The 51,177-nt window shown below is 45.0% G+C and overlaps 2 protein-coding genes across 2 annotated transcripts; both read left to right on the top strand.

Annotated features, from left to right (window-relative positions):
* The first annotated feature begins 13,253 nt into the window (after positions 1-13,253).
* LOC131897957 (CD209 antigen-like protein D) lies at positions 13,254-19,766 on the top strand. Its single transcript, XM_059248986.1, has 7 exons — positions 13,254-13,299; positions 13,405-13,491; positions 13,745-13,834; positions 14,501-14,575; positions 15,213-15,364; positions 17,841-17,950; positions 19,603-19,766. Exons 1-7 carry the CDS (start codon positions 13,254-13,256, stop codon positions 19,754-19,756), a joined length of 714 nt encoding a protein of 237 aa, XP_059104969.1. The 3' UTR covers positions 19,757-19,766.
* A 5,461-nt stretch (positions 19,767-25,227) lies between these two features.
* Positions 25,228-31,051, top strand: LOC131897843 (CD209 antigen-like protein E). Its single transcript, XM_059248798.1, has 6 exons — positions 25,228-25,328; positions 25,895-25,984; positions 26,285-26,377; positions 26,759-26,910; positions 28,680-28,789; positions 30,699-31,051. Exons 1-6 carry the CDS (start codon positions 25,277-25,279, stop codon positions 30,847-30,849), a joined length of 648 nt encoding a protein of 215 aa, XP_059104781.1. The 5' UTR covers positions 25,228-25,276; the 3' UTR covers positions 30,850-31,051.
* Positions 31,052-51,177: the final 20,126 nt, after the last annotated feature.

Here is a 51,177-nt window from a genome sequence, read left to right as displayed (position 1 = left end):
GTCACATCACATCCAAAAGAAAGAATAAATGCACACATGCCTAGCTTTCTCTACTCTTCCACAGTCGCCCAAACCTAGAGAATGCTGCTGCCCATATTAGGATGCCTCAATTGACTTAAGACAATGCCCTCCAGACATTCCTTCAAGCCCACCCAAAGTAGACAATCCGTTGTTAAGACTATTCTTCTAGGTTGTGTCAAACTGACAATTAAAGCTAACCACTCCATCATGTCATCGCTGCCTGGTCCCCTGAGACTTGATCCTATCCCTGTACACTTTCCTTCATCCGCTCAGTTTCCATCAACCTGCCTGAAACCCTTTGGCTGGGACCCTTCCCTGGTCTCTGCAGTTCATCATGCAAACTGAAACATGACGGAGATGATTCTTCCCATCCACCCCTGACTTTCAGGCATTGGCATACAAATACATCAGCTCAGGAGCTGGAGAAATGGCTCAGCACTTAAGAGCACTCACTGCTCTCCAGAGGGGTCCAGCTCTCAGCACCCATGTCTCCAGGGGAATCTATCACCCTCATATGGCCTCCATGGCCATTTGCACTGCATGAGGTGAACGTGAAAATGTATGTGTTTGTGTGTGCGCGCGCACACGCACACGCACACGCACACGCACACGCACACGCACACGCACACGCACACACACACACACATAAAAACTAAAGTGATAAATACACCAACTCTCTCCTGTCTTAGAAATGTCATGGTGGATACTAGGAGGATCTCCCAGATTTCTCCTTCGAGGAGAGCATGTTTCCCCTGCTGCTAGACATTCTGTTGGAGGCAGCTGTTACCTGTCAGCCTGCTAACACTTAGACTTCTTCAACATGAGACTTCCTGCCTGGGACAGCTCAGGTGTGTGAGAGACAATGCTGTAGTCTTTTCTGTTCCTTAGTTCCTCTTTTTCTTAACAAACGTGTTAGCATTACTTTTTCCATGTGGTATCTTGGATGTACTTCTCTTTGTCTTCAGTCCCAAGTAGTCCTTCTGATATTCTCTATGGCGCTGGCTTGTGTTAGATTACAGACCTGCACCTTTAAGATGCTTTAAGGTCTAGCAGCCTGAGGAAACCAGGCCACTCCCCCTCCTGAAGCTGACCACCTCTGCTGGGCAAAGGGAAGAAGCAATCCCAAAACAAAGGAGACCTAGTCCTGCCTTGCCCGAAGCAGAGGTGGAGGTGGAGCTGGGGTGTCCCTAAGGACTTAGGGACTGGCAGAGCCTGTGAACAGAGTCCCTCCCTACCTCTGCAGCCCTGACCTTGAGTAACGATCAGATTTCTGATGCCAGCAAACCATGTATTAGCCATCCCCTGATGTTTCCCTCCTCCGACTCCTCCCAGAATCTCCCCACCTCCCTACCCACCCAACTTTATATTCTCTCCCCCTCTCTCTCCCTCTAAACACAAAAATGAAAATCAGAACAAATAAGCAAAAGACCAAATAAGACAAAACAGTTATGAAACAAAACAGTTTGTTTTGCATTGGTCAACTATTTCTGGGCCATGGAGCATGCCGGAAGTACAACTGATAGACCCAGTAACACTCCTTTGGAGAAAACAAGGACGCCTGCCCTGGAGCCTGCCCTGGAGTGCAGCTGATAGACCCAGCAACATTTCACTGGAGAAAACTGATTTTTTTCCCTTTGCCAATGGGTGAAAGTTGAAAACACCTCCTTCCTTAGGGGTGGGACCCTGTGTCCACTACCCCCTCTCAGTTCTGGGACCTCCATCTGGTTTGAAGCTAGGGGACTCTTCTGCACACCTTCCCACCAGCTCACTTGAGTCAGATAGGTCCCTTCCTAGATGCACTTGTGAATACAATCTGCTTGCACCACAAATCAGCCCCATTGCCTGTGTTCTCCGGCCCCCTCGTCCCCTGCGTCTCTCATGACAGCTCTTTCTCTAACAGCTGAGCAGCCGGACGTGTCCTTAGCCTGTTTTTTTAAGAGGTGTTTCTTTCTCTGCTGCAATTATGACAGGTAGCTTTGTTTTGTTTCCATACTCTTCATCACCTGTATTAACACAATATTCCACAAAAAGCAATGTTTATCATAGTTTTATCAGTCACCTTACCCCCCAGTGAATTCTCAGTACATCACCAGTGTATCCATCATATCCGCCCAACATCTTCAGTGTGTTCCCAATGCTCAGTCTTTGATTCTAGATTATGTCACAGAGTGTCTCTGCCATTCTTTGTCTGTTGAGGCCCTGCCCCCACGTCTCCAAAGCCCCTTTCATTTATTTCAGCTTTGTGGTTGTAGTTAAGCATCCAGGGATAGTGAGGCAGCTCACTGGATGAGGTCACTTGCCACCAAAACTGAGGACCTAGGTTCAGTCCTCAGAGAGCCACATGGTGGGAGGAGAGAACTAACTCACCACAACTTATCCTCTGGCCAACACGTGGATGTTTTGCAGCCTGTACAGGTGTGCGAAGGCACACACACACACACACACACACACACACACAGCACACGCACACGCACACGCACACGCACACACACATGCACACGCACACATAAATGAAGTAAAGAAAAATTAATCAGATACCCACAGTCACCATATCATTTCGTATTTGTTTATGAACATATCTTCCCTTCCATGTGAGCATCTATAAAAATCATATACTTATTTCACACTTTCCAGTGATTGTCATGGAATATAGAGGACATCCAAATACCTTTAGCAAGCTGGCTCAGTGGATAGAGATGCCAAACAAGCTTGATGACCTGAGTTGATCCTTCTCCCATGGTGGAAGGGAAGAATGATGGACATGTACAGGTTCTCTGTTCCCCACATGCCAGGTTCTCTCATGTGCTTCTCTCTCTCTCTCTCTCTCTCTCTCTCTCTCTCTCTCTCTCTCTCTCTCTCTCTCTCTCTCTCTCTCCCTCTCTTTCTCTCTCTCTCTCTCTCCAGTAGACATATCCCTTAAGTGTTTCAGAACCCTATAAAGATTTTCTGATTTTGTCAAGCCCATCACCCACTCCCTTGTCCCTACACTTCCTCCCTCCCAATCACCCAGCTGTAGCTGGGTCACACTAGTGTTCCCTGCTCTACTTTGCACAACAATTTCCCCAGGAAACACTCCCATCATCCCTCCCCAAGGCATCCAGAAGAGACTCCACACACAGCAGCACGAGCTGACTGACAAGTTGTGCTAAATTCTACAAAAAAAGAATTTTTCAGGATCAAATAAGATGGTTCAGCAGGTGCCTACTGCCGAGACTGATGACCTGAGTTTGAGCTCTGAGACCGACAAGGTGGAAGGAGAGAACTGATTTGTCCTCTGACTTCTACACATGCACCATAGCATGTGCACCATAGCATGTGCTTGGGTTCACACACACACACACACACACACACACACACACACACACACAATTTGATCTTGCCCATTGTCCTCTCTTATCCCTTCACCTTCTCATGAAACCCTATTTCTTCCCAAGAAGCCCCACTTTTTTTTCTTTATTTCTTATTACATTATTTATTTTGTGCATATGTGCCTGTGCAGGGCAGCATCCCATAATACACATGTGCAGATCAAAGGACAACTTGCAGGAGTCAGTTCTCTTCTTCCCGGGGATTGAACTCAGGTTGTCAGGCTTGGTAGCACGTGACTTTCCCTGAGCCACCTTTCCAGCCACCCACTCCTGTTTTCATGTCCCACACCTGGAAATGGAATTTTGTTTAGTAACCAGTGGCTTCTGGGAGCATCATTACCCACCTATGCTGGATGTCTTCTTTCAAACTCATTTTGTATTATATTTTTAATCAACTTACAAACTATTGCAATTCCATATGGCTTTTTTCATGCCTCCTTTGCTTAGGTTAACCCTCACCACCCCTACTAACCTCCCTACCCTCCACCCTCACCCTCATGTGGACCTTCCCACTGCCACTCTCCTCTCCCCACTGTAATACTGTGTGTGTTCTTTTAGCCACATCCTTTAATGCTCTTTCCCCACCCAGCAGCCCCTCCTAGCTTCCTGGTCTTTACAAGCACAAGCTATACAGACATCTAAAAATTGAAGCTAAGATCTGCGTACGAGAAGGAACATGTGCTGTTTGTCTTTCCGGGTTTGGATCGCCTTATTCAGTATACTATTTTCCAGTTCCATCTATTTACCTGTGAATTTCATAATTATGGCTTTCTCTACAAATGGCTCAAACTCCACTGTGTATTTGCATCATCACTGCCTTATCTATTCATCAGCTGAGGAACATCTAAGCCGATTCTGTTTCATAGCGTTTGTGAATAGAGCCGCGATGAACATCATGTGCAAGCATCTCTGCTGTGGAGAGACAGAATCCTTTGGGTACATGCCCAGCAATGGCATGGTTGGGTCCGATGGTAGCTCTATGTTTAGCTTTCTGAGGACCCTCCATACCGCTTTCCATACTGGTTGCACCAGTTTGCATTCCCACCAGGAGTGAGTAAGTCATTTCCCCACATCCTCATCAGACTTCTGCTGTCATTTATTTTCTTGATCTTAGCCATTCTGACAGAGGTACGACAGGATCTCAGTGTGGTTTTAACTTGCATTTTCCTCCTGGGTAAAGATATGAAACACTTTCTTAAATGTTCATTTCTCTTTGTTCTTTGTTTGTTTTTTTAAGACTATAGTTCATTCTTTTTTCTTTTTCTTTTTTTTTAAGACTATAGTTCATTCTTTTTTCTTTTTCTTTTTTTTCTTTTTTTTTTTTCTTTTTTTTTTGGTTTTTCGAGACAGGGTTTCTCTGTGTAGCTTTGCGCCTTTCCTGGAACTCACTTGGTAGCCCAGGCTGGCCTCGAACTCACAGAGATCCGCCTGGCTCTGCCTCCCGAGTGCTGGGATTAAAGGCATGCGCCACCACCGCACGGCATATAGTTCATTCTTTATTAGTTTGTTTTCTTAAGGTTTTTTTAATTCTTTGTATATTCTGGATGTTAATCTGTAGAATGCATAGCTGGTGAATATTTTGTTTCCCTCTGTGATCTGCTTCTTCATTCTGTAACAGCTTCCTCTGATATACAGAAGCTTTGGAATTTCCTGAAGTCTCATTTCTCAATTGTTGGTCTAATTTCCTGACCTACCTGAGTCCTGGTATATAGGTATAAAAAACACCCCTCCGAATACCCATAACTGTAGCTAGAGTTTTTCTGGTCCTGCCTGGCCCACAGTCACGACAAATTTCTCTAACCCGCCAGTCCCGCAGTGGCTCAGACCCAACCAAGTAAACACACAGAGACTTATATTGCTTACAAACTGTATGGCCATGGCAGGCTTCTTGTTATCTACTTCTTCTGTCTTAAATTAACCCATTTCTATTAATCTATATTTTGCCATGTGGCTTGTGGCTTACCGGTACCTTATATCTCACTTGTCATGGCGGTGGCTGGCAGTGTCTCTCTGCCTCAGCTTTCCATTTCCCAGAATTCTCCTCTCTCTTTGTCCCACCTATACTTCCTGCCTGGCTACTGGCCAATCAGTGTTTTATTTATTAACCAATCAGAGCAACACATTTGTAATACAGAACATTCCACAGCACTTCCCCTTTTCTTTTTTCAAAAAGGAAGGTTTTATCTTTTATATAGTAAAATTACAGATAACAAAACAATTATCAAACAAGAAATACAGTTATAATATCTAGTCTATAATTACTAGTCTATTTGTATTTGGCAAAATTAAAGAAGATACTCTATCTATCTTATATTTGTGAGTCTAAGGTTTCATATCTAACTTATCTTTTAGCATAACTGAGGAAATTATAAGTATCTAGTCTTTAACTACATCAAAGACCTCAGAAGGATATAATATTACCTGAGAAATGGGACAAGGATTTAAGCAACTTTTGGGGGTCTTGTAGGGTAGACAGAGACAGCTGGCAGCCTGGACAGTCATCCAAAGTTCTCTTGTAAAGTTGGGGCATCTGTCTTTAGCCCACAGGGCTAGAGTCTCTCAGTCATTTTTATTTGTGTGTGTGTGTGTGTGTGTGTGTGTGTGTGTGTGTGTGTGTGTCCTGTAGAATGTCTGGCAGTTTCCTCTGTGAAGCAGGAACCTAAAGGACCATTTTGTCAAGCAGAGTTCAGTGGTCACCTATAGTGATACTTTATTTGTACTAAAATGTGATTTGTATGTTAATAAATAAAGTTGCCCGGGGGTCAGAGCTAATAGTAAGCCATAGCAGAGCTGGGCGTTCGTGGTGCATGCCTTTAATACCAGCACTTGGTAGGCAGAGCTAGGTAGATCTCTCTGTGGTCAAGGATACAGCCAGCATTGGAGACACATGCCTTTAATCTCAATACCAACCATAGAAGACCTGGAGGTCTGTACAGACAGGCAGTGACGAGGCAGTCATGTGGTTGGGTTTACAACCAATAAGAAGGCAGAACAGAAAGTCTATATAAGGACAAAAAACACAGGAAGTAGGTCTCTTGGCTGAAGAGGCTAGCTGCAGCAGACGGGTAAGGCTCTTAGCTCTGATCTCTTGGTTTTCCTCTTTGCATTGGTTCTGTGTTTCTTATTTAATAAGATGGTTGGTTACATCTACAGTCACCTTCCCACAGGTCCTATATGTCTAGTCGATCAAGCAGTCCAGGCAAGAACAGTTTCTTGCCCAAATGGCTATTTTTGTCAAGGTGAACATAAACTCCATATGGAGTATCTTTCATGCCCATCCTCTTCTCTGAAGTAAATCGGTGCTGCCAGGAGCAGATATGTCTCACTATCCAGAAAGTCTAAATTTTTAAAACCTTTTAAATGCCATATTCTGTAGGTCTTTGAAGTATTTGAAGATTACCTATCTATCTGAAATATATCTATGTATACCTAGAAGACTAAACTAACATGACTATATGTTTGATTATCATAGAAGACTAATTATAATTATCCATTACAATTTAAATGAGTTGCATAAACATAATACCTCAAACAAGAGTAGAAATATATATACAGTATAACAAAATTAACTTCAAATTTGTATCAATAAACTAAAATCTATACCAATGTAAAACATTTCAAACAAGTTGTTGCTCTTTAAAAGTGGATTCATTAATCTACCCTTTCACCCTATCATATCTATAGCATATCCTCTTTTTTTCTTGAGAAAGAGATTGTATTTATAATCAACTTGTTTTAAATAAAAATATTGGGTGTTTTTTTGTCCCACATCAGAGGGCTCTTTTGATATGGAACACAAGAATCCCTTAACCCTTTTTTTTTTTTTTTTTTTTTTTTTTAGTAATATGTTTGGGTTTAGAGAAAGAGTGAGCCAATTCCATCTCCAAAGCCAGCTTGGTATATTTGGGAATTTGGGCGTAGCTTTTCTTACTACTTCCGGCTGGAGGGGGGCTCTGTATCTTATGGGGACACAAAGAAAATTTTAGGATTATGGAGTAATCTGTGAGGGTGTATCATCTGAGCCAGTTGTCTTGAAACTGTTTTGGATATTGGATCGTCTGGGCCATGGTGTCATCGGAGACCTTTCAGGTGGTCTTGGCTGGTCAAACCTGATGTATCTTAATCTGGAACAAATCTGTAGCCTCTGGCTTTCTGTGGAAACAAAAGCAGAGCCTCTTTTCCAAAGCAACACATCTTTACATCCAAATTTGAAGTTATGGTATCTTTAAAATATACATATTGGTTTAACTCCGCTGACTTTATAATCAAATATCTCTCTTCAGTTAAAAATCCCAAAGACAACACAATCCAGATTGTCTGTGTAATATCCATCTTTACATGGCTTATTTTTTATACTACCTTTACTGTCTCTTTAAAGACTTTATTTTTAAAACTATCTATTTCTTTATATAACTGTATATATCACTTTTTGTTTCTTTTAAGCCTACGTATATTTTACATACATTGTAAACTATTTTATCTGAATCTGTCTTATTGTGAACCTATTGCTTTAAACTGTAGCATTCTAAGACTGAAATGGCAGCTTTGGCTGGTGGTCCGCCCACCTCAGCTTTCCAACACGGTGGTGGTGCATTCACCACCAGCTCTGGGAGACATCAACTCTTAGAAACAGTGGGTCTATGTTTTTATCAAAGCAGTGTGTAGCCCAGAAACCTCTTTTTTTTTTTTTCGTTTTTGTTTTTGTTTTTTTTTGTACTAACAAAAGCTAAATCTACAACATAACAGCAGTGTAATGTGCGGCTTGGAGACATCTCCTTCCCACCATACTGTTGGTCAAGCTTGCATGCCATGAACCTGCCATAGAGTAGTTCAAACCCACAGGCTGCCGCTAACTTGAGAGAGACAACTAGGAAGCTGTTTTTAGCTCCGTTTTAGAATCTTTTTCTCAGGTTTTAGGTGGAAACTCTTGCCCCACGTTGGGCACCATTTATAGCTAGAGTTTTTCTGGTCCTGCCTGGCCCACAGTCACGACAAATTTCTCTAACCCGCCAGTCCCGCAGTGGCTCAGACCCAACCAAGTAAACACACAGAGACTTATATTGCTTACAAACTGTATGGCCATGGCAGGCTTCTTGTTATCTACTTCTTCTGTCTTAAATTAACCCATTTCTATTAATCTATATTTTGCCACGTGGCTTGTGGCTTGCTGGTACCTTACATCTCGCTTGTCATGGTGGCAGCTGGCAGTGTCTCTCTGCCTCAGCCTTCCATTTCCCAGAATTCTCCTCTCTCTTTGTCCCACCTATACTTCCTGCCTGGCTACTGGCCAATCAGTGTTTTATTTATTAACCAATCAGAGCAACACATTTGTCATACAGAACATCCCACAGCACATAACATACCTGAGTCCTGGTATATAGATATAGGTATACCCTCCCTATGCCCATGACCTACCTGAGTCCAGGTATATAGGTATAGACACACCTTCCTTATACCCATAACATACCTGAGTCCTGGTATATAGATATAGGTATACCCTCCCTATGCCCAAGACCTACCTGAGTCCAGGTATATAGGTATAGACACACCTTCCTTATTCCCATAACATACCTGAGTCCTGGTATATAGGTATAGGTATACCATCCCTTCACCCATGACCTACCCAAGTCCCGGTATATACATCCCTATAACCATGTTCTTAAGAGCACTCCCTACTTTTCCCTTGGGCAGTTTGAGAGTTTCAGGTCTTATGCTGAACCCATGGTCCATTTGAAATTTAGTTTTGTGCAGAATGAGAAATAAGGACTTAGTTTCCATCTTTTGCAAGTACATACCTAGTTTGACCAGCACCATTTGATGAAGAAGCTGTCTTTTCTCCAATATGTATGTTGGCTTCTTGTCAAAAACTCAAGTGGCTATAGGAGTATGGAACTATAGCTCAGTCCTCTATTCTATTCCACTGATCTGCTTTTGTGCATGTGCCAGTACCACGGTGTTTTTTTATTGCTGTGGCTGGGGCAGCAGTCACTGAGGCTCCTTTTGTAAGATCCTTATTGACAAACTGTCATTTTCCCAGAAGATGTCCTTAAAGCTGGTTTGCCAGCATCTCACACAATCTGTTCAGGCCTACAGCTGTGGCTGTGGCTATGGCTGTGGCAATGGCTGTGGTAGTGGCTGTGGCAGTGGCTGTGGTTGTGGCTGTGGCTGTGGCTGTGGCTGTGGCTGTGGCTGTGACAGTGGCTATGGCTGTGGCAGTGGCTGTGGCAGTGGTGGTGGCTGTGGCTGTGGCTGTGGCAGTGGCAGTGGCAGTGGCTATGGCTATAACAGTAGCAGTGGCTGTGGCTGTGGTGGTGGCTGTGGCTGTGGCAGTGGCTGTGGTGGTGGCTGTGGCTGTGGCAGTGGCTGTGACTGTGACTGTGGCTGTGGCTGCATTGGTTACAGTGTCTAGGATCAGTCCCTTAAAATTGTTGAAAATCATATTCAGAAGGTTGTTTGACAATATGACCATTTAGCAAAACAGCAATAGTAGGTTTTCCCCAGGGTCTGTGGCCTCCCTGACTATGATTTTTAGCAAGATTTACAATACCAGTCATGAATTCCTTCCTGAAGAGGAGAGCTCAATACAGTAAGAAAGAGTTGGTTACTCCCATAACAGCCATGCAGCTCTTGCACCAGTATTTTATTTTTAATTTTGAATGTGTTGGGGTGTGTGCATGTGGGTTCAGGTGCTGTCAGATCCCCTGGAGCTGGAGTTACAGGCAATTGTGAACTGTCTGGTACTGTATTCAGATCCTCTGAAAGAACAGTATGCATTCTTAACCACTGAGCATCTCTCTAGCCCCAAGACACATCTACCTTTTAAAAAGTCAACATTGACACATTTGACACTATTGTCACATTTTACTATGAAGGACATCAACATTAGAGGATCCTGACTGAAAGGCATATGAGAAATCTGCATTGTACCTTGGCATAATGCTATAAATCTATAACTAGTACAAAATGGGAGCTGATGTTCTCAGAAGGGAAAAAAGCTGCACTTGTGTTAAAGATTATACGAGGCTGTGATGTTTAGGTTTAACTAAAACTTGACAAACCTAGAAGCACCTAGGAAGGGAAGCTCAACAAGGGATTGTCTACACTGCATTGATCTGTGGACATGTTTGTGGAGATTGTCTTGAGTAACTGATATGGAAAAACCCAGCTCACTGTGGGTGGCCCATTCCCCAGCCAGGGATCCTACACTCTGTAAGACTGTGAATGCTGAGCAGAGTGCAGACAAGTAACCCAGCATCACTTACTCGCCTCCCCTCTTGACCACGGACGTGATGTGACAGCTGTCTCGAACCCCTGCCCAGTAAGTTCCTTGTAATGATGAAATATAACCCTATAGCATAAGATGAAATTAGCCCTTTCTCCCCTGAACTGCTTTTTGTCTGGGTCTTTTTATCAGAACAGAATTAAAACTAGAGCAAATGATAAATAACTGAGCTTCAAAAATTGTAGAGAGTTAGCCGGGTGGTGGTGGCGCATGCCTTTAATCCCAGTACTCGGGAGGCAGAGGCAGGCTGATCTCTGTGAGTTCAAGGCCAGCCTGGGCTACAGAGTGAGTTCCAGGACAGGCTCCAAAGCTACACAGAGAAACCCTGTCTCGAAAAAAAAAAAAATTGTAGAGAGTTAAAATGTTACAGATCAGAGCCAAAAAAAAAAAAAAAATTGAGCCATGTTTAGTCCCTCTGAAAACCATTGTTGTCCTCCTCTGTATCTGATCTACCATCCTTATGACTACCAAAGTATTAAAATGTATTCTTCGAAGACCACTAGCTTCTGTCAGTCCAAAAGCATCACCAGAGAACTTCTTAAATTTGCAGTAGAGGTTTCCCTGTTTCATCTGGAACCCACCTACCTGTGGTTCCCTACCTTTTCTTTGTTCTACAACTAGTAAAACCTCATGTGGCCTCTTCTACAGTAGAATATGATATTTAGGGCAATCTAAATGTATGCTCCTGGGACCTGGTCATTCATAGTTGACTCCAGATATTTTATTCTAGTTTCCATTTCCTTCGAGGTGAGAGCTATGTTTTTGAGCCAACAAAAGTTAACTGTGGTGGCACAGATGTGTGGGTTCACAAGTGTCTGGACCATTAAATGAAGATGCAGAGACACCTTAAGAATGAATCTAGCCTTTCCCGGCTGCGTGGGGATCCAGCTTCTAAGGACTGAAGCACTTTCCCTTCACCCAGCACATTTTTATTTTTCTCCATATTTACAGGTTAGCCAGTTGATTTCCATATGCTCAAAACAACCTGAATGAAGCCTCCAAAAATGCAATGCCAAGTGCAAATTTCTCGATTCATCAGGTACCACAGTTTTCCAGGTTTCCTGAACCAAGTTCTTGCATAGGCTTGTATCCTTGGGAGGCTCTCAGACAAGATTCACATAGAGGGCAACAAGAGAAACAAAAGATGGATAAGGACTAGGTGCTATTCTCTGGAGCCAGGCCCAGTGCAGCCCAGCAGGAATGCTGCCACAGTTATCGTACATTTTTATTTTAAGTTCATAAAGCAAATACAAGGCCAGGAACTAAACTCACTGATCATGGCTCACGTAAATGCTTTCTGGTGCTGAGGTTATATCACAGGGGTAGTGCGATGCAGAGGCTTTCATGCCCATGTAGACACTTACATATGCATATACTACACCACTCCAATAAAATATCAAATATTCCCATAATATTGAAGTCTTTTTATATCTCAACCACCGGGTCAGTCTCTGTCCTACCCATTAAAATCATCTCCATTTCAAATTAATAGCAAAGATCGGAAGCTGGGAAAATGGCTTAGTCAGTGGTGCTTTGCCACACGGCGTGATGAACAGAGTTTGGACCCCAGTGTAAAAATCCAGGCATGGCGGGAATTACATCTGTAATCCCAATACTGGGGAGGCAGAAATAGGAGGATTCTTGGGGAATCACTGGATAGCCAATTAACTGAACCAGTGAGTTCAAGGTTCAGTGACAACTTGTCTCAAAAATAAGGTGAAATGGGTCAGCAAAATGGCTCAATGGATAAAGGCACTTGCCTCTAATCCTGCTGGCCTGAATTTGACCCCCAGATCCCACATAGTGAAAGGAGAGAACCAATTCCCAGTTTCCATGGGTTTCTTTGTTACCCATGAAGACGGTTCCAGTTTGCGAGAGCAACAACAAAAATATGTAGCCTTTTTTCACTCGATATGTGTTGAGCATTAGGAAATCTTTCCCCCTTTGGGACTATTTTATTCTCCTCAGTTTAAAATGGAGACAGTAGAGTCAGATCACCTATGTTCAAATGCCAGATTGCCATTAAATAGCTGTGTGACTATGGGCCTGTTACATAATCTGGCTGTGCAGAAATGGAAAGTGGATCATGTGTTACAACGTAGAGGGTTAATTGAGTACATCTGTGGCAAACACTGCATTATCAAGAGTGTGGTGATTCCACGAGAACATCAAAATCAGCAGAAACCATAGTGAGTCAGGATGCCAGCAAAGCACGAAAACACAAGTCGGTGTGGGCAGAGCGACCGGGAATGTGGGTTAAGGCTCTCAGCACAAGTAGAAAGGGTATAGCAAAGTAGGTGTTATCTACAGGCTATTAGCTTGGATAAAGGCACCCCATAATTTGTCTCAACATGAATAAACCAGATCTTTCTGCTACACGCTCCAAACTTCTCCCTAAAAACTCTTGGATTATCTGGCACCAGATGTGCTGTGTCAGGGGTACAGTCCCTCCTAGCTCTTCCACACTCCCACTCAGTTCCCTTTTCTCTTCCCATCAGAACGTCTAGGAAGTAGGCATCAGGGGACAACAAATAAAAGCTGTGGTCCCTGGAAGTTCCAGACACGAAGCAAGAGCAGTGATCATGAGCCACACCGCAGAACCAAGGGTACAGCGACTGGGCTCTCCAGGTGAGGATGGGCTAGGGCTGTGAGAGTCGCTGAGGCGAGGGAGTCCTGAGAGGCAGCTCATGGTTGTGCTTGCCCAGGGCTCTGACTGGTGCTCTGTTCCTGCAGAGGATGAAGACTGCCTGATCAGTGGTACCAGGTATTCTGTTGTCAGCTCTGGATTACGACCAAATTTTGGAATCAAAAGTTTGGCAGGTACAACGGTGAGGGGCTGAGGAAAAGTAGACAGCCCTTCCCAGAAGTGGGTCCTGGGAAATTGGAGTCAGGACCCTAAACTTCTCAGTCCTGAGAAGACGGATGCTGAGGGTGGAATCCTGGGCCATAGGTTGAGGCTGAGAATCCAGACTCCTGTGCCCTGCAGGAGGTGAATGGTGGCAGTAAGTCTGTCCTGGGGTCAGGCTGAGGCAGGGGCACCATGATTCTAATACCACGACCTTCTCTCCTGCAGAGTATCTGAAGCACAGCTGCAACCCCTTGGTCCTGCAGCTGTTCTCCTTCCTGTTCCTGGCTGGGCTCCTGCTGATCATTCTTGTCCTAGGTCAGACACAATGGAGGCCTCGGCTCTCCGATCCGGCCCTAGGGCTTGTATGGGAAATATGGGGAGTGCAAGCGGTAACACAACCTTCAGTGGCTTCTAGGAACTTCTCAGAGACACCTCCCTCACCTCTGGTGTGAGAGAAGGGAGAAGAGCTGTGGCTCACTCTTCCACTGCCTCACCCGTCTCTGGGCGTCTAGTTCCCAGGCCTGGAGAGTTGGCTCAGCAGTTAAGAACACATCTAATCCTCCAGAGGACCTGGGTTTGGTTCCCAGCATACACATGGTGGCTCACAATCATCTATAACTCCAGTTCCAGGGTATCCAACACCCTCTTCTGACCACCTCAGGCACCAGACAAGCACCTGGTGTATATACACACACACACATGCGGGCAAAACATACATATAGAACAAAAATAAATAATAAAAATGTTTAAAGACATCTGGCAGAAGTTGTTCTAGACAGAGGTGGAAGCATTTGCCTGAAATCTTACCTGCTTGTGAAGCTGAAATAAGATGAGGATGTATCCCCAGGAGAAATCAGTGACAACATAGTGAGACCCATCTTTTAAAAAATGACACAGTGTCCCAAGGGACCCAGGGCAGGCCATGGAAAAAAGTAGGATTTAATAACTGCAGGGATTTTCTTTCTTTCTTTCTTGGCTAAGTCTCCGAGGTCCCCAGCTCCCAGGATCAGGACAGAATCTACCAGGAGCTCGTGCAGCTGAAGACAGAAGTACGTGGTGAGTGACCAGAAACAAGGGATCCAGGGCCTCAGGTCTCCAGGACAGAGGAACCAATTTCTTTCAGTCCTCTGACCACTTTGAGCCTCAGTTTCCGTCTCCATGAATTGAGATCACAATATAACACTGAGAAAGGAACTTGGTATTTACAGGGCCATGCACACAGTAGGCACTCAGTGTTCAAAGGAATTGTGTGCAGAATAGACAATGTTCACAGGATCCATTCACACAACAGACATTCAATATTCAAAGGGATTGTGCACACAGTAGGTGTACAGTGTCCACAGGAGCTATCCACACAGTAAGCACTCAGTGTTCACAGGAGTCTTGCAAACATAAGGCATTCAGTGTTAACAAGAGCGTTACACATCACGGGCACTCTAACAGAGGTTGTGCACACAGTAGGCACTCAGTCAAGCTAGTCCTGGCCTCTGTTCTGAACTCTAGGCTCTACTTCTCTGTGTCTGGAGAAGATGGGCTCAGGACTTCTAGATTCTTCTGGGCGAAGAAGAGGATAAAGAAACACAGAGGGGAAGGGCTCCCCAGAGTGCCACGGTGAAGAAGGGTCCTTAAAGGTTGAAGAGAAACAGGAACATAGGCTTCTAAGTATGTCTATCTGATCTGCTTCCCCCAACAGATGGCTTATGTCAACCCTGCCCCAGGGACTGGGTGCTCTTCCATGGAAACTGTTACTTCTTCTCCAAGTCCCAACGGAACTGGCACAACTCCATCACTGCCTGCCAAGAAGTGGGGGCCCAGCTGGTCATCATAGAGACTGACGAGGAGCAGGTACACTGGTGGGGTACCACCCTTGTCTGGAATACATGCGACTGTGGTCAACTGAGAGTGAGACCATCTGCCAGACGAGAGTATGAGCAAGACGCTGCTTTTTCTGCTTGACTAGAGAAGGGCAGGAGTGAGGGGTCCCACGTACTCTCCGAGGAACCACACACAAGACTTGAACATTACTGAATGCTTTGCAGAATGCCTAAAATGTAATTGCCACCCTGTGTGCTGGGCAGTATTAAACCCCTTCCTCACCGAGGGACAGATGTCCTGCTAGAGCAGAAACTAGGGAAATGTCTGTCAGGAAGGTGCTTACCTTGCGAACACGAGGACTTGAGTTTGGAACCACGTTTTGAAAGCTGGTCATGGGGTTTGGGGGAAAATCTCAGTGGGTAAGAGTGCTTGCTGCTTAGGCATGAAGACCTGACTTAGGAGCCTCAACATCCATGGGGAAAAACCAAGCATGGTCACATGTGCCTCTTAAGCCCAACGTTGGGCATGAGGCCTGCAGACAGGAGGATCCCTAGGGCATGATGACTGCCAGCCTAGCTCCAAGCCCACTAAGAAATCCTCATTCAAGAGAACTAACTGGAAAGCAATACTGCAGGATGCCTAATGTCTCCCTGTGGCTCTGCATGTGTACTCACGGTTGCAAACACCTGCACACACATATGCATGTACACCACACACACACACACACACACACACACACACACACACACACACGTACACACAAAACCAGGTATTGTGCCCACATTTTAAAAAATATATAATATTTTTATTATTTGATTTTTCATGCATGCATGCATACAATGCATTTTGATCCTATTCACATACACACACTTCTCCCTTTAACTCTTCCTGAATCCACCTCCCATCCCCTCCCAACTTCATGTCCCCTCCCTTTTTGTATATCCCACTGAGTAGGTTTATGTTGCCCACATACTCGTGGACATGGGGCCAACCGCTAAAGCTTGGTCTGCCTAGCAGAGAAAACTGATTTTCCCTCTTCCCCCCGAAAGCCGTCAACTGTCCTAGTACCTCATGAACACCTCCTCTCTCTGTGCCGAAGTGTTAACAAGCTTGTTGCATAGGCAACCAGAACGGCTGTGAGTCCATGAGTCCAGCAGTGCTGCCATGACCAGGCCTCCCCAGCCTCTGGCTCTTGCAGTCTTTCTGCCTCCTCTTCCATGATGCTCCCAGAGCCTTGAGGGTAGGTACCATACAGATGTCCCATTTGGGGCTGTGCCCTTCACAGACACGTACTCCCTGCATTTAACCAGTTGTGAGATTCTGTCTTAGGCACCATCCACTACACAAAGAAACTTCTCTGATAAGGGCTGAGAGTTACACTAATCTATAGGTATAGAGGCATGAATTTAGAGGGTAGTTTGATAGTATTCCCATTTAGCAAAATAACAGTAATAGATTTACCTCTGTGACCTATAAGCTCCCCAACCATGGGTTCTTGGCCAGGTTTAGAGTACCAAGCACGTTTCCTCTTGTGGAGTGTGCCTTAAATCCAAGCAGAAAGCAGTTGGTCACCCCCATAGCATTCATGCTGACGTGGCACCCACCGGTCTGTCCTGCCAGGCCAGCTCCTACTGCAGCTAACAGCGTTCACTGCTGGGTAAGGCTGTTGTTGACTCTTCGTCCCTAGCAGCCTGTGTAGCCCTTATGGGTTCTTCCAAAGCTAGTAGACCCCACCTTCAATGCCTGTACTGGGGAGGCAGAGACAGCATATCCATGAGTCTGGCTGAGCAGCTAGTCTACTTGACTTGGTGAACTATAGGTCCAGTGGGAAATTTATCTCAAAAAATAGTAAAGGGCAACTGAAGAAAACACCAAATGCTGACCTCTGACCTCCATATCCATTTGCACATACATCTGCATTCACATATGCCAGAAATATGTATACAAATATACATACAGACACCACACACACGCAAACAAACAAAAAAAGAGCAGTCTTAATGCCTAGTGATTCCCATTTCCTTGGTGTTTATCCTCATCAGTGGGACATCACCCAGTGCAGAGTTGGACAGAGCTGATATGCATCTTTAGCAACCATGCACTGGTACAAATGCTTCCACCGCATTAAAGCTAGTCACCAGTGAACTACTACAGACGTGCTCAGAACTCCCAAGACAACCTTACCGCATTGCTAAGCGTGTTGGGAGGAAAGCCAGCCATGTATGTCTGTGTGCCATGGTCTGTCTGCCTGTAAGATACATATATGCACATCAAGTTGAGGCAGGGCCGAGCTCCTCCCCCTGTGTCATGGCTGGGCCAAGGTAATCCCGCATGGGGAACAGGTTCCTGCCTCCACTTGATGTGCCATGCTTTGTTCAAGCCCATGGGAGACCTGCACATGGCACTATAGAACAGAAGGTGGAAGGTCAGATTGCAAGTAGAACTTTCTGCAGGAGTTCAGGGAGGTAAACTCTCTCCTCTTTGGACTCCTCCTCTTCCCCTCCAGACCTTCCTGCAGCAGACTTCTAAGGCTAAAGGACCAACCTGGATGGGGCTGTCAGACGTGCATAACGAAGCCACGTGGCACTGGGTGGATGGCTCACCTCTGTCATCCAGGTAGGTCTAGAATGAAAGCTACACTCTGTACAGCGGTAGGGGCGTCTCTGACACTCAGGCCTGAGCTGTCTTTGGGGTTCATCCCACCCCTGGCCCCTTAGGAATAAGAGCTACCCACATTTGCTCATGGAAGGAGATCTCCCTACCCATGCACAGACAGAATAGCAGCAAATCCCCCCAGGAAAGCAGCAAGAGAAGCTCCCCTAAGGGGTGTGGGTTTTAATGTAGGGTATTAATAGAATATACAAAATAAAGCAAGACCCCGGGTGAGGGGACTATAACCAAGGCAAAGATCAGGCTAGCTTCTGACTGCGTGGCTGCCTGACATGTGTAAAGCCCTGGTTCAGTACCCAGCACCATGCACCAACCATGGTGCTGTTACATGCCTGTGATCCCAGCACTTGGGAGGCAGAGACAGGAAAATCAGAAATTTGAGTTCATCCTTGCCCATATCATGAGTCCAAGATCAGCCTTGTCTCAAAAAAAGAAAGAAAAGATGAAAGGAAAGGAAGAGGAAGGGAGGCCATGTGCATCGAGGAAGGATGTGAAGGCGTTGAGCATCTGGAAGCTAAAACTGTGGATTGTAGCGTGCCACTGGAGCTGACTGATGTTCTGTGGACTGGTGTCCTAGTATTTATTGTTCATTCATTCTTTCCTCCCTCCTCCCTGTCTCTGTCTTTCTCTGTCTCTCTCTCTGTCTCTGTCTCTGTCTGTCTCTCTGTCTCTGTCTCTCTATCTCTGTCTCTGTCTCTCTCTCTCTCTCTCTCTCTCTCTCTCTCTCTCTCTCTCTCTCTCTCTCTCACACACACACACACACATACACACACATTTGGTTTTTCGTTTGTTGTTGTTGTTTTGTTGCTGTGGTAAAATATCGTAGCAGAAGCACCTTTAAGGAAGAAGAGGTTTATTTGGCTCACAAGTTCAGGTTAAAGTCTGTGTTAGTCATGCTTTCTATTGCTATAATGAAACACCATGACCAAAAGCAAGTTGGGGAGGAAATGGTTTATTTGACTTACACTTCCATATCTGTAGTCCATCAGTGAAGGAAGTCAGGACAGGAACCCAAACAGGGTGGGAACCTGGAGGCAGGAGCAGCAGAGACCATGTGGGTGCTGCTTACTGGTTTGCTCCCCATGCCTTATTCAGCCTGCTTTCTTATAGAATCCAGAATCACCAGCCCAGGGGTGTTTCTACCCACAATGGCTTGGGCCTTCCCCCATCAATCACAGATTAAGAAACTGTCCCACAGGCTTGCCCACAGCCCATCTTATTGAGGCATTTTCTCAGTTTAGGTTCCCTCTTCTTCAATGACTCTAGGCTGTGTCTAGTTGACATTAAACTAGCCAGCACACAGTCCTTTCTTACAGGGAAGTCAAAGCAGGAACTTGAAGCAGTTAGTCACAACCACAGTCAGGAGCGGAGAGAGAGGATGGCTATGCTCCTTGACTCAGTTCAGGCACCAGCCCATGAAATGATGACACCACATTTGGGTGTTTTCCCATCTCAATTAATCCCATTTTTAAAATCCCTCGTAGACATTTCCACAGGCCAGCCTAATCTAGACAATGTCTCACTGAGACTCTGTCCCCCACTTATTGTAGACTGTGTCAGCTTGACAACGGAAACTAACTGTCACACTGACTTTGCAGCTTTGTGCAGTATTGGAATAAAGGGGAGCCCAACAATGTCGGGGACGAAGACTGTGCAGAGTTCTCTGGGGATGGCTGGAACGATATCAAATGTGACACCCTAAATTTCTGGATCTGTAAGAAAGCTTTAACCTCATCATGCAACACCAAATGAAAGCCAGCTCCTCTCAGCCTCTGCATCCCAAACCCCAATACCAGGTGGAAGAACTCGACTCATGTCCACGCCCCTTCTTCTTGTCTGGTGGCCTTGGGATGGTAATAAAAGCGCCTATTCTTCTCTGTCAGATTCCTCATCCTCTATGGGTTTGGGCCACTGCTTCCTAATTCTGCTTCAGTGTGCGGGGCAGGGCAGTGGTTCAGGTTTCCTGTGGCTCAGGTTTCATGGTTGTCCCCTACCTTGTCAAGTTAATATTGTTACCAGATATAAGATACATTCAGGACCTGTGTGCTTCACATTGATTAAAAAAAAAAAAAAAAAAAAAAAACTTGCCCTCCTTGCAAAAAAAACCCCAGCATTTTCATTGTGACATCACAGCTGCCTTTTCCCTGTGATGTCACAGCTGCCTTTTCATTGTGACATCACAGCTGCCTTTTCACTGTGATGTCACAGCTGCTTTTTTCCCTGTGACGTCACAGCTGCCTTTTTCCTTGTGATGTCACAGCTGCATTTTCACTATGACGTCACAGCTGCCTTCTTCACTGTGACGTCACTGCTGCCTTTTTCACTGTGACACCACTGCTGTCTTTTTCCCTGTGATGTCACAGCTGGCTTTTCACTGTGACATCACAGCTGCCTTTTCCTTGTGACATCACTACTGCCTTTTCGTTGTGACGTCACTGCAGTGTCCCCTGAGCCTTGGTCCCACACTGCACACTTCCCATGCACACATACTGCTCAGTTCCCCACCACCACCTCCTCTGAGCTCTTCGGCTGGTGTCTTACTTTTCCTGCTCTGACAAAACACCTGTCAAAACCAACTTGAGGAGGGAGGGGTGTACCTGGGCTCCGGTTTGCAGGTGCAGATCCATCGTGGACCAAGGCGTGGCGCAGGAGTCTAAGGCAGCTCACATTGCAGCTGTATTCAGAGAGCAGAGAGTCTGGGACTACAGACCATGAAATGGTGCCACCTATGGTTAGGGTGTGTCTTCCCACCCCAATTAACCGAATCTAGAAGCTCCCTTCCAGAAAGTCATCTCCGTGGTGATTTTCAGATTTTATGGATGATATGTGACCAGAGTGACCACCACAGCAGGGAACCCCCCCTGGTTGGTGTAGCCCATTCTGCAGAACTTGGGCATCTAATCAATGGCTATACCATCTCCAGCTCCCAGGAGCCTGTAAACCTTCAGGGAGGGAGGAGCACTGTGAGCTCCTCCCCTGGCAACCCCTAACTGCCTATCAATCCTCAGAGAGGGAGGGGCACCGTGCGCCCCTCCCCTGGCAACCCCTAACTGCCTATCAATCCTCAGGGAGGGAGGGGCACCGTGCGCCCCTCCCCTGGCAACCCCTAACTGCCTATCAATCCTCAGGGAGGGAGGGGCACCGTGCGCCCCTCCCCTGGCAACCCCTAACTGCCTATCAATCCTCAGGGAGGGAGGGGCACCGTGAGCCCCAGCAACTATTAACTGCCTCCTCCTAGAGGAATGGGGCCTGGAGAGCCCCTCCTGTCACTTTCTTGCTCCACCACTTCTGGCTGTGAGACCTTGGGTCCATCACCTGCCATGTTGCTCCTCAAAATGACCCGACTGTGGTCATTTTGGTGGGTCAGACCAGTTAAATGAATGAAAATACCAAGCACTTTAGAAAAGGCCCTCATTCGTGTTTATTGCTGCACTACTCACAGTAGCAAGGAGATGGAATCAGCCTAAATGCCCATTAACAGGTGAATGCATAATGAAGATATACTTTATATACACAGTGGAATTTTATTCAGCTACAAGAAATGAAATTTGCAGGATAATGCACGGGTCTGGAAAGTATTAAGGTTACTCAGACTCAGGAACACAAATACTGCATGTCCTCTCACACATGTGAATCCCAACATTTAATGTGCATATGTGGCTATGAGTGTGGTATAAACTATGAAACTGGAAATAAGACCAGGAGAGGAGAGAAAGAGGTACTGAGGACATATGAGAACTAGAATATGTGACCTGAAATCAGGGGAGGGCGTGGGGAAGAAGGGGTGGGAGGGGAGAAGGGTGGGGAAGAAGGGGTGGGAGGGAGAAAGGAGTGGGGAAGAAGGGGTGAGAGGGGAGGAGGGTGGGGAAGAAGGAGTGGGAGGGAGAAAGGAGTGGGGAAGGAGGGGTGGGGGGAGGAGGGAGTGGGAAGGAGGGATGTGGAGGGAGGGTGGGAGGACCAATAAAAACTAATTGTGTTTCAAAATATCATAATGAATCCTAATCATTTGTATGTTGTTGTAATTTTTTAATTATTACATTTATTTAGCTTTGGGAGGTTGGAGGACGATTTATGGAAGTTGGTTCTCTCCTTCCGCCATCTGGGTCTCCACAATTGAACACACATCATCAGGCCCCTTACCCACTGAGCCATCTTGCTGACCCATTAATAATACACTAATGAAATACAGTGATGAGTCAGCCCAGCGCCCCAGTCAGCAGAAATCAACATGATTTATGGCACCAGCATATCCTGGTGTCAGAGGGCACAGTGTTCCGAGATGACTGGGGACGTTGCAAACCCCATCATAGTCACTGATTAAGAAGAAATCAAAAGGAACTTTAGGGCTAGAGAGAAGACTCAGTAAAGAAAAAAAAAAGTGCTTGCCTCAGAAGCATGAAATCCTGAATTCAGTTCCGAAAACCACACTGAAAAAAAAAAAAAAAAAAACAGTCAGCTGTGGTGGCACTGGTTTGTAATCCCAGCCCTCAGGAGGAAGAGACCAGCAGATTCCTGGGACTCGCTGGCTTCCTATTTAGTGAATTCAGGCCAGTAAAAATTCAGTCGTTCATATGACTGACTGGGAAGCTGGGGCTGAGTCATCATGGTACTTCATTGTGTGTGTGTGTGTGTGTGTGTGTGTGTGTGTGTGTGTGTGTGTGTGTGTGTACCCATGAGGATGCAGTTAAATGTTGGTGACAGAGAGACATTTTCTCCAGTGGTGTAGCCACTGCTAAGACTTCCCATGCGCCTGTAATAAACCCTCACCATTGCTTCTTCTGTAAGCAATCCCAATGAAACTCTGGGACACACACACACACACACACACACACACACACACACACACACACAAATTGCCACAGAAGTATAAGGGGGTGGTTGGAAAGAGGGAGGGGATGGACAGGAAGAGGAAAAGAGAAAGTAACAGGTGAATATGATCCAAATACGTTGTGGGCTGTGCAGGCATTGCAGCTTAGATGGAAAAAGATCCTGGCAGTCGGGAGCCAAGGAACACCACAAAGTCACTGTAAGTGTAGCAGCTTACAGCCCTGCTCCAGGGAAAGGTTTCCCCAATGTAACAACTCTGCTCTGCTCAGGGAAGGTTTCCCCAGCAAAAGTGTCAAGAGTTCTACTTGCTCAACTGGGCTCCATCTCTGACAAAAATTGTTACTTCTCTGCTCTGCTCGACTCTGGCAAAAGAAGGTCATCCATCACCCAACAAATCTCATTCAAGAGATTTATTGGGAGGGAAGAATCCAGTAGGAGGGTGGCTGCCTCTACTGTGAGAAGGCAGCAGATGTGAGAAGTACAGATCTTATATAGAGTTCCTTGGAGGGACGGAGCTTTTTTGGGGTGGCTTGGGATTGGTGGGTTTTTGTGCTCACGGATTGATGGGATTCTGCGCTCAGGGATTGGTGGGGTTTGTGCTCAGGGACCTCAGGGGTTGGTGAGATTTCAATCCTTGTTCCCACGTCAGGGTCAGGGTGTTTTTCTTTGCCCCTTTTCACCCTACATATATAAGGGGGTGATTGGAAAGAGAGACAGCATGGGCAGGAAGGAGAAAAGAGAAAGTAACAAGTAAATATAATCAAAACATACTATGGGCTGGAAATGGCTCAGCAGTTAAGAGCATGTAGTGTTCTTACAGACGACCTGAGCTGGGTTCCCAGTACCCATGTCAGATGGCTCGCAATGACCTATAACTCCAGCTCCAGGGGAATCTGAGACCTCTGGCCTCAGTTACCTGCACTGAATGCACACACACACACACACACACACACACACACACACTTAAAAATAAAACAAATTTTTGAAAATACATTGTGTACATAGATGCAAATACTCTAATGAAACTTGCTATGTGAAATTAGCATATACTAATAAAACATTTTTTTAAAATTTATTTTTAATTTTTATTTGTGTATATGGGTGTCTGTGTGTATGCCACTTGAGTGCAATGCCTTGTGAGGTCAGAAGAGGGCGTCAGATCCCCTGGGCCTGTAGTTACAGGCAGTTGTGAGCTACCCGATGTTGGTGCTGGGACTGAACCCTGCTCCTAGAAGAGCAGCAGCACTCTTAATTGCTGAGCTGTCTCTCTAGCCCCCATTAAAAATATTTTTTAAAAGATGGATAGTAGACACCAATCTGAGTGCAGGGGAAGGTTGGTTCAAGCACCCTCTCCACCATTGCTATGAGTCTTAGCTGGGGACAATCTTGTGAGTTCCTGGGGATTTCCCTAGCTGCAGATTTCTCCCCATACATTAACGGTACACTCTGTCAAGATATCTCTTTCATTGCTTTCCCTCCCCTTCTCTCCCTCATGTTCCCACCTCCCATCCCCTCCCCTCTATATCCCCCTCAGTTTACCCAGGAGATCTTTTTTTTTTTTTTTTTTTTTTTGGTTTTTTTTTTGGTTTTTCGAGACAGGGTTTCTCTGTGTAGCTTTGCGCCTTTCCTGGGACTCACTTGGTAGCCCAGGCTGGCCTCGAACTCACAGAGATCCGCCTGGCTCTGCCTCCCGAGTGCTGGGATTAAAGGCGTGCGCCACCACCGCCCGGCTACCCAGGAGATCTTAACCCTTTCCCTTTCCCATGTGTGTCCCTCTTATCATCCTCCTCTTTACCTAGCTTCAAGGGGCTAGGTCCATCCCCAACATGGTATGACAGCCTGTGTTGACTACCAAGGGAAGCCTTACCCTCTATGAGGAGGGGGTAGGGGGAGGATGGCAGTAGGTGGGGGGAAGCAGGAGAAGAGGTGGGGTGGGGAACAGGGGTTGGTATGTAAAAGGAAAGAAAAAAAAATTAATAAAAAATTATATATAAAAAAAAGATGGATAGTACTTGAAGAATTGTATCCAAAGTTGTCGTCCGGCCTCCATATGGTGTGCACATACATCGAATTCATGCACACATATGTGCACTCACATGCATCCACACATGAGCATGTATACACACACAAATTTAAAATAAAGTAATTTTACATTACAAGTTATTATTTCCATGGAAATCATCCTATAGCTTTGCCATACCATAAGTGAACCAGATCTTTTTGCTACAGAGGCCAGAACACACCCAGCCCCTCTCCGAAGTTCTTGGAACTTGGGGCACCTGCTATATATTGTGTCAAAGTCTTTCCCCTCCTCTACCCTCTTCCGGTGCTGGAACCCAGTTCCTTGTTCCTCTTCCTAAGAAAGCGTAGCTGTAAGGAGTAAGGCAACGTGGGAGGCAGATAAAAGCTGCTGTTCCAAGCAGTGCTGGGCACCAAGGAGCAGCGATGACTCTGAGTGTCTCCAGAGAAGAGAGGGCGCAGCAGATGGGCTGTCTGGGTAAGACTAGAAGTCTGGAAGCTTGGGGAGGTAACTTGGATGAGCGTCAGCTCAGGTCTCTGCACACCCAGGCTCTGGCCAATGCTCTGCCCACTTAGATGAGAAAACAGCTAATCACAGCTGAGAAATGGTGCTGACAGATACTTGATAAATCGCTTTGGGTTCCTCCCAACTCTCGGGTTCAGTAGTTTCCCAGGTAGAGCAGGGTCATGGGATGAGGAGGAGTACATACCTCCCAGCGGAAATTTGGTCCTAGGAGGTGAAGACTGATGGTCTGGATCCCGCCCCTGGAACCTGGGGGATAGAGGTTGATTCTCTGGACTCTTGAGTCCTGAGAAGGTGAAGGGTTGAGACTAAACACCTGGATCCCGGGGGCTGGAGCTGCAGATCTGGACAGTGGGGTCCTGGGAAGGTGCAGGTTATGGATGTGGACCTCTAATCAGAAACTGACTTCAGGACTCCTTCCTGGGGAGGTAGAGCTAAGGGTCTGGCCTCTGACCTGAAAAGGCTATGTCTTGGTTCTCTGAGGCAGGCAGTAGAGCATCCATCCACCCTTCTCCCTGCAGGATTTCTGGACCGAGGCCACATTCCTCTGGTGCTGCAGCTGCTGTTACTCATTCTCTTTGCTGGACTTCTGGTGGCCATCGTCATCCAAGGTCAGGATCATCTCGGAGATTTGGGGGTCTCTTGGGTGACCTTTCAGCTCAGGCCTCCAGGTCTAACAAAGGAGGTGCTGGCAGTAGCCTGGGTCCTCCAGCAGCTGCTAGCAGCTTCTTGAGGCCCTCCACTTTTACTTCAGTGGGGGAGGGAATAAAGCAGCAGAGGGTTCATGGGTATCAGCATGCCTTATCTTTAAATGAGATAAAATAGCATACTGGGTATCAAATATGGTGTCTGTGCGATCCATGGTACACAGTTGGTGTTTAATAATTGAAATATCTTTTTTTTCTGTCAAGTTTCCAAGATACCCAGCTCTGAGGAAATGCAGTGGGAACAGACAAAGCAGGAGAAAATGTACCAGGACCTGAGCCAGCTGAAGTCTGAAGTTGGTGAGTGAGCAAGAACAAAGTGTCCCGGGACTGAGAGGGCCTTCATGTGGGGTCATTTATTTTAGCCACTGACCATCTCTGAGCTTCCACTTCCTTATCTGTGAATTGGGAATAGTGATAAAAAAAATGAAGAAGATGTGGTGATCATGGGAGCCATGTACACAGTAGACACTCAATTAAACCATCTTCTGTCATCTGTGAAAAGGTGGGTCCAGATACTCTGGACTCTCTTGGAATGGAGAACGGGCTTAGGAAATGGAGAAAGGGAAATGGCTTGACTGTGTTAAGGGAGGATCCTCATTCTGGAGGTCTTGAAGCTGGGCAAACACAGGAACAAAAAGATTCAAATATGGGTCCAACCTGATCTACCTTCACCAACAGATAGCCTCTGTCGCCTCTGCCCTTGGGACTGGACATTCTTCAGTGGAAACTGTTACTTCTTCTCCAAGTCACAACGAGACTGGCACAACTCCATCACTGCCTGCCAGGAAATGGGGGCCCAGCTGGTGGTCGTCAGGAGTCATGAGGAGCAGGTGTGACTGGCTAACTGTTCTGGTGCTTTCTTCTGGATACTGGCAAACAAGGGCACAGATGGTTGTTCATATGGCGTCTCCTAGGAAATGGGCTACTTGCTCTACTAGGAAAGGGTGAAAAGAAGAGTATGAACAGGTGTTCCTAGGCACCTTTCAAAGGCATACACCAGTTCTCAACATGGATGAATGCTGTGGGGAGCATTGCAAAGGAAAGTGACTTTTGTGGGTGTGCTGGCCAGTGCATATCAGCTTGTCTGACAGGGCCTTTTAAAAATCCTTGGTGTAAATATTCTCACAAGGGTTGGTTTCAAGTGGCCAATGAGGTGTCACTCACTAAGACCTGGAAAGATGTCACCACTTGCATGACCCCAGTCACAAACTGTTGCAATCTGGCTCCAGGATGGTAAAACTGGCCTGGAGTAAATGTACGTGGACACACTCAGGACACATAAGACAGAAAAACATATAGTGTCACCAAGTGCATGTGATGGGTGGCCAGCTGTGCACACTATCATCCTAAGTCTGATCAAATCTGCCCATAGGACACAGGTGTGCAGATGATTCAGCACCTGTGAGAACACCAGGCTGAGGGTGGAGCTCAACGGGAAAGATGTTTACCTAATGTACATAAACCCTGGACTCAATCCTCAGAGTCACATAAGCCAGGTGGTAATGCACACCTGTCATCCCAGCCCTCAGGAGGCAGAGGCAGGAGGATCATGAGTTTAAGGCCACCCTCAGCTACCTGAGTTTTAGGCCATGAGACCTGTGACAAAGAAAAAGAAATGAACTGCTGAGAACATATGGGGGCTCCCGACCTGGTGTACTAGAACCATGAAAGGGATAAAAGATTCCAAGCAGCCTGGAAGAGGGACCAGGACTTATCCCGCGTACAGGAACTGGCTGTTTGGAGCCAGTTTCCTATGGAGGGATACCTTGCTCAGCCTTGATGCAGGGGGGAGGGGCTTGGTCCCACCCCACCTTGGTAGGCCAATCTGTGTTGACTCCCCAAGGGAGGCCTAACCCCCTATGAGGAGGGGATGGCGGGTGAGGGCGAAGTAGGGGGAGTGGGAGAAGGGGAGGGAGGAGAAACTGTGGTTGGTATATAAAATGAAAAAAAAATTTGGATAAATAAATATTCCAAGCAGACCCTGCTGCCAAGAGATTGGGGAGCACATTAGCTCTGCTGCTGTGACAAAATATCCGAAAACAGCCCCAGGGAGGAAAATTCTGTCTCAGAGTTCAGGGGCTTCAGTCCACAGTCAGCCGGATCCATTGCTGTGGCAAGGCAGAAATATAGTATGAAGGCATAGTAGAAGAAAGCTTTCTGCCTCGTGGCAGCCAGGAGCAGAAAGACAGAGAGAGGGGACCAGGGACAAGACTCCAAAGACACTGCCACTGTGGCCTAACCCCTCCGTCTAAGCCACACTTGCCAGTTTCCATAGCCTCCAAATAATGCTGTCAAACACTGAATCCAGCCCACCCCTCCCTGAGGATTGATAGGCAGTTACTAGGGTAAGAATGGGAAGATACCGAGGCCCCACACCTCCCGATAAGCAGTTACCAGTGGCTGAGGGACGGAGAGACATTTTCTTCAGGGTGTAGCCCCAGGGAAGGTGCCCCTTTCCTGTAAGGAGCCCTAACTAAAATGATTGATTGACCAAAAATACAAATGCTTTGCAAACTATTGATGAACAGCAGGCTTTGGGGGAAGAGACACAAGCTGGGAAAGGGGGGAATGCTACCACCTGACTCCTCTCCCCCTCCAGCGCTTCCTGCAGCAGACTTCCAAGAAAAATGGCTACACCTGGATGGGGCTGTCAGACCTGAACAAGGAAGGTGCATGGTACTGGCTGGATGGCTCACCTCTGTCAGACAGGTAGTCCCAGGAAAGGGAACACCCTGAACCGAGGAGAGGAGGGGAGGGACGTGTCTGACTTGCACTGCCCTTCCAGTTCCCTCACACACACTCTCCCACCACGTCCTCTGACCCTCTAGGCATAAGAGTCTAGAACATTTGCTGATGGAGAAAGAAGGGCATGATGTTCAGACAAGACAGAAGCTGCTTAAGTTCCACCATGAGAGCTGAAGGAGGAGTTTGTAGCCTGTGTGGGTAGTCCATATGTATAATCATAGACCACTTGATAAGTAAGGCCACCAGGCCATGGATTACAGCATTTAAATGGTAGAATACTGGACTGCGGAGACGGCTCAGTTGTCAACTGCTTGGAGCACAAGCATGAGGAAGGACCAGAGTTTGATCTCTAAAGTTCATATCTGTTTGTTTTTAAAGAGCTAAACATGGTGTGTGTTTGTAATCCCAACTCCGGTGAGGCAGAGAAAGGTGAATTGCTGGGACTCATGGGTAAACCAGCCTAGTCTGGTGGTTCCAAGCCAGTAGGAGACCCTGCCTCAGACAAGAGGGTGGATCGCTCCTGAGGACTCCTGAAGAATGACACCTGAGGTTCACCTCTGACCTACAAAGACACAGACACACACACATATATACACACATATCACATACTCATATATGTACACATGCATACACTCACATCACACACATACATATGCATACATGCACGTACATGGACACACAGAGACACATCACACATGCATACACTCATGCATGTATACACATTACACACATGCATGTATCCATCATACATACATATGCACACACACATGAAAAGATAGCATGTTATACTCACAGATCTTCCTAAGAGAAGGAACATTCATCACATGTGGGGAAGGACCAAGGCTAGTGGGGATGTGGAGGGAAAAGGAGCTGTGGGCAAGAACCTGTATTAGATGTCAAGGCAAGGAGTACCAAGGCTGGGTAAAGCGGACTTAGATGTAGGTAACATGGTGGTGAGTTCTAGAGTGCAGACATTGTCCCTGGTTGTTCAGTATTTAGCCCTCAACTACTGTGTATTGACCCAGAGTATACGAACCCAGTGTAGGCGATGACTGGGTATGTGAAGTTTACATTGCATGGTTGTATCTCATAGCTGTGTGCTCTGTGGGACAACTCTTCCCAAGCATGGAAAACAAGCACAAAGTTCAAAGTGACCTAAGAATATCACGAGTCCAGTACAGGGCATGTCTGCCACACATGGAAGGAATCTATGAAAGCACCCAGTTTCCAGGAGCTATGAAGCAGGGTTCCTAGAGTACAGGTGATGTTGTGGAAGCAGTCCTTTCTCCTATGTTGTAAAAAATATCAGGTGGCTTAGAAGCAAGAATTCATCTCTGGATCTTTAGTTCAATTCCACCAATCGACATGTCTGTTTTTATGCTAGTACCATGCTGTCTTTATTGCTACATCTCTGTGGTATGCCTTGGAATGAAGAGAGCTGATACCTCCAGCAGCAATTTCATTGTTCAGGATTGTTTTGACTGTCCTGGGTCTTTTGTGCTTCCATATGAAATTTAAGACTTTCATCTCCATGAAGACTTGCGTTGGCATTTTGGTGGGGATTACACTAAATCTGGAGGTTGCTTTTGGTATGGTGGCCATTTTCACAATGGCCTCCTGAGCATGGGAGGTCTCTTTATCATTTGATGTCTTCTTCAATTTCTTCTGTGTTTTTAAGGTTTTCATTGTAGAAGTCTTTAACTCCCTTGGTTAGGTTTATTCCAAGATATTTTTAGACTACTGTGAGTGGGATTGTTTCCCTGATTTCTTTCTCAGCGAAACATGTTTTCTTATACATGTTGTCTTTCATATACAGGAATGCTGCTGATTTTCTCATGTGTCTGTTTTTTATAATTGTGAATGGTCTTTGCAGCCTTGAGAAGTATTGGAATAAAGGACAGCCCAACAACATTGGGGGACAAGACTGTGTGGAATTCAGAAATGATGGCTGGAATGATGCCAAATGTGAAGAAATGAAGTTATGGATCTGCAAAAAATCTGCAACTACCTGTTCCAACAAGTGATGGCCAACCCCTCTCTGCAGCTTCCGCAGCCTAAACATCCCCACTGGGCAGTGGACTTGTGCTTTCCAGTTCCCTTTCCCTGTCTATGGGTGTGGAGATCTTAGTATTACCTCTGGGATGTCTCCTTTGTTAGTTACTACAGTGCTGGACCACTGATGGCCTTCCTCTGATGTCTCCAAACTCCTACTGGTGTAGTTTTGGTTCTGCCATTGAGTTTAATTACATTAAAGTTGTGTGGGATACACCCAAGGGCTGAGTGTGTTCCATTCATCTCCCTCATCTTCCTTGCTGAGCTTAGATGATTTATATTACCATATCATTATAATATACATTATATTAGTAAATTGCCACATGTTTGAGCTCACAGAGAAGCTGGTTCTAGAATTAAGGTTGCCCTCTGTCTTAGCTAAGGTTTCTATTGCTGTGAAGAGACACCATACCCATGGCAACTCTTATAAAGGAAAACAATTAATGTGGGCTGGCTTACAGTTTCAGAAGTTTAGTCCATTATTGTCATGGTAGGAAGCATGGCGGTGTGCAGGCAGACATGGTGCTGGAGAAGGAGCTGAGAGGTCTTCATCTGAATCCTCAGGTATCGAAAGAGAACTGGCTCAAAGTCCACCCCCTAGTACCACACTCCCTCCAACAAAGCCACACCTCCTAACAGTGCCACTCCCTATGGACCAAGTATTCAAACACCTAAATCTATGGGGGCTATTCCTATTCAAACCACCACACCCTGTAATACCACTTCAGACCAAAGCGTGTTTGCCTCAGTGTCCTTCAAAGACCCTTGTCTAGGGCTGGGCAGCCTCCATCCAACTTCGTGACCGGGAGGAAAGAGATCAGCAAGACAGCTTAAGAGTAAACATGTTGCATTCTTGAGAACAGATAGAGGGTGAACACTAACAGTAGGTGTTACTCCTGTTTACCCCATGATGTGAGAGAGCCTGCAGTGGGACAGAGAAGCCGGAAGTTCACCCAAGGGCAGTTCAGCAACGGAGAGACAGCTCCCTCAGTAAGAAACTCTAGCTGCCTGCCTCATCTTCCCCAGTCAGTTTCTGCTGGCCTTTGGGAGCACTCAAATTTGACAAGTCATCTCTATCTGTTGTTGTTTGGGGGTTTTGTTTATTTGTTTGTTTGTTTTGTTTTTGTTGTTTATTTTGGGGATTTTTTGTTTGTTTTTTTTTTTTTGAAAGCCTTGCCTGAGGGGACACTTTGCTCTTCTGGAAACCCAGTGGGGAGCTCCAGCTGGGGGCCTTAAAGGAGCTTCCTCTGTCAGTTTGTGCGGGTGTTTGTAAGCCCCTGACTCGGTGGTGCTGTCTTTCCACTGTTATTTGTTCCTCTGCTTGAAAGCCTCAGTCAGGGAACACTGCTCTTCCCAGGACTCAGTGTACTGGGAACTGCAGCTGGCTGCCTTAAAGGGACTTCTCTCATTGGTGTCTGCTTGATTCTTTGAGCAGTCAATTTGATGATATTTTGGTATCTACTTATCTACATACCACTTGCTATTTATTCTTTTACTTTGGTTTGCTATATCCTTAATAAACTCATTCAAAACTGAAAGTATGGGGGCTGGAGAGATGTCTCAGTAGTTAAACACTCTGGCTGCTTTTGCAGAGGACCTGGGTTCAACTCCCAGCACACCCACATGACCTCTCACAACTGTCTGTAACTCCAGTTTCTGGGGATCTGATGCCCTATTTTGGCCTCTGAGGGTACCAGGCCTACAAATGCTGCACAGACATACATGCAAGCAAAACAACCCATACACATAAGAGGGGGGGCTATAGTAGATCATTCTTCAGACCATGTAGTACACACACATGATTGCTAATACATCCCAAGGAATTGCATACAGTCCCTGCATATTTTCTTCCAGCCACCTCCCCTGCATACCTTACTTAGAGGTCTTTCTCTAGTTGTTACAGCACATCCTATAAGCTGAAGCACCAAGAAACCTCCTAGATCATCCAATGATGGGAGGCAGTTAGTATGTGAATTCCCTACTTCTACCTGTTCAATTGAAAGCTCCCCTTGGCCTCACTCCCCACCACTCCAAACCCTGCCCTTCTCAGGAAGCCTGCCAAGCAGCAGCTCCTCCACTTGAGCTGCTCAAGACTGAGCCTACAGGGTATTTAAGCTCTGGTCCCTGGACCTGCCATGCAATTTCTCTTCCCTCTCCCCCACCCCACTTCTGGGGGGTGCTTGAGAGTCACCCAGGGGTGCTTTGCTCATTAAACCTGGACTTTTGATTTGGCTTGATCTGGCTTTTTGAATCCACTACCAGGGATCCAAAAATACTTATCACTACCCTCCCTTGTTGATGGAATGGTAGACCTAGATGTGTCTCTGTCCAAGCAAGGACATGTTTCTCTGCTTCCTGAGAATTGTAGTGGTGGCAGTGGTCATTTGTCAACTCCTTTATCAACTTGACTGTGCCACAGAGAGCTCCCTTCTCCAATTCTGGGTCCCTTATTACTTCATTTCATAAGAGTGAGAGACAATAAGGATCCAGCTAGGTTGGGCCAATGTGAGGCAACTACGAAACTATTCTAATACTCCCCCATCAGGTAACTTTGGATTCTGTCAGCCCAACACTCCTGGATTTGTGACCCTATCACATGCCTACTTCCCTCCTTGTGGTGATAGATAGATAGATAGATAGATAGATAGATAGATAGATAGATAGATAGATAGATAGATAGATAATTGATAGATAGAGATGGTAGATAGATAGACAGACAGACAGACAGACAGACAGGTAGGTAGGTAGGTAGATAGACGATAGTCTTTTTCTGTACTCCTGAGTGGTATGGGTATCCTTGTTATCTGTTCCTGTTATGGAAATTCTGTCCTCCTAGCACAGCAGCCATTAACCATCTTCCTCAGAGCATCTGTGGTGCCCTCAGGCTCTTGCCTGTTGATGATCGCTTCTTCATGGAAAAAGGAGGAACAGGTCCAAGGAGATGCCCTGTTGGTAAAATGCTTGTTGCCCCAGCATGGGGAGCTGAGTTTGAATTTTCAACATCCACATGAAAAACTGTGCACAGAGATTCTGGCCTGTAATCCCAGAGCTGGAGAGGCAGACACAGAGAGGGTCCTTGAGAATTACTGGTCAGCCAATCCAGGCTCTGGAAGAGACCCTGCTTCAAAAAGTAAGGCACAGACTTCTAGATAAGATGGCAGACCAGAAGCCTCACCACTGGAACTCGGTGGAAGAAAACAGTCAAAATAATGCACAGTACGTGCCTAAGACTGCAAGAGACAAGGTCTAGAAATGAACTTACTAAGCCAGGGTAGATCTCTGCAGGAAAGAGACAGGAGAGTTGAGAATCAGAGCCCATTGGAAAGTTCCCTTGAAGCTGAGCCCCAACCCAAATCAGGCTGCCTGAGGCAAAGCAGAAAGTGCCAGGAAGTGCTGCTGCTCGTGTATATCTGACCTACAGGACCAGAGGGGGCAAAAGCTGAGTGCAGGGGTCTAAAGGAACTGCCAGGGAAGGGCGTGAAATGTCCTCTTCCCGATATGATACACCAGAACCCACTGAACGGCAGCTGCGGACCATGGTTCCTGTTTGTGCCTATTGCACATAGCACCAGAGGAAGGCTCCGAGAGCCAGAAGGATCTAGAACTTCATCTTTCAACTTAGCACATCTGTGTCAACAGTTTGCTTCAAGTTTTCTCTTTATTTATTTTTTATTGAAAAACATTTTTATATAACATATTCTGATCACAGTTTCCCTTCCCCCAACTCCTCTCATATCCTCCCCACCTCCCCATCCACCCAACTCCACATCTTTCTCTCTTTCTTTCCCTCCCCCCACTCTTTCACACACACACACACACACACACACACACACACACACACACACACACACACAGGCGAACAACAAAACGAACAAACAAACCATAATAAAAAGAAAAAGCACAAGAAACACACACACATAGCCATTAAAATCCATTAAAAACACACAATATTTGAAACCATAATATACCAGCAAAAGGCCAGTAAGACAAAAAAAATGTCCAAACAAAGAAATACCAGGCAAAAAAGTCTACAAAAATATGATTGAGTTTGTTTTGTGTTGGCCATCTACTGGAGGGCCCAGTATATATGGGTTAATATACCCAGTGAGACTCCATTGGAGAGAATTGATTTTTCCTTTGCAAGTGTCAGTTGCAGATAGCTTCTTGGTTAGGAGCCACTCACCCGGCCCGCACCGTCTAGGTGCTAGGACCCCATCTGGCGTGAGCATTCACAGGCCCTGTGCATGCTGCCAGGACTGGTGAGTCTACATGTGCATCAGTCCTGTTGTGTCTAGAAGACACTGTTTCAGGGGAGTCCTCCGTTTCCTCTGGCTCTTACGATCTTTCTGCCTCCACTTCTGCCTAGCTCCTCGATCTCTGAGAGGAGGCATTGGACGAGGACTTCCCCTTTATGACCAAGGGTTCCAAAAGCTCTCACTCTCTGCACACTGTCCAGTTGTGTGTCTGTTTTAGTTCCTATCTGCTGCAATAGGAAGCTTCTCTGACAATGGGTAGAGCAGAATGTCAGGGGTTAATGTATTGCTGAGTTCCTTTAAGCAAAACAATAGTATTTAGTTTTCTCCTAGGTCCATGACCTATCTAGCCTCAGGTTCTTAGCCATCTAAGCAGTGTCAGGCATGGGTTCCATTTCATGGCGTGGGCCTTAAATCTGGTCAGAGAGTGGCTAGTTACTCCCGTAGTGTCTGTGCCAATATTCCAGCAGTGTATCATGCCGGCAGGTCACTGGTGTAGACCTCAGGGTTCGTAACTGGGTTCGTGTTTCTTTTTCCTCCAGTAGCACGCAGAGCACCTTCCAGTACTGTGAACACGGGTCAGTAGAGATGAAGGCTCTAGGTAGGCACCAGCTCAGCTTCTCTATGTTCAATGAGAGTCGTAAGCACTGTCTTCATCAGTGGGGCCTTACTATCAGTTTGTGGAGAGCAACCAGTAGCCTTGGAAATAGCCTGAGACGTTAGAGTTTTCATGGGACCTTTCCTGTTAGTTACTCTCCACTTGAGCTCTGCTTGTGTACTGCTCACTTAGTTTTTAGTGTTGCGGTGAGTGTTTTCCACCCGCTCTGGTCTAATGCATTATTTACCATACCTTCTACCCACATACCTGCTCTAGTCTAATGCATCCTTCACCATATCTTCTACCCACATATGGCACCTAGAATCCCCACATCTTTCCTTCGTTCTGTCATCCTGTCCCGTCCCGTCCTCTCTTCACTTCTTTTTTTTTTTTTTTTTTTTTTTTTTTTTTTTTTTTTTTTGGTTTTTTCGAGGCAGGGTTTCTCTGTGTAGCTTTGCGCCTCTCCTGGAACTCACTTGGTAGCCCAGGCTGGCCTTGAACTCACAGAGATCCGCCTGGCTCTGCCTCCCGAGTGCTGGGATTAAAGGCGTGCGCCACCACCGCCCGGCCTCTCTTCACTTCTTAATTACAACTTTCCGTAGCTTTAACCATCTCTAAAATCTCAACTTTTCCCTCCCAGATATTTTACACACCCTATTTCTATAACTTTTCAAAGTCAGTCTAATACTTATCCTTATTCTCACTCACTTCAAATTTCTATTTTATTTTATTAACTGAAATCTGAGCATATCCCATACTATCCTTGGTTGTTCCCTCCGACAGTAGTTGAAGTCACAGTGGCCACTCTTGTTAATTGACTACTACACAATCTGCATAGTGAGAACATCCAGCAACTACAGTTAACATTCTTCTCAGGGGACGAGATAGAGTTCATACCAGGCACCTTGAAGTCCTGGACTAAGGACCTGTTCTGTGAACTGTGCACCTCAACTCTACCACGACCATGTCCCACTTGAACATTACAAATATTTCAAGTAAAAGAATATAGATCTTTTGAAAATCCACAAGCAACCAAACAACTCAGATGTATAAACCCCAAATATATAACATAGGAAACACAGAAAACCAAGGCAACATAACTCCTCCAAAAATCCCTCATCTGTGGTCATCTAATGAGAGCAATGAGATGAAATCTCAGACAGAGAACTCAAAAGAACAATTATAAGAACATTCAAAGAGATGAACCAGGGAGGAAAACCTATACACAGCATTCCTCTGTCACCTCTGCTTCAGTCTGTGCCCTCTGCCTTGCCTCCCTCCATGACAACTATGATCTGTAAGTGTAAGACAAATCAACCCTGTCTGTCCTATATCTATATCTATATCTATATCTATATCTATATCTATATCTATATCTATATCTATATCTATATGTGGTATATATAGATATATCCAAAGAAACCAAAGAAGGAAAAAACATCAAGAAATGCCAACAGCTGAGTGGAATAAGGAAGCTGTGCAGGATGTGAAAGAGGAATTTAATAAACGGATGAAAATACTACAGAAGTGCTAATCTGAAATGCTAACAATGAAAAATGGAGTCAAGTAAAACATTCTGTAGAAAGTCTCACCAACAGAACAGCTCAAGGAGAAAACAGAATATCTGTGTCTGAGACGAAATGGAGTAACTGGAGCAACCTAACAAGGACAAAGGTAAAACACTAAGAAGGTATAAGAATTCCAGGATTCTGACGGCATTACTAAGAGACTGAACCTGTGAGTTCTGTGCACAGGAGAACACGATTCTAAAGGCATAGAAATGGTTTTTAAATAATCACAACAGAAAGTTTCCACAAGTTGGGAAAAGAAATGCCAATCCAGACCTAGGGGCATTCAGACACCAAGAAAGAGGAGCAGGAGGCCCTCCTCCCCTCATCATATTATAACTAAAACACAAATGTACACAACAAAGAGTCTTCAAAGTAGCAAGAGAGAAATATCAAGTCATGAAATTTGCAGACAAATAGATGGAACTAGAAAAATCATCCCGAGTGTGGTAACCCAGACCCAGAAAGATAAATATGGTATCTATTAACTTTAAATGGATATTATCTGTTAAATAAATGATAATCTAGTTACAATCTGTAGACCCAAGAGGTTAGGACTGCTCTAGGGAAGACCAACAGACCTCCCTGGGAGGAGGAAATAGAGAAGATTCTGCAGGTTCACTGGGGGTGGGAGGAATGAGGTGGGGTATGGAGAGAGAGTGTAGGAAGAGACAGCTGGAATTGGGGGGGCATTGGGGGTGTGGAAACCTAGTGCAATGGAAACTTCCTATAATCTATGAGGGTGAGCCTACTGAGGACTCCTAGTAATAGAAGATACAGAATCTGAACTGTCCATCTGTTGTAGCCAGGTAAGGCTTCCAGTGCCAGGACTGGGTTGCATTCAGTTAAGTTGTTGGCTGAGGGGGTCCCGTGGAGATCCCTAAACAACCCAGACTGACGCTAGGACAGAAGGTCACTCTCTGAAAACTGACAGAGGGGCCCCACTGCCAAGGACAATATCCACACAGCTCATTGAATGTAGAGAGGTCAAGCTGGTGCCTACATGAGGCCTTCAACCCTACAGTCTTGTCTCTTTGGCATGAGAAGTTACTCTGCAGGCTTTGGAAAGAGAAATCTGGACACCAACCCAGCCACAAAACCCTCAATCTATAATCTGTACTGCCTGCAAGATGTGCTGGGACAATGGTGGCACAGAACTTGTGGGAGTAGCCAGCCAATGTTTGGTTTAACTTGAGGCCCACATCATGAGAGAGAGCCAATGCCCTACTCTGCCTATATGGCCAGGATCTAAAGAAGTATAGCCCCAGAGACCTAAGGTAGAACCAAAGACAACTGGAAAAAAAATCCATGAAATTATTCCTAATGATACTCTGCTATACTCAGATTGGTTCACATGCAGACATCATCAGAGAGGCTCCCTATGGCAGCAGATGGGTGCAGAGACCTACAACCAGACATCACATGGAGAGAGAATCTAAATTGGAGGTCTCCATCAAATCCCTCCCCTCAGAGATTGGAGAACCCCGTAGAGAGGGAATAAGGATCGTAAGAGTCAGAGGGGATGGAGGACACCAGGAGAATCAACTAAGCATGGCTCATACAGGTTCACAGAGAATGAAGCAGGAAGCATAGGGTCTGCATGGATCAGCACCAGGTCCTCTGTGTGTTATGGTTGTCCTTTGGTGTTTTGTGGAACTCCTTACAGTGGGAGCGGGTGTATCTTTGACTCTTTTGTCTACTCTTGGGACTCTTTTCCTCCTATTGGGTTGGATGTCTGCATGTAGAAGAATGCAAATAGATCCATATTTATCATCTTGCACAAAACACCTCAATGTAAAACCAGATACACTGAACCTGATAGAAGAGAAAGTGGGGAACAGCCTTGAATGAATTGGCACAAGAGAAAACTTTCTTAACAGAACACTGACAGCTGAAGTCCTAAGATCAACAATTAACAAATAGGACCTTAGCTGGGCATGGTGGTTCACACCTTTAATCCCAGTACTCGAGGGACAGAGGCAGATGGATCTCTGAGTTTGAGGCCAGCTTGGTCTACAGAGTGAGTTCCAGGAGAGCCAGAGCTACACAGAGAAACTCTGTCTCAAAAAAAAAAAACCAAAGAGAAGGAGAAGGAGGGAAGGAGGAGAGAGAGAGAGAGAGAGAGAGAGAGAGAGAGAGAGAGAGAGAGAGAGAAATGAAACTTTTCATGAAACTGAAAAGCTTCTGTAAGGCAAAGGACACTGTGAATCTGACTAAGCAGCAGCCTACAAAATGGGAAAAGATTTTCACCAACCCCACCTCTGATAGAAGACTAATATCCAAAATATATAAAGAACTCGAGACACTAGATATCAAAAATAAAAACAAATAATCCAGTTTAAAAATGAGGAACAGATCTAAACAGAGAATTCTCAATAGAGGAATCTTAAATGGTCAAGAAACACTTAAAGAAATGTTCAACATCCTTAGTCATCAGGGAAACACAAATCAAAACTACTTGGAGATTCCATCTTACACCTGTCAGAATGACTAAGATTAATAATACAAGTGACAGCTCATGCTGGAGAGGATGTAGAGCAAGGGGAACACTCCTTGCTGGTGGGAGCATAAACTTATACAGTCACTTTGGAAATCAATATGGTGGTTTCTCAGAAAGTTGGGAATTGATCTACCTCAAGACCCAAATATACCACTCTAGGGCATATACACAAAGGATGCTCCACTATACCAAAAGGACATTTGCTCAACCATGTTCATTGAAGATTTATCCACAATAGTCAGAAACTGGAAACAACCTAGATGCCCCTCAACTGAAGAATGGATAAGGAAAATGTGGTACATTTACACAATGGAGTATTACCTAGCTGTTTAAAAAAAATTACATGGATGGAACTATTAAAAAAAATCATCCTGAGTGAGATAACCGAGACTCAGAAAGATAAATGTTGTATGTATTTGTTTATAAGGGGATATTAACCATTAAGTAAAGGATAACCAAGCTACAGTCTGTAGACCCAGAGAGGTTAAGTAAAGAGGATGGATCTAGGAGGGACACAGGGATCTCCTTGGAAATGGGAAGTAGAATAAATTTTTTGGTCAGACTGGAAGCAGGTAGGGATATGAGGGGTCCAGGTATGGGGGACATGGGAGAGTAAGAGAGTGTGGGTAGAGATAGCTGGAATTGGGGGTGGTGTCTGTGGGGTATAGAATCCTGGTACAGTGGAAACTTCCTGGAGTCTATAAAGGTGGTCCTAATGATAATTCCTATTAATGGGGAATTCAGAGACTCGACTGGCCATCTCTTGTAGCCAGGCAAGGCTTCCAGTGATAGGAATAGGGTACATACAATTGAGTTGTTGGCCAAGCGGGTCCCACCCCTCACCACAGGCAAGGGTGAACCAATCCTAAGGGCATGCATGGAGGGGAGCTGACTCCACCCCCTTGCCTGAGTGGGGTGGCTCCAGTGGCCTGGACTGACCAGCTCAGCTACCTACCACCCCGGTCCACATTTGGGCCTTGGGTTGATCCACCCTAACATCTATCCCATCTAGGACCTGTTGGAGCTGGTGAAGGACCTGGTCCTGTAGAATGAAACCCGCAAGGTCTCCAAGACCTGGAGTGCCACAGGATATCCCAGAGGAGTTCGGGCGATGATGGTGTACCAGAAACCAGAGGCCTTGAACCAGACCAGTGACTCACTGCAATGAGCATTTGCCAGTGAAGCTGATGGGACAAAGGGGTATATTATATGGCACACCAAAGCCTCCAATGCCTCCAGGATGAATGAAGAGGTGTTGGAGAGACAGGAAAGAAGAAGCTAAGAGATTTTTCTGTTGTAGTGGTGGTTTTTGTTTTGGTTTGGTTTGGTGAAGGTGTATAGGTGTGTGTGGTGTGTGGATGTGTATGGTGTGTGTGGTGTGTGTGGTGTGTGAGTGAAGGGTGTTGTTTTTGCTTTTGTTTGCTTGCTTGCTTACTCTGTTTTGTTTTCTTTTGTGGGGGGCATGGCAGGGATGAGGAGGAGTTGTGGGGGACCAGGAGGTGAGCAGAATTGGGGTGCATGATGTGAAACTCTTGAACAGTCAATAAAAAATTAAATTAAATTAAAAAAAAAATTTAAAAACTACATCTTGCCATTTGCTTAACACAGTCACATTTAAGTTATAACACCAGTAAATAATTTTGTCACAATCTTTTTAGGGTTCTATTATGATCTGTAACTACATAAATGTCCCCCTACTGATGAATTTGGAAGGTGTCTTCAGTTTCCAGCACTCCACATAATTCTCAATTAAGCAGTCTCTTGTATCAATCTTTGCCTGTTTCTTATGTCTCAGATGTCTTTCTGGGTCTGGGTTACTTGACTTAGTGTGATGTTTTTTAATTCCATCCATTTACCTGCAAAGTTAATAATGATTTTATTTTTGTTTACAGTTGAATAGTATTCCACAGTACATATGCATCACATTTTCAACATTAATTTGCCAGTGAAGGACACTTGGGTTGTTTCCATTTTCTGGATCTTGTGAACAGAGCAGCAATGAACATGGCTGAGCAAGTGTCTCCAGAGGGGGATGTTGAGTCCTTTGGGCACACGCCAAGGAGTGGTATAACTGGGTCATGTGGTAAATTTATTTTTAGCTTTTTGAGAATTCTCTACACTGATTTCCAGAGTTGCTGCACCAGTTTTCAATCCCATCAACAGTGAATGGGAGTTCCTTTTTCCACGCATCACTGTTCTGCTGATCTTTGCCATTCTGCCTGGGGTAAGATGAAGTCTCAAAGTTATTTTGATTTGAATTTCCCTAATTGTTAGGGACAATGAACATTTTTTGAGGGAGTTCTTAGCCACTTTTCTTTTATTTTGAAGACTCTCTGTTCTCAAAAACAGTAAATGGGTTCCAAGGCTCACTTTTTAAACAAGTCAGTGTGTGTGTGTGTGTGTGTGTGTGTGTGTGTGTGTTTCACTTTTTCGAATTCTTTATGTGTTCAGGGTATTAATTCCCTGTCAAATGTATAGCTGGTGAAGATTCTTTCCCATTCTGAGGGCGTTCTCTTTACCCAGTTGATTACTTCTTTAGCTGTGCAGAATTAGTTTTATGAAGCCCCACTTGGGGAAGTGGACTCCTGTGTAGAAAGTCCTTTCCCACACCTCTATCATGAAGGGTAGGTACTGCCTATGTTTTCTTCTAGAAGTCTCAGATTTTTTTTTCTTTTTTCTTTTTATTTATTCTTTTTTCATACAATACATCCTGGCCACAGCCTCCCCTCCCTTGCTCCTCCTGGTACCCCGCCCCAACCACTCCTTTCCCTGGATCCACTGCTCCTCCGTTTCCCATGAGAAAAGAGCAGTGGATACCACTGTGATATCAACTGAACATGGAACAACAAGATGCAATCAGACCAGACACAAATCCTCAGATCAAGGCTGGACAGAGCGACCCAGGAGGAGGAAAAGGAGAGCCGGCAAGAGTAAGGGGTGTTTCAAATTTTATGTTAGGTCTTTGATCCATCTGGAGTTAGGTTGCGTGCAAGGTGGTAAATATGGGTCTGATTTTATTGTTCTATTTGTGAATATCCATTTTTCCCAGCACCATTTCTTAAGGATGTTTTCCTTTCTCCAGCTTACGCTTTTGTTATCTTTGTCAAATATTAAGTAGTGTGTACTCATGTTCGGGTCTTTAATTTTATTCTAATGGTCTACATGTCTTTTTTGTGCCAGTACCATGTTGGGTTTAAATTTATTTATGTATTTTTGTGTTTTGAGACAGAGTCTATATAGTCTGGCTGTTTGTCTATCCTGAAGCTTGATATAGATAGATAGATAGATAGATAGATAGATAGCTAGATAGATAGATAGATAGATATAGATAGAGATAGAGATATAGACATATAGATATAGATATAGATATAGATAGATATATCAGGATAGCCTCAATTCAGAGATTCCCCCATGCCTCTGCCTCCCCTAGAATTAGAATTTGATGTGTGTCTATGCTCTGTTTACAAGTATTTTGCTGAGCACTTTTGAGTCTATGTTCAATACATATATTAGCCGGTAGTTTTCTTTTTAGTGTGTGTCTTTACCCGGTTTTGGTATTAGAGTGATACTGGTTTTACAGATGAAGTTTAGGAGTGCTCCTTCTGTTTATATTTTTAAGAATTGCTTAAGAAGGACTGGCTGCAGATGTTTGAAATTCTGGTAGAATTCTGCTGTGACTCCATCTGGGCCTGGACTGTTTTCAGTTGGAGGCTTTTATCACTATTCTGTCTCCCCATTTGCTGAGGTCTGTTTGGGTTGTTGACTTTTTCCTTGTTTAATTTTGATGATTTGCCTGAACCTAAAACTCATCCATTTCTTTTTTTTTTTTTCTGTTTGACCTGTTATTTTATTTCTGCAAGCTCCACTGGGGACGTATGAAACTCGTAGCTATAAGTCTTCAGATATGAGTACCTATCCTGGAGTAACTGCAAAAATCATGAAAGCAGAAAGGATTATTGCCAGGATAGGGGTTGAGGAGCAATAGAGAGGGGCCAGAAGGGTTCAAATGATCTGATCAGAGAAGAAGGAAGGTGGACTCTCTAGGGAGGGGGAGGGAGATAAATACAGAAGGAGGGGGGTAAATAATAATAAAGATGTCTGAAAAGTCATAAGGAATCTTACAACTAAATATAAAAAACATAAAACATTGAATTCTGCAGCAAGCTGCAAGAATATATTACAGAGATTCAGCTGTATATAATAAGCTATACCTTGACTGATCAAGGTGTCCTTCAAGAGGAAGCCATTTATCAAGGAATATTTGGTATTATTTTGCTTATTAATATATATCAGCTGTCTTCTGCTATGAAGTTCTTGTACGCTCATATACTACTAGGCCATTTGGCAAACAGTTTAGCTTCTTAGACCCACTGCTGATCCACTAGGTAACACCCCTGCAGGGCCTAGAAGACAGGCAGGCTATAGATGCATAGCTTTATTTCTTGTGCAAATGAAACTCAGACCTCCCTTCCCCAGATAGGGAAAATGGCATTCCAGAGCAATTGACTCAGAACAAAGGATGTTTTTGCATATCCAGGTGGAGTGAAGGATGGGGCAGGATTCCTGGGCAGAGCAGAGTCACATGGCCAGGAGAATCAAAACAAGGCAGTTTCTGTAGCTGGTAGATAGAACCATGTTACTGGAGAGAAGAGAACAGGGCAGAGTTTCTCAGAGCCAGGGGTAAGGAGCAAGGAAGGAGAGATGGAGGACAAAGGAACAGAGGACAAAGATGAAATCAAAAGCATAGGAGCTTAGTTAGGTCGACGACAGGGTAGTAGGTACAGAGAGGAGCTGTATGTGAGGACGGAGCTGAAGCTGTATAGACAGAACTTCGTCTTTGAGAAATAAAGTAACAGACAAAAGAGTATGGTGTATATAGATTCTTTTCCCTCAGATACCCCCTTCCCCCCCCTTTCCCCCCTCCCCCCCCCCCCCGCAGGGCATAGCATCTTTCCCAGGATCCTGGGAGAGATTTTCTCAGGGCAGGCCCTTGGGAAAATTCCATCATAATTCTGTATAAAAACATGCATATATACTTTAAATGAACTTTTCTTGTCTGACTGACAATGCTGCCTCCAAGAGCCAAAGACACCTAAGAAAAAATCCCGTATCCAGCACGAATGAAAAGCCCTATTTTAAGTCAGGGTTGTCCGAAAGACTCTTCAAACACACAGCCTATTGCTCTTGCCCTTGGTTGCTCCCCAGAGGTGGAAGGTGAATCCCTGCTGCTAAGAACAGCATGCCCTTTAGAAACACGATCCAGAGGCTCCTGAGCTGGAGTGATCTGATTTGTGTGGTACACAAAGTACCACACAAGATTCCAAAGCACAGAAGCAACCAACAGCCCTATCCAGCTGTGATGCCTGTGAATCACAACAACCAGGACGACACAATAGCCCTAAGGATGCAGTAATGGCACATGCACCTTGACAGAAACCTAACCAATTACTTAGTGCTGGTGAAGTCATGAATCTTGAAGAAGAACACACAACCACCACTTTACTAAATAGGCATAATCCTTAACTACATTCTAAGTACCTGTCCCTATACCACAGATGAGTGCAGTTCTCACCCCTCATCAAGGAAACTTCTCTTTGCAACAGATGGAGACCGCTACAGAAAACCACAACCAATCAAAATGCAGAGTTGTGGAGCCCGGTCCCATGGATACATCTACAACATAACTCCTGCATCTAATGCTTGGGGAACACTGCAAAAGATGAAGCAGAAAGATTTTAAGAGCCAGATGATCAGGGAGTTTGAAGTAAAATTGTGGCATAAGGAATGCCAGAAGCTACACCCTTAAAGTCTCACCAACATGACCATCTAAACTTGAGGTGAACAAGAATGACACCAGCTTTTCCTGGGGGGATGAACAAGAAGACACCAAGAGTTGAGCAAGGAAAACAAGTCAGAGTGGACTGGGGAAAGACGTCAAGGCCTCAATGGTATACAAAAAACTAAAAGCAGCCAGGCAGTGTGGCACAGGCCTTTAACCCCAGCATTTGAGAGACAGAGCCAGGAGAATCTCTGTGAGTCTGAAGCCAGCCAAGTCTACAGAGTGAGTTCCAAGACAGCTAGGGTTACACAGAGAAACCCTGTCTCGGAAAGAAAAAATTAAAGGTTTCCATCTAAGGAATGCTGAGAGTGGGAGAAATTGTTTTATCCATGGGAGAGCACAACAATTAGTTGTCCAATAACCAAGTGGTCAGCCCTGAAAACGTACATATGAGTCACATTATTCAGACTGAGCAGGTAATGTTTAGGAATACACATGCATGTGCATATACATATATGCATGTAACAGCAGTTAATGAAGAAGTGCAAGTAGGGGTACATGGGAGAGTTTGGAAGGAAGAAAGGAAGGGAGAAATGATGTAATTATATTGCAATTTGAAAAAGAAAAGAAAAAATGAAGAAAGAGGAAAAACAATCTTACTACATTTTGTAATTACCAATGTAATTACCTCAAACTAGCTCAGCTGCTGCATAGCTTTGATGGTACCATGTTCCCTGTCCTTCCTCTGTGACTTGCTTCTGCCCCTGACTGTACAGGTGAGTCATTGTAAACGGGTCTAACATCACTCACTGGAAGCCGTGAAAGCAATGCCCCCAAACATTCGCAAAATATATTGTAAGCAACATGGAGGTGACTTTGTGTGCTCTTCTGAGTCAGTAAGGCTCATGAAACCTGATGTGCTGTCCAGTAAAAAGAGAGGATGGCCTTTATTTAGAACTTCTTAGATTAGACTCTCTTAAAATACATCTATGAAATTGCCAAGAGTAAAATTTAAAAAACAAATAAAATTAGCCAATTATGAAAAACAATAAGGTGCAGAGCAATTGAGGAGGACACCCAGGGTCAAGCCTGGCCTGAGAGTGCACTAGTACATGCACACACGTGCTGTGGTGTTTGAATGAGAGTTTCCCACAGAGGCCTGTGTTTTTCTAACACTTCATCCCCAGTGGGTAGCACTGCTTGGGTAGGCTTGGGAGTATGGCCTTGCTGGAGGAAGTATGTCACTGGGTGTGAACTGGTAGGTTTGGGAGGTGTGGCCTTGCTGGAGGAAGTATGTCACTGGGTGTGAACTGGTAGGTTTGGGAGGTGTGCCCTTGCTGGAGGAAGTATGTCACTGGGTGTGAACTGGTAGGTTTGGGAGGTGTGGCCTTGCTGGAGGAAGTATGTCACTGGGTGTGAACTGGTAGGTTTGGGAGGTGTGGCCTTGCTGGAGGAAGTATGTCACTGGGTGTGAACTGGTAGGTTTGGGAGGTGTGGCCTTGCTGGAGGAAGTATGTCACTGGGTGTGAACTGGTAGGTTTGGGAGGTGTGGCCTTGCTGGAGGATGTATGTCACTGGGTGTGAACTTTGAGCACCTGAAGCCTCACCTTCCTTGCAGTTTGCTCCCTCTGCTTCATGCTTGCAGTCCAAGATGAGTTATCTGCATTGTGCTCCAGCCACCACACTGCCTCTGCCTCTGCCTTACTGTCATGGACTCTAACCCCCTGGAGCCATAGGCCAAAATAAATTCTTTCTTCCATAAGTTGCCTTTGTTGTGGTGTTTTCACAGTGGCAGGAGAGTAACTAATATATATACACACACATATACATACCATGTACAGAAACACAGTGTTATTTGGCATGTTTGTGCTCATTAAGGACAAGCAGCTGAACTTGGCTCATTGGGACCCAGGCTAAGGTCCTAGAAGCCAACAAGAAAGAATGGGGAGAGCCATTTGTTCTTCACCAGCAATTACAGCCATTTCCACATATGCCCTTTCCAGCTGTTTGAAATTCTGCCTCAAGTTGCGCATGGTCTTGGAGGTCTAGAGTATGTATAGTGTTGAAGGCCAACTAAAAGGGAGATCTATCTATGTAGCTGTGGGAAAGCCTTTATCCATGGTGGGGTGAGACTTTTCAGTAATGTGGTGACCTGGGGTCACCCATGCTCTTGTAACACTTCATCCACAGTCCTGTAAGTAGCCCAGTAAACTCCTTGGTTCATTAAGCCAGACTCATGCGGAATCATTTCTGTGATCTGTCATTGTTACCGTATCTGAGGTGAACAGATGTGTGCTCATATCTCCTCAAGAAAAAGTCATGCAACAGTGTGTAATGAGTCTCTTTTTTCATACTTAATGAGGTGACTCTAGGTATGTGTTAGTATTAATTATTTATCTCACTGTTGTGATGAAAATACCTGAAGAAAGGAAGGATTTATTCATTTATTTATTTTTGGCTCAGTTTGAGGATAAAGCCCATCATGGAGGGGAAGTGTGGTGGCAGGAGCAGGAGGCAACTGGTCATGTTGCATTTACAGTCAGGAAACAGAGAGCAATGGATGCTATGCTTGGCCACCTTTCTCTTTTTCATTCAGAACTCCAGCACATATAGTGATTGATGCCAACCACCGTTAGGCATCACACCTCAATGAACCTAATCTGGATACTCCCTCACAGCCATGCCCAGAGACTGGTCTACTAGATGAATCTAGATCTTGTCAAGTTGACTATATTAGGCATCACATTATTGATTCCTTATCTCACCACTGTGACCAAACCTAACCAGAAGCCACTCATGATGGTTAGTGTTCATTATCAATTTGACAGAATCTGGAATCACCTGGGAGATGGGCCTCAGGATAAGAAATTATCTTGATTGTGTTCATTTATGTGGGACAACTCACTTTAATTGTAAGGAAGACCATTTTCTGGGCAGGGGATTCTGACCTGTATAAAGTGGAGAAAGTGAGCTGAATACCAACATTTGTTCTTTTCTCTCTATTTCTTGACTGTGGAGGCAATGTGAGCAGTTGCTTCAAGCTCCTGCTACCTTGAGTCCCCTCCAACGATGACTTGTACCTTGAACCTTTCCTTCCTTAAGTTGCTTTGTCAGACTATTTTATCATAGCAAAGGAAAAGCCTTAGTCACTGTCTGGTCACTGTCCTGTGGCTGTGAAGAGACACCATTGTAGACAAATTTCTAAACAGTCTTATTAAATAAGAAACACAGGGCCAAATACAGGGGTGAAAGCCATAGAGATCAGAGAAATATTGATAGTCACCAGCTAACCTTACTCACCACGCCGCCGTAGCTTCCCCCGAGAGAACCAGTTTCTTCCTGTCTAACCTGTGCCTTTATTGTCTTGCTGTTCTGCCTTCTCATTAGCTCTTAACCCAGCCACCTCACTTCCTTGTCACTCCCTGTCTATACAGACCTCCAAGTCTCTATGGTTGATACTGGGATTAAAGATGTGTGTCACACCGGGCAGTGGTGGCGCACGCCTTTAATCCCAGCACTCGGGAGGCAGAGGCAGGTGGATCTTTGTGAATTCGAGGCCAGCCTGGTCTACAGAGTGAGATCCAGGAAAAGGCGCAAAGCTACACAGAGAAACCCTGTCTCAAAAAAAAAAAAAAAAAAAAAAGATATGTGTCACCATGCTTGGCTGTGTCCTTGAATACACAGAGACTCTGCCTACCATGTGATTGGATTAAGAGTGTGTGCTACCACCACCTGACTTCTGTTTATGGCTGGCTGTGACCTCTGATCTCCAGGCAAACTTTATTTATTCACATACAAATAAAATATCACCACATTTCAGCACAAATAAAATATCACCACACACCATGACCAAGGCACCTCTTATAAAAGAAAGCATTTAATGGGGGCTTGTTTACAGTTTCAGAGATCTAGTCCATTATCGTCATGGGGGGTGGGGGAGCATGGTGCTGTAGATATACCTAAAGGCTACATCCTCATCCATAGGCTAAGAAAGAGACTCTGGACTTGGCTTGGGCTTTTAAAATTTCAAAGCCCAACCCCAATGACACACTTCCTCCAACAAGGCCATGTTTCTTAATTCTTTTTAAATAGTGCCACTCCCTAATGACTAAGCATTCAAATATATGAGCCTATGGGGGCCATTCCTATTCAAACCTTCACAGGAAAAGAAACTAAGAAAAAAATTGATACCAAGAAAGGGGGGCTGTTACTGTGAGAAAACTGACCATAGGGTTCTTTAGCCTTTAGAACTACTTTGAAAAGGAATATGGAATATTTTGGAGCTTTAGACCAAGCCATTCCAGGAGATTAAAAGACAGGGGTGCTTAGAGAGGTATGGACAGTGGAGGTCTGACTCTGTGCTTTCAGAGGGGGATGAGCAAAGACTCCATCAGAAATCAGGTTAGGAATCATCCATTCGACACTTTGGTCACAAATGTGGCTTTATTCTACTCATGCCCTGAAAACTTGAGTGAAGTTGAATTTAAAGATAATAAACTAATTTATTTTAAGGAAGAAAGATGTATGAAAAAGTTTTGGACAAGGAAGAGTGCAGACAACAAAACAGCTTTAACTAGTGAAGAGATTAACACAATTAAAGAGAACTCTGACATCCTGAACTGAGACAACAGGAATGTGTTTGTTTCCTCCTAATCAATTCACACAAGCTGATAAAGCAGTGGTCAAAGGGTCTGGGCTGTCTTGAGCTAGCAAATATCGTGAGCATCATTCACATGGTGCTGGTTTTGGAAACAAGAAAGATGAAAGACTTGGGGAGGGGGGTTGTCATGGAGAACATCTGAGGAAGGCTAGCACTGAGTGGCAGGACAGAGTCTCTGCCAAGAAGCCCTGAGATGCCATTGTGTGAGGCTGTGATGATGGAGTCTAAGTTGCCATGGAGACCCCAAGATATTGGAAATGTCAAGACTGTGGGTTATCTGCCAAGGAACTTGAAGGCATGGAGTAGAGCCAGCCTAAGAGAGAATCTGTGTTGCAGGCAGCAGAGTTGGAGGGATAAGGCTGCCTAAACATTTTGGAGCCCGGCCAGCCTCATCATAAGCTCCAGATATCGCACATGGACCTACAGAATTTAGAGTTTTCCCTGCTGGATTTTGATCTTGCCTTGGTCTGATTGCTTCTTGCAATGCCCCAGTTCTTTTCTTTTGGAATGAAAATGTTTACTCTTGTAAAATGTATATATCTTGGATTTTTTTTTAATCTTATAGAAGCTCATAGTGAAGAGACTTTGGGCTTTTAAAATGTTGCAACTGTTAAAGACTTTGGGGACTTTTAAAGCTGGACTGGATGTATTTTACATTATAAGATGGTCAGTCTTGCCTGGAACTCATGACCTTGAATGTATGGCCCTCCTCCTAAGACCTGTGGTTACAATCATGTATCACCAATACCTGGATCCTAACAAGGATTTTCTACATTAAATTAATGCAGTACAGCAATAGATTTTTCATGATCATGTTTTTGTCATAAAAACAGATATGGCCATTGGTGCAATAATGGTGTGAATATTATAGGGGTAACCAACCTTTCTGATTGTATTTAAGGCCACTCCACAGAATGGAACTAATACCTAATACTGCAAACC

This window comes from Peromyscus eremicus, chromosome 23 (genome assembly GCF_949786415.1).
Source record: "Peromyscus eremicus chromosome 23, PerEre_H2_v1, whole genome shotgun sequence".
NCBI classification, from domain to species: Eukaryota; Metazoa; Chordata; class Mammalia; order Rodentia; family Cricetidae; genus Peromyscus; species Peromyscus eremicus.
Note: the sequence above shows the minus strand (reverse complement) of the source record. Positions and strands in the feature narration are given on the sequence as shown.

Coding starts and splice junctions, on each gene's coding strand:
- LOC131897957 (XM_059248986.1), top strand. CDS start 13,254: ATGAGCCACACCGCAGAACCAAGGGTACAGCGACTGGGCTCTCCAG. Junction 13,835..14,500: donor GCTGATCATTCTTGTCCTAG/GTCAGACACAAT, acceptor TTCTTGGCTAAG/TCTCCGAGGTCCCCAGCTCC. Junction 15,365..17,840: donor TAGAGACTGACGAGGAGCAG/GTACACTGGTGG, acceptor CTTCCCCTCCAG/ACCTTCCTGCAGCAGACTTC.
- LOC131897843 (XM_059248798.1), top strand. CDS start 25,277: ATGACTCTGAGTGTCTCCAGAGAAGAGAGGGCGCAGCAGATGGGCTGT. Junction 26,911..28,679: donor TCAGGAGTCATGAGGAGCAG/GTGTGACTGGCT, acceptor CTCCCCCTCCAG/CGCTTCCTGCAGCAGACTTC. Junction 28,790..30,698: donor GGCTCACCTCTGTCAGACAG/GTAGTCCCAGGA, acceptor TGGTCTTTGCAG/CCTTGAGAAGTATTGGAATA.